Below are 72,089 nucleotides of genomic sequence, written 5' to 3' on the forward strand. Positions count from 1 at the left end.
GGTTAACTATTGTTGAGCCAAAATGGTGTACACGTTTAGGTATGGCTACTTAAACCTAAATGAGGGTACATTTCATTTGTGTGTGACAAGCTAAGTTCGATCTAACGGTTGAAAGATATTAGCTTGGGTTTAATCAGGTTTTCATCTAACGGTGAATATTGAATGCTTTGTTACCGAGGTAACTTAGATTGCAAACACTGATTTGAAAACTATATAAAGGAAAACTCTAGCAACTGGGAAACCTAATCCCCACACTTCTGTTTGTTACTAGTTGCATAGCTAGAATCGATTCTCCTTTAACCTTAGGTTTTTCATGAAATCCTGTAGATTAACGACTTAAAGACTTCATTGGGATTGTGAAGCCAGACCAACTATTTTCTCTGCAGTTGTGTGTTCTGATCTTGCCCGATTCTATCGTTTGAGTACTTTCTTCTCTAAGATTTGCTCGAGATTTATTCTCCGATAGGCAAGATAAAAAGTAATCACAAACACCCTAGTATCATCGTTTGCGATTCCACAATATCTAGTTTCGCTTCCATACGATTTATATTATTGTGAGGTGATTGATAATACTTGACTGTTCTTCGGGAATATAAGTCTGGTTTATCAATTGGTTCCTATTCAAAATTATGGGATGGAAACCAGACGGAGAAGAAACCGGAAAGTGAAGGATTGTTGAGAGGTCGAGGAAGAAGTTGAGTGATAGAAAAGCACGAGAAGAACAGTCTGCTCCTTTAAACTCATCACTTGCCGAGTCAAGTGAAAGTGGCTGAAGTTGGAGAAAAGGTTTAGTAAAGAAAAATAAATAAGAAAAAGAATAAGTTATAGTTTTTCCTAGTGTTTTTTTGTTTTCCTATTTTTTAGACCTAGTGGTTTTTTCATCATCATCCATATGAATAAGTTGGAATGCTTTTTACAATAAAAAAAAATATCATAAATCATACGAGATGATGTATATAAAACAATATCTTTGATTTTTTTCTATTGTATCTAGATTCATTATAATCACACTATCCCATCTTATATGCTTCAAAAAGAAAAACATATCATTTTTTTACTTGTTATGTCTTTTATTTTGCTTGTAGGCATTATCATGTAATTTTATGTCTTTTATTTTTTTTATTTTGCTTGTAGTTATGGTTAAGATGAATAAGGTTGATATGAGAGTGTTCATGTAGCTAACTTCGGTTAACTATTGTTGAGCCAAAATGGTGTACACGTTTAGGTATGGTTACTTAAACCTAAATGAGGGTACATTTCATTTGTGTGTGACAAGCTAAGTTCGATCTAACGGTTGAAAGATATTAGCTTGGGTTTAATCAGGTTTTCATCTAACAGTGAATATTGAATGCTTTGTTACCAAGGTAACTTAGATTGCAAACACTGATTTGAAAACTATATAAAGGAAAACTCTAGCAACTGGGAAACCTAATCCCCACACTTTTGTTTGTTACTAGTTGCATAGCTATAGTCGATTCTCCTTTAACCTTAGGTTTTTCATGAAATGTTGTAGGTTAACGACTTAAAGACTTCATTGGGATTGTGAAGCCAGACCAACTATTTTCTCTGCAGTTGCGTGTTCTGATCTTGCCCGATTCTATCGTTTGAGTACTTTCTTCTCTAAGATTTGCTCGAGATTTATTCTCCGATAGGCAAGATAAAAGTAATCACAAACACCCTAGTATCATCGTTTGTGATTCCACAATATCTAGTTTCGCTTCCATACGATTTATATTATTGTGAGGTGATTGATAATACTTGACTGTTCTTCGGGAATATAAGTCTGGTTTATCAATTGGTTCCTATTCAACACTATGGGATGGAAACCAGACGGAGAAGAAACCGGAAAGTTAAGGATTGTTGAGAGGTCGAGGAAGAAGTTGAGTGATAGAAAAGCACGAGGAGAACAGTCTGCTCCTTTAAACTCATCACTTGCCGAGTCAAGTGAAAGTGGATGAAGTTGGAGAAAAGGTTTAGTAAAGAAAAATAAATAAGAAAAAGAATAAGTTATAGTTTTTCCTAGTGTTTTTTTGTTTTCCTATTTTTTAGACCTAGTGGTTTTTTCTTCATCATCCATATGAATAAGTTGGAATGCTTTTTACAATAAAAAAAATATATCATAAATCATACGAGATGATGTATATAAAACAATATCTTTGATTTTTTTTCTATTGTATCTAGATTCATTATATTCACACTATCCCATCTTATATGCTTCAAAAAGAAAAACATATCATTTTTTACTTGTTATGTCTTTTATTTTGCTTGTAGGCATTATCATGTAATTTTATGTCTTTTATTTTTTCATTTTGCTTGTAGTTATGGTTAAGATGAATAAGGTTGATATGAGAGTGTTCATGTGGCTAACTTCGGTTAACTATTGCTGAGCCAAAATGGTGTACACGTTTAGGTATGGTTACTTAAACCTAAATGAGGGTACATTTCATTTGTGTGTGACAAGCTAAGTTCGATCTAACGGTTGAAAGATATTAGCTTGGGTTTAATCAGGTTTTCATCTAACGGTGAATATTAAATGCTTTGTTACCAAGGTAACTTAGATTGCAAACACTGATTTGAAAACTATATAAAGGAAAACTCTAGCAACTGGGAAACCTAATCCCCACACTTCTGTTTGTTACTAGTTGCATAGCTAGAGTCGATTTTCCTTTAACCTTAGGCTTTTCATGAAATCCTGTAGGTTAACGACTTAAATACTTCATTGGGATTGTGAAGCCAGACCAACTATTTTCTCTGCAGTTGCGTGTTCTGATCTTGCCCGATTCTATCGTTTGAGTACTTTCTTCTCTAAGATTTGCTCGAGATTTATTCTCCGATAGGCAAGATAAAAAGTAATCACAAACACCCTAGTCTCATCGTTTGTGATTCCACAATATCTAGTTTCGCTTCCATACGATTTAGATTATTGTGAGGTGATTGATAATACTTGACTATTCTTCGGGAATATAAGTCTGGTTATCAATTGGTTCCTATTCAACACTATGGGATGGAAACCAGACGGAGAAGAAACCGGAAAGTTAAGGATTGTTGAGAGGTCGAGGAAGAAGTTGAGTGATAGAAAAGCACGAGGAGAACAGTCTGCTCCTTTAAACTCATCACTTTCCGAGTCAAGTGAAAGTGGTTGAAGTTGGAGAAAAGGTTTAGTAAAGAAAAAGAAATAAGAAAAAGAATAAGTTATAGTTTTTCCTAGTGTTTTTTTGTTTTCCTATTTTTTAGACCTAATGGTTTTTTCTTCATCATCCATATGAATAAGTTGGAATGCTTTTTACAATAAAAAAAATCATAAATCATACGAGATGATGTATATAAAACAATATCTTTGATTTTTTTTTTTCTATTGTATCTTGATTCATTATATTCACACTATCCCATCTTATATGCTTCAAAAAGAAAAACATATCATTTTTTTACTTGTTATGTCTTTTATTTTGCTTGTAGGCATTATCATGTAATTATATGTCTTTGATTTTTTTATTTCGCTTGTAGTTATGGTTAAGATGAATAAGGTTTATATGAGAGTGTTCATGTGCCTAACTTCGGTTAACTATTGTTGAGCCAAAATGGTGTACACGTTTAGGTATGGTTACTTAAACCTAAATGAGGGTACATTTCATTTGTGTGTGACAAGCTAAGTTCGATCTAACGGTTGAAAGATATTAGCTTGGTTTTAATCAGGTTTTCATCTAACGGTGAATATTGAATGCTTTGTTACCAAGGTAACTTAGATTGAAAACACTGATTTGAAAACTATATAAAGGAAAACTCTAACAACTGGGAAACCTAATCCCCACACTTTTGTTTGTTACTAGTTGCATAGCTATAGTCGATTCTCCTTTAACCTTAGGTTTTCCACGAAATCCTGTAGGTTAACGACTTAAAGACTTCATTGGGATTGTGAAGCCAGATCAACTATTTTCTCTGCAGTTGCGTGTTCTGATCTTGCCCGATTCTATCGTTTGAGTACTTTGTTCTCTAAGATTTGCTCGAGATTTATTCTCCGGTAGGCAAGATAAAAAGTAATCACAAACACCCTAGTCTCATCATTTGTGATTCCACAATATCTAGTTTCGCTTCCATACGATTTAGATTATTGTGAGGTGATTGATAATACTTGACTGTTCTTCGGGAATATAAGTCTGGTTTATCAATTGGTTCCTAATTTCCTATTCAACACTATGGGATGGAAACCAGACGGAGAAGAAACCGGAAAGTTAAGGATTGTTGACAGGTCGAGGAAGAAGTTGAGTGATAGAAAAGCACGAGGAGAACAGTCTGCTCCTTTAAACTCATCACTTTCCGAGTCAAGTGAAAGTGGCTGAAGTTGGAGAAAAGGTTTAGTAAAGAAAAAGAAATAAGTTATAGTTTTTCCTAGTGTTTTTTTGTTTTCCTATTTTTTAGACCTAATGGTTTTTTTTCATCATCCATATGAATAAGTTGGAATGCTTTTTACAATAAAAAAAATATCATAAATCATACGAGGTGATGTATATAAAACAATATCTTTGATTTTTTTTCTATTGTATTTAGATTCATTATATTCACACTATCCCATCTTATATGCTTCGAAAAGAAAAACATATTATTTTCTTACTTGCTATGTCTTTTATTTTGCTTGTAGGCATTATCATGTAATTTATGTCTTTTGTTTTTTTATTTTGCTTGTAGTTATGGTTAAGATGAATAAGGTTGATATGAGAGTGTTCATGTGGCTAACTTCGGTTAACTATTGTTGAGCCAAAATGGTCTACACGTTTGGGTATGGTTACTTAAACCTAAATGAGGGTACATTTCATTTGTGTGTGACAAGCTAAGTTCGATCTAACGGTTGAAAGATATTAGCTTGGGTTTAATCAGGTTTTCATTTAACGGTGAATATTGAATGCTTTGTTACCAAGGTAACTTAGATTGCAAACACTGATTTGAAAACTATATAAAGGAAAACTCTAGCAACTGGGGAACCTAATCCCCACACTTCTGTTTGTTACTAGTTGCATAGCTAGAGTCGATTCTCCTTTAACCTTAGGTTTTCCACAAAATCCTGTAGGTGAACGACTTAAAGACTTCATTGGGATTGTGAAGCCAGACCAACTATTTTCTCTGCAGTTGCGTGTTCCGATCTTGCCCGATTCTATCGTTTGAGTACTTTCTTCTCTAGGATTTGCTCGAGATTTATTCTCCGATAAGCAAGATAAAAAGTAATCACAAACACCCTAGTATCATCATTTGTGATTCCACAATATCTAGTTTCGCTTCCATACGATTTATATTATTGTGAGGTGATTGATAATACTTGACTGTTCTTCGGGAATATAAGTCTGGTTTATCAATTGGTTCCTATTCAACACTATGGGATGGAAACCAGACGGAGAAGAAACTGGAAAGTTAAGGATTGTTGAGAGGTCGAGGAAGAAGTTGAGTGATAGAAAAGCACGAGGAGAACAGTCTTCTCCTTTAAACTCATCACTTGCCGAGTCAAGTGAAAGTGGCTGAAGTTGGAGAAAAGGTTTAGTAAAGAAAAAGAAATAACAAAAATAATAAGTTATAGTTTTTCCTAGTGTTTTTTTGTTTTCCTATTTTTTAGGCCTAATGGTTTTTTCTTCATCATCCATATGAATAAGTTGGAATGCCTTTTACAATAAAAAAAATATATCATAAATCATACGAGATGATGTATATAAAAAAATATCTTTGATTTTTTTTCTATTGTATCTTGATTCATTATATTCACACTATCCCATCTTATATGCTTCAAAAAAAACATATCATTTTTTTACTTGTTATGTCTTTAATTTGCTTGTAGGCATTATCATGTAATTTGATATGATGGATGCACAATGTCCCATTCATATTTTGGAGGAAGTTGCATACATGACTAGTGTAATCCTACATACTCTTACAATGGGTTGCGATAAATGTGGTAATTCAACTTACAAAATAACAATAACTTACACTCAAAAAAATAAAAAATTTAACTAATAACTACGTATAATGTAGGTAAACACAGTAATCAAGACACTTAAGATGTCAATAAAAGGAAATAATTGATGATATATGTGATGATTGGATGGACGATGGTGGGTAATTGATGTAATAAATGCAACATACCTTCTAGCGATGTAGTAGGTCCGTCCAGTGTAATGAAAAAACTGACTTCAAGAGGACTAGCATCTGTTATATATAGGATACCACCATTTACAAGTTCATATTTCCCCTTTTGATTCTTAGAACGGTCGAAAATGCGATCACATTATTTTACACCGGCATAATAGTTCCATCGTTGCATTTTGCTTTGTTAAATTATCTTCCAAAAAGAAAAACTTCAACCCTTTGACAAACTGTATGTAATTTACTTAACAAAACTTCTTGAACACCGAAGATATTTACGATGATACTCCATTTTACTCGAAGTTCTACTTCCAATTGCTTTTTAATGAGGCCCCTTGATTAGGAAACCCGATTTTCATCTTTAAAATCAGATTGCGCGAATTAACTAGAATTATTTTTTTTTAGTGACCTCTTAAAAGTAGTCTACTGGATGACCAGGGGCCGTAAAGCGCTTTAATTAGATATTCTTTCTGTTTAGTTTCATTTATTTTAATTTGGCCGATTTTTATAGCGCGTTTGGGTACCAGAAGCAGAAGTTTGAAGCAAAACTGTTTTGCTTTACAAAAAGTTGACTTTCATGCTTTTAGAAGTTGTTTTAAAATGAAATTGCCAAACTGACTTCTGACCTTTTTACTTTCAGAACTCGAAAAGTTTTGCTTCACAAAAAGTTGACTTTCATGTTCTTAAAAGTCGTTTTAAAATAAAGTTGCTAAACTGACTTTTGACTTTTCTACTTTCAGAACTCGAAAAGCAATTTCTGAATGCGCCATCCAAACACCGTGTTTCACTTTTTCTCAAGAAAAGGTGGTAATGGATTTCCGATATATCCGAAGGCGAAGGCCCATTTATTTCAGCTATCATAAGATGCATAACCTGTTACTCATTTGCCATTTTTTTTCCTTCTGATCATCGTTCGATAAAGCAATAGTCCTCTCTCCCTCTCTCTCTCTCTCTCTCTCTCGGATACTAGGAGAACCCATTTACCTGTTGAATCTGAATGGCACAATGGCGCAAATTCCAAATTTAGATAATGCGCCCCTGGATCTCACTTCTCTCAGGTAAATCTTAAACCCTAAACCTCTCATTTCCTTTCTTTTCCCGAATTGAAATGAATATTCTGTAAAATTGGTACCATTGAGTTTTGTTCTCTTAATCATGTTCTGTATTGAATTCAGAGAACAATCACATAATGATCTTCTTAAAATTCTCAGAAACGTAAGTTTTCTATAACACTTCGTTTTTTTTTGTTTCTTCTCTCCAAATTGAATGACTTCATTTCCGTGTATTTTCATGGTTTGACAGATTCGGGGGAATAAGTGTTTAATTGTGGACCAGAAACTTAGTGGATCACTCTCATTAATCATTCAAACATCAATTCTCAAGGTACATTTTGATTATCTTGTGAGTCATTTTTATTATTTTTTTGCCCTAGTTGATTGACTACTTGCTATATGATAATTTTTAATGACAGGAACATGGAGTAGAGTTACGGCGTTTGTCGTCGGAACCAGTACAAACAGAATGCACGAAGGTGGTTTACCTTATAAGGTCACAGCTGAATCTAGTGAAGCTGATCTCTGCTCACATTCAAAATGATTTATCTAAAGGAATTCAAAGAGAGTATTCAGTTTATTTCGTTCCTCGACGTACCGTTGCATGTGAAAAGGTGAGATATCTTAGACTTGTGATTACTTACTAGTTTCTTATTGAAAGATCGACTATCATTATGAAGAGGTGTTGGGTTGTTTGCTTGCTTAATTTTGGATGAGGTTGTAGTTGGAGGTGTATATTTAAGCTCAAGTGAAGTATTAGGGACATATTATGTATAGAAAATAGTTACTGGCTTACTGGTCTGGACTCTGAAGATGGTTTCAAAACCTTAGCTTTTCCATGATGTGGCCGAACCTTAGAAGGCTTATCTTCTACCGTTTCTGTGAAGTTGTGAGTGGAGGGTCGTCTGAAAGATATTCAGTATGGGTATATTGTACATTTGAGTCAAATTGTGGCCCCACGAGGTCTGTGACGCAAATGATAGTATCGAATATAATAGCCCTATATAATCTATTTGCCACCTCCTTGTAGATAGGTGGCTCTATTTTCCAGATTTTTTGGTTAATTTGACTGAGAAAAGAACCTTTCTGATCATTTTTTTTCTTCTTGTAACTAGGATAGAAAGATAAGGAGTGGCATGTGATTTACGCCCTGGTTAAAGTTAGACAGTTAGACTTGTTTCATTTGCGTTGTCGCATAAAATACCTTCTAAGGCTTAAACCAGTACAGGTTAATTGTCAACTAAGACTAACACACAGAAGTAAGGACTAAACATTCTTTTCCTGTGCTCTACCACTTTGTAAAGCTCTTAGGTATTGTGAATAACCTCTTGCTTATGTTATTCAATGTTGTTTCTCAACTATCCAAATTTCAGTAGCATGTAACTCAGTAACTGATTAATTACTGGTAATTTTGTAACACACTTTCATTGTTAACGAGGCGGTCTTTCTCACTTTCTTACAATTTTTTATGTGATGGTGTTGCTTACTGTGATGCAGATTTTTGAGGAGGAAAAAGTTCACCACCTACTCACTATTGGGGAGTACCCCTTATACATGATTCCGTTGGATGAGGATGTGCTTTCATTTGAACTTGATCTTGCTTATAGAGTAATTCCAATTTCCGACTAACATTCTACTTAATTCAATATGATCTTTTGCAAGATAGGACTACCTGGTTGATGGTGATACGAGTGCTCTTTGGCATATCGCTAAATCTATACATAAACTGGAGGTTTGTATCCAAAATCTTATAAATGCGATAATGGTACCTCATAGTTTATTATTTATTATATCGTTATCTAGTGGTGCTCAAATTGAGTTTATATCTAGGTTCCCTCTAACAATCTTACTAGAAGTTAGTGATCATATCTTCTGTATTTTCTCCTTATCATGCTTGACGTTTGATGTTTATAGTATTCATTTGGAGTTATACCGAATGTGAGGGCTAAAGGCAAAGCGTCAGCACGGATCTCAGAAATTCTAACCCGTATACAAGTAGAAGAGCCAGTCAGCACATCAGATGTAATCTACGTTTTTCACTTCTTTGTAAAATACTTGGTGGCATGCCTTGTTGATGTTACTGATAAAGTTGCTTTACACTCATCCTTTTGGATAGAGAGGTAGCTATTTATATACTACTGCAAAAGAATATCCCCATAGGGTATAATTTGTGCATCTCGACATTAACTGTTAGCAAGTGCTATGAGCAGTCATTTGTAGCTAGCTCAGGTCATCTTAAAACAGATAACCAGTTGAGATTTTTGCTATGAGATAATGACCTTTGCATATGTATGTATGCGGGTAGACATGGTTACACCTATGTGTGTCCAGTTGACATATGAAGGCCTAATGGATGAGGTATGCTGTACAATTAACACGTGATTTTTATTCTCTGTGAAGCATATGGTTCAATTGCAACTGACACTCAACTAGATTGATCAATCTAATGAATGTGTAATCTTTGTTTTTCTTCTGGTTCAGTTAAAGTTCTTCTACTTATTTGACCCACATGATAAAGCCTTGAATACACATGAAATCAGTTTCATTCTTAGTGTATCATGTATCTTCATAACTGTCATGTGACTCATGTCTTCTTGCAATAAACATGACATATTTTGTGGAACCCACTCTTTGCCAGCCGAATAAGAATGTACTTCACATGATAACATTGATATACTCAAACTCTTGGTGATCTAAACCACTTCACGCATATCGTATATGCTATCTCTCTTGACAATATCTCGTGCATGGGATATGAGTTAAGAACCACTATAGAAAAATATATTATCTGCTTTGAGTTTCTCTAATATAGTCCCAGTACAGATTCTGCGTGTCAGTAATGGTTCTGTTGAGCTCGATGCATCTATTATGGGCAACCAACTGCAAGAAGGAAAAAAGACAAAGGTTCCGCTTAATTCAAGGTATACTGATATCGTTATCTACGTATTCTCTTCGCTATAGTTGAAGTCCACTGACTCTTTTTGACCTGCATCTTAGTGATAAGCTATTCAAGGAGACTCGTGATCTTAACTTTGGAGTTGTCCTTCAGGTTTATCTATTTCCCCTCGCCTAATTATTGACGCGCATTATTCTTTCCATGGTCCAACTTGGTTTCTTACTATTTCATTGTTTTCCTCTGGAACTTGTTTTGCTTAATTCAGCGTCTTATCCCCTTGTAGGTTCTTAATCAAAAAGCGAAAGATATGAGGCAGGATTACATGGAATTACATACCGCTGTAAGTTAGCTAGACAACGCCTATATCTCATATTCAGTTACATGTTGGATTTCAGTTAGATGGTTTGTGTGTTTGGAGAAACGAAATACGTTAAAAGCTAATACGGTTGTTTGTATGAGTTATGCAAAAATCTAGATCCTGTAGTCCTACGAAACTACAATTCATTTGAGAGCTTGCATTTGTAACTTGTAAGCACTAATCAGAGATTTTCTATGTATGAGTCAGAAATATATTATCAAGTAGGATATTTTTTTTGTGAAATTTCAGGTGATGTCTTGTTAAATTCTAAAATGATCTAGAACTTCTGTTGCTAGTTTACCTCAGTATTTTTAGCTGTTTTTTATATTTGGAACAGTTTATTGAGACTTTTTGGTTGTTATTTAACTTTTCAGAAGCGATCTTTTTCAGAAATAAATGATTATGTTGAAAAACTCAGCTCATTTACTGTAAGTATATCCTTTTAAACTTCTAAAATGATCAGTTAGGAGACAAGTGACTTTTTTTATTGTCAGGTCTTTCTGCTGATAGTTACTTCAGGGGCACATTGGTCTGACTCAGCATTTGGCTACGTTTACATCAAAACCATCATTCTCTGGAAAACTCGACATGGATCACGCAATTGTGGATGGAGAGAGTTATGACATGTAAGTTGAGATCCGAGGGTACTACCTTTTCAAAAATGTTCTGCAAGACGGACATTGAAGCTTCTGATGTCAATTTTGAGAACTTGTTATTAATATTCTCTTAAATGGATGGGAAGAGGAGAAGCACAATATTTAAACGGTACGTCTGTATAGGCTTATTGGGTAGTATGTTAGCTGATTAAGAATAAATAATATGGTTTATAGATAACATTTCAGTTTTTAGGTTGGGTGATACCTGCAAACACTTGAGATAACTTTCTGATGGAAATTATATACTTATGTCCATCTAGACACCTCTGCACACTCTGCGTTTGTATGCTATGCATTTGGTATGTTATTTGTGCTGTCTGTGGGACATAAACAACGAGAAATCTTGTGGCAAAGCAGAAGGGAGAAAGAAACCAATTTAACCAAATAGAATCATAAATTTTCTCCAACTTTCGGTTAGAGTCCTCCACATAAGTACCCTCAAATAAATGTTGGTGTTTTGACAATCATCAGTTGGAATTTTCTGGCCATGAATGAAATTTATAGGCTAGTGAAATGGAGGGTGTAATTATTGCATGACACTTGAAAGTGAAAACGGGCATTTGAAGATGTGGATATATTTGTGGCTCCATGAGCGCGTGCATGGATCAGCATAAAAATAGTTCAGAGGATTGGAAGGATCTTTGTATCATTTACCAAATGCCATTTAAGAAGACTTGATACTATTGGAAATATAAGCGTACATTATGGTTGTCAACTTACTGATCCATTTGAAGTTGTTTTAAAAAGTTCTTTATTATTTAGATTGAGCTGTGTTCGGTTAATATCTAGTTACACAAGTTTACAAGGTAACACAGGAGAAATATTTCTGATGCAAAGTATCTTGTTTATTTGTATGTGGCACAATGATTCAGATGCTTCGAGTACATTGAAGAAATGATTCACAAACAGGAGCCCATTGTCAACGTTCTACGTCTTCTTGTCTTATTTTCTATTACAAACTCGGGTTTACCTAAAAAGAAATTTGATTATATAAGGTAAGACTCAAAATTAAAGATCTTCCTCTCTTCTTTGGATTTCATTGAGTTGTAGAAGTCACTAGCAGATGCATGAAACAGCATTCATCAAATTATTTTCTATTTACTCCTCTAGTCGCTATCTCTTGGCATAGGAGAGAGTTTCTGCACAGCTATGGATTTGAGCATATTGCTACTCTCTGTAATTTGGAAAAGGCTGGACTGTTAAAAAAACAGGTATTACATACATTGGACTTGGAATTTGTGCCAATAAGTTATGATCAGTCTTTTATACAAATGTTCTTTAATTTACTGTACTGCATAACGGCTTTATACACGCTGACTGCATTTCTTCATAGTATGTAATGCTGTGCTCTTTTTCCTTGCAGGAGGTTAAAGGCAACTGGCTGACGATCAAACATGGACTGAAACTTAATGTTGAAGATACTGATACCGCTAAGTATGAATCGTTCTTTATATTGAGGAAGTTGTCTTTAGTTAACCATTCAGCGGTTGTATTCCAAAGCATCCTATATGGTCATGCTCTTCATTCTTGTGCAAATTATTATTAACCAATGTTAGGTGTCACCGTATGCATGTATACTACCTGTCTATCTTTACAATGAGCCTATCTAATATTGTTTGTAATAGTTCTGTCATTCTGGGATGTGGGTAAGTACAAGTCTTGTTGAGTATTGTATATAACACAACATTCAACACTCATAATCATATGATGACATGCAAAACCAGTAAAAAAAAAGAAGCAAAGCTAGTATACTTCTCTTCTTCTATGCGATTTTTTATCCATTTCAGACTTGTTGTGTTGGTCTCTGCATGTAAAGGCAGGAAAATGTGATGTGTACCACTGTACCAAAACAAAGTTGATCTTGTGTGATTTTGTTTATCCTAATTTCATTTGAATTTGCTGCTAAACATTTGAATTTGCTTTCTTAACAGCCCCAATGATATTGCCTGTTTCTTCCCGGGATATGCTCCTCTTAGCATACGGCTTGTGCAGCATGCTGTTAGATCTGGATGGTAAGGTTATTCTGTACAGCATGTAAGAATAACCTTTTGGTTTATTCTCTTCCACTTTAAGCAAATTTCCCACAGTTAATCTGTCCCCTTATTATGGTTATTTTGATTTTTCTAATCTAAGGGATGCATTGTGGATGGAATACAAAATTCTAAAAACTTTCTACAGAGAACGCAGTGTATCCCAGTACTCTTGTAGTATATGAAGTATACCTTTGTAGCGAGCTCCACAGTATCTCTTAATTTAGTAGTTGCTTGCAGATATCACTTGCATATTTTCTAAACCTCTTTTTAGTAATCCAGATCTGACCATGTTAGATCCCTTTACTTGTTCATTATGGATTGATTTATCTGGGAATGCACATATTCGGAACATTAACACTGTCCTCTGTGGTTATAGGCTTCAGTTGTTTTGATTAGACCCTGGATGTGATTTTAAGGTTAATTTTCTGGTATAAATTGGCTTTCAGGCGTCCCATTGAAGAGATCTTGAAGCTTCTGCCTGGACCACATTCTGAAATTAAGAGAGTGAGATTCTACTTTCATCAAGTGCTCACCTTTCAGTTCCCATTTTTCTTTGTTCTTCCTATTCATACGGTTTCCTACTTCGCTTACAGGGCGGATATTCAAGCACCCCATCGTTTGACACGCTTCCTGGTGCTCCAGCCAGTATTGACAAGTATGTCCAAGGATCTTTTTTCTTAACTTGAATGTTATGCACAAATCAGTTTCTTTTATGTTAAGTTTTGAATTATTGCCACACCCATTTTGTAAGAGCTGACATCTTTGTACCGCATTACAGAGTTGCGGATGGGAGGCGCTCCTTAGTACTTGTTGTCTTTCTCTGCTCTTCGTCATCTCAATGCTCAGGTACATTTTAAGAACATCTGAAAACAAAAGAGTGCAGTAACTTTTTCCTCAAATGTGGAAATTTGAAATCCTAATGAGATATGGATATGCACTGAAATGTGTTTGTTTTTTTGTGCTTATACGAGATTAAAGAGAAGGTTGATATTCACTATCCTATTTCTCTCTTATAAAGCTATTAACATAAATTCTTGGTGCTTTTATGATTTCTAGGAAGGAATGGCATATGACTTGATCGTTGGGACGACAAAAATGGTGAATGGGAACACTATAATCGAGACATTAATCGAGACATTCATGGAAACCATTGGTTAAACTAAAATTACATAGACTGCAGATATGTAACATTTTGTTTTCCGATCTCTCTTGTAAATATCCATTTCGGCATGTTAGTGTGAATCGTTTGTGTAGAATGAAAAAATCAATCAACTTACAAATGGTATATGTTTTGCCTTTTGGAACATATTTCTTTGTATTTCCATCTCAGAAAATTCTCATTTCTTGTTCTGGCAAGGGTCTGACAGACTTAAATCGAGCACAATTTTATGCAAAGAACCATAGTTCATAGTACTTTATTATGCAAGCCTTTTCCAATTACTGGTTGGATTCATTGGTTGGATCAAGAAATGAGAACACCTCTCCTTTTCGGTTGTTGTTAAAGAAGGTCTATAAGATTCAAAGGCGGTATGTACTCATATACTGCCATAATTGGGCTATTAAACATTGGGCCTGTTCCATTTGTTGCACTCGTTTTGTTGATCGTCCGGGACTGGATTTTTTACAATGCAGATACTGCATGCATTCAACGCTCATGGTAAAGCGCCGACGCCCACAATCCTATGGTCTGGCCGCCAGTCCGATTCCGTACGCGTGCCTCAAAGCCAAAGTAGCTGATAGACGAGATTTATGATCCTAGTCTTTTTTTTTTATAAGAAAAAGGAATGCATTAAAAATTACTGAACTGATACATTGTTTTTAGGGTTATTTTATTTTTGGTATTCAGGTTTGTCCAAGTTTTGAGTTTGATCTAACATTTGTCCATCTTGGCGTTCTTGGAAAAAACGTTGACTGTCATTGATTCAGTTAAGTTATGACTTTTGATTAATAATTATTTTAAAAATAAATAATATCAAATTACTAAAACAAATTTATTATTGTACCCTTTATTTTATCACAATTTACAATAATACACTACCCTAATTCATGAACCATCTTCTCTATATTTTCCAAACCCATCACCACCACCGCACTTCCATCGGAATCACTTTCTCTGCCACCACCTCTGCAACCATCATCGTTAACAACTTCTCACTTTGTATTCCTAACCCATTTGTTTTTTTTTTCACGAACCCCTTATTACATCAAACAGATCCATGTAATCCATTACTCTCTTTCAAAATAAAAATAAAATGTAATCCATTACTTTTTTCAATCTAGGGTTCTAATATTGGAAATCTGATGCGAACGATCCGAAGATCAAAACAATAACAAAATCAACAAAGAAAACATTCCACCAAACCCTATTTTCACGGTTCCTATCAAATGAAATCCAGAAAAAATAGCGAGATCAAATCACAAACCATTAACATCATTAAGGCCTCCAGAAAAAAATAGCGAGATCAAATCACAAACCATTAACATCATTAAGGCCTGCGGTGAAAAATTTGTACCAAAAATTTGTTCATGGGAATCTGTTTCAAGGGAATCAATCCAACCATGTAAACTGTTTAAGAGAGATTTAATTAATTTGTATTCTCAATTTTATATTTACAACTGTTGTTTTTGAGGGTTTGGGAATTTTGGATAGAGATGGTGGTGGTGGAGAAGATTAATGAAGGATTTGAGGAACTTTGGATTGGATTGAAAATGGGTTTATTAAAGAGATGGAGAAGGGTGCTGTGAAGGTCGTGATGGACGTGGTAGAGAAGAATATCGAAGGATTGGAGGAAATATAAGAGCATAGTAAATATCTCTCACCGTAGACTACATATAATCTTATTACAACCATCGGATCTAAGGCCCGCTTCAGGGGTATAGATGTAAACGCAATATTTTTAGTCCACAGAATTAATTTAAAAATTGGTCAAAATAGTCGACGACAGTCAACGTTTTTTCCAAGTACCAAACACCAAGCTAGACAAATGTTAGACCAAACTCAAAAATTGGACAAATCCTGAGTACCAAAAATAAAATAACCCTTGTTTTTATCCTTATCCAGTTTTCTTGCAAGAAATCTAGCCGATTGATATATGAACTACCATTATGAATTCTCGAGTGTTTTGCTAAACAGTCTACTACACTGTTAGCATCTCTCTTTACCAGAATACATGACCAATTTGGATAGTTTTTCAAAATAGAAATGCATTCTTGAACAACACTATTTGTTGTCCATTTTAGTGCTCCTAAACTACCATTGATGGCATTGACCACATTAATACAATCTCCTTCTAACTCCAGAGATTGTATATTTTTTTCTTTAGCCCACTTCATAGCTTCAAGAGCAGCTATAGCCTGTGCCTGCTTTTCCCTTCCCTCCTGCTTTTCCCTTCCCTCCTGCTTTTCCACAGAAAACACCTGCATTATTTCGGAGAATTAGTCCATAGCCAATTGGTTGATTTATGGATATAAAGGAAGCATCAAAGTTTAATTTCAGAAATTGATCAGCTGGAGCCTTCCATGTACTTGATACATTTACTGTAGTAGTCCTTGTCACTGACATTGCTGCATTTTCACAGTCATGAATAAAGTCTCTTACAGAGTGGATAAAGCTAGTAAGGTTTAATTGCTTCTTATCAAACACTATGGCACATCTTTCTCTCCATATACACCGGAAAATACAACATATATATATATATGATTCTAGCCTGCATAGAAGCTTCCCAGAAATTGTTAGCAGTGAACAAATCTGTTAACTAAGAACAAATGTTATAACTCAAAGGCAAAGCTACTAGATTATGGCCAATAGCAAACCAAATTCTTTGAGAGACAGGACAATCCATAAGCAAATGTTGACAAGATTCCTCAGCACTGACAAGTAGGTTCAATATTGCTAATAACCTTGTGAAGTTTGTCCCTTGTAGAGACACAATTCTGAATAATCTTCCAAACAAAGTGAAGACTTTGGGAGGCAACTGAACTTTCCAAAAAGTTTTCCAGGGAAAATTTATAACAGGGGTGTTAAGAATTACCTGAGAATCTTGGAATAAAATATTATAAGCAGATTTGACAGTAAAACTTCCATTCCTAGTACCCAACCATCTAAGTTGATCTTTACCCATAAAAGGTATTCTAATCCTCAGAATTTGTTCAACCACATCATTAGGAAATAAAGCATATAACAGATTTGCATTCCAAGTTTTGGTATCATTATCTATTAATTGAGAAACCTTAGTCATATGGATAGAATATTTATCACTAGGGACATGAGTTTTCAGACTAGGTATCCAAACATCTTTCCAGATGTTAATATCTTTACCATTGGCAATTTCCCAGCAAGAGTTTTGTTTAACTATCTCAAGGCCATGACAAATCCCTCTCCAGATCCAAGACCCATTACTACTTATATTGGACAATGGGTTGAAATTAGGGAAGTATTTATGGGCCATAATTTGCACCCACAAAGCATCCTGTTCATTAACTAATCTCCAAGCAAGCTTAGTAAGAAGGGCTTTGTTAAATTCAGCAGCTTTCCTAATGTTTAAACCGCCTATATGTTTAGGGCTAGCCACTATATTCCAAGATTTAGGGAACCATTTTCTACCATTACTATCCTTGTTCCAGAAGAATTTTTTTTGGATACTATCAATTCTATCAGTGACTTTCTTTGGCATAGGGAAGACAACCATTTGATGGGTTGCTATAGATCCAAGAACAGTTTGAGAAAGCACAAATCTACCGGGTTGATTAAAATGTTCAGATTTCCATAAAGATAATCTACCATCAAATGTGTTACTTTCTTTGGCATAGGGAAGACAACCATTTGATGGGTTGCTATAGATCCAAGAACAGTTTGAGAAAGCACAAATCTACCAGGTTGATTAAAATGTTTAGATTTCCATAAAGATAATCTACCATCAAATGTGTTTTAGTGGACTCTCTCCCTGGTCGTGGGATTGTTTCCTAGCTACTTTATAGGATCTTTTTGTATTAGTGGGATAGTTTATGTTATTCAGAGATTAAAACATCTATTAGCCTGTGTATACTGAGGTTAATAAACCTTACTATTTCCAACGTATCAAAACCCTAGATTGTTTTTTATCAACCAGAAAACATAAACTGAAGAAGGAAGTGTTGATCGCAATAACAACATGTCAAGCCTTCTAGACGAAATGTACCTCGAGATTCTCAAAAGGGTGCCACTTAAATCGACATGTATCTGTAAGTGCGTTCGTAACTCTTGGTTTCGAATTGTTTCAATCCCTGATTTTGATAAGATACATAATGATTTTACCACGAAAGATTATAAATACCATTTAATGGTTGAAAGTGCGGATGGGAGTAGTTTTAATACCGTTAGTCATGATTCATTGTCATCACCATTGGATGCTGCTATTAGTGATATGGAATATCCCTGCAAGTTCTCAAAAAGTAGGATTAAATTGATAGGCTCATGCAATGCCTTAGTTTGCTTCTATAATTTTCAGAAAAAATCATATATTGTGTGGAACCTGGCCACTCATGACTGCAAGAAATTGAGAAAACCAAAATTTGATATAAATAATAATTATAAAATCGACGACTGTGCTTTATATGCCTTAGGTTACGATCACCTGTGCTTTATATGCCTTAGGTTACGATCACCGGACAGATGATTACTACTTAGTAAGTGTTCTTACATATGAACAGTCAGTACACATTTACTCTCTCAAGTCCAACTCATGGAGCAGCTTTGACTCTGACAACCATATGCTGAATAATTATATGGAGGCTGGGGTGTTTTTCAATGGAGCTTTTCATTGGTTATGGAAGGTAAATACTGTGGTCTCCAAGAGGATAGTCTCACTGAAGATGGGAGAAGAAAAATTTGAAGAAGTGAAACTACCAACAGCACTACCCGAAGATCAATATTATATGGATATGGGAGTGTTGGATGGGCGCCTTTGTCGACTTTCCAGATTTAAAGAAACTCTTGGAGTATGGATAATGAAAGATTATGGAGTTCAAGAATCTTGGAGTAACCTTTATACATTAAGATTTGACAGCATTATGTGTGTTCCCCGTTATGATCTGCATCTTATGGGTCCTTCCAGAAATGGTGAAATTCTATTCAGCCAGCTGGGTAGTGTCGTTTTATATATCCGGGAGCATGGAACTGTAAGAAAACAAAACATTCATGGTTTAAAGGATGGAGGAGCAGTGAGTTATTCTGAAAGCTCAGTTTCAATAGACTCTATCATTGCCGCCGAAAGAAGGAAAAAGAGAAAAATCACAAGAAACTTGAAGAAGAGTACGACTAAGAAGAGAAACAGGTGAATATATATGCTATATCTACTCCTTGTTCTTAATATATATTCGTGTAATCGTTCTTTATTGAATTCTATTTCAGTTGTTGTGTTTCGTTTCATATGTTAGGACCTGATATACACACACCATGTGATGAAAGTGAATTTTGTTTTGTCATGTCTACAGGGATACATAAGTTTGGGTATTGTCATAGTTGATGAGTGTTGGAAATGGTTTACCAGACTATCCTAGAAATCGGTAAAGCTTCACCAACTGACATATTCGGTTCTTCAAAGAAGTTGAGAAAAGATTGCAAAATTCTTGTCCAGACTTATCAATCAAGCAAGTATGTAGGGTGTTAATTAGTATGTTTCTATCATTTTTGTTTGTTCACTGAACCATTCCATTAATGGGTTATTCTTGAATTCATCCTCCTAGTAGCTAGTTTGTTTGTTCATCCTTCAACTGTGGGATTTTAGACAATTTATTCCTTATTAATGTTGTCATTTAGTTTCTGCCATGGATTTATACTTGTTGAAATGGTGTTAGCTAGTATGTTATGTCGGTATGTCCTACTTGCAAACTATCTGTTTCGCTTTGGATTTCGGTTTGGTTGTTATTTCCTGAGAAATTCAGGAGAATTGCATTGTTGATTAATTCAGGAGAACAAGAACAGTTGGACATTTGATATTTGAGAGTATACCGAAGAGATTGGAAGTGGCAAGCAAGATACTTTGTTTCTTTAGTAAAGTCACCAATTTTTGTTTTTACAGCAAAAGAGATTTACTAACTTTTAGTTCTTGTTGAGACCTCAACTTATGCTGCATAAGTTTTTGGTGATAGAATCAACCTAGGTTCTTCATTGCCTTTTGAGCATGGATTTAATTCTTTGCAGCCAAGCTTTTCAACTACTTGTAAATAATAAGAGGTCCTTTTACAACAAGATGAATCTTGTATTTTGATCTAAGTCATATACCTGTGCATACGACACTGGTCATGGAAAACTATAACAGATCATGGAAACTAGTCTTTGCAGAAAACTAGGTTTCTATGGTTATGAAATACTTCCCTTTACATAGTTAGGTTATTAACTAGTCAGTGGCATTTTTTTTTTGACGAACTAGATGATGTCCTACTAATTTGGACTAGCGCCATTAGCACTGCCACAGTTACCGTAGACATTGTTTTTCAGAGTTACACGGAAAACGCTTAAAACAAAATGCGAAGTTACCACCAATTCAAAAGGGGAAACGTTTAAAAACAGTACATCTAACTTAAAGAGGAAAACGCTTAGAAGAAAATGCGAATTACGGAACAAGGAATGTACCGGATAGCAAAACCACATGGGAGGAATAAATAAAATTTTCAGAAGAACTGACTGATGGAGGAAATGCCGAAATGCCAACATGGATAAGAAAGCGGACATCGTTGGAACTGGATCGGCCAGCTGGTTTTAGTTTGAGTAGGGAAAGTGTAGTACATGTTGGAAAATCTAATCATGATAGAAAACACAAATTCATGTAAAAGATTATAGGATCTAGGATTATTATGTTTACCACAATTAAATTACAAGATGTAATTATACATACCTTGAGTCGTAGCTATATTCCTTTGGCTTTCTGATACTTCAATGTGTTTGTCTAGCTTCAATCAGTATGCTCGATAAGATTGTACTAAAATTACGACTTCAAGATAAGTTAGAGGACTATATATTTCTTTACCCTGACCATTCTAGTGGCTGTTCATGAGAGATGGAAATTCAACAACTTCATTACTAGGGCAAGAGAATAATTGTTCTCTCTCAGATATAAAAGAGCAATTTTTAGCTTTCCATCAAAGCTAATCACCGACATGTGTCATTCAAATATACTAACACATATCTTGTTAATTGACACATGCAATCCTTAAGTGCCTAGTGTTGGATACGTCATACTTGGACCAAGTCAAGTTTAGTTTTACATGTGTCATCCTAAGTCATGTGCCACATAATCCAACAGTACAATCCTGCCCGCCTCGCCAGAGATGTTCAAATTGAAGCTATTATTTACAGAAGCTATCTTTTGATGGGGCTTTAACAAAAAAAAGAACGACAGACAATGGAAAAGATCATGATAGGGGACAGGTTCATCTTTCTCATAATATGCAGGAAGAGGAAAAAAAACCAAAAAAAAAAACGCAATACATCTTTCTCATACAGTGGAAAAAAAAAATCTGGTACAGAGGAAAAGAAATCAAAAAAAATTTGGACCATTTCTCGATTTGTGCGTGTCATCCTTGCGCAGCGGCCATGCTAATCTTCTCGGTTGGTAAGCTTTCGCTTTAACCACTTTTCATCTTAACCCGCGACGAAAGTCATGATGACGTTTCAATCTTGAAAATAGCTTTGATGACGATAGTTGTGAATAACGACTGTTATAACATTATAGAACAATGTTTCAATGATTGAAATGTAGAGTTGTGATTACGTAACCAACTATGGATATAAGCATATATAGTGTGTTCGCACATTAGTGTATAAATCCATGTGCCGGAAACCAAGTGTGTGCATATGTGTGCATACGGTATTGGTGAAGGAGACAGGTTCGAAAACTTCCGCTGAGTTTGTAAGTTTGCAAATTGTTAAACCAGTCACCTTAGGTATGCGTACCCACGAAAGTTTTCGACCTAAAATTTCTGCTGAGTTTCTAAACTCAAATCCGGTAGCTATGGTACACGTACCCGTACGCGTACCTAAGCTGGTTATATTTCTCAAATCGGAAGTTCATGAACTTAAACAATAAATCAATAAGGAATGCAATCTTTGCAAACCGTGGCTATATTGTTCATGAATTGTTTCAAGTGAATCAAAACGATTTTGTTTCAATTGTGTCTATTCATAAAGACCTAAGCAATTGAACAACTCTTCAACTAGTTCTTTTGAAGTCATTTGAACTAGTTGTGAAGAAGATGAATACGGTTAATATGAAAGTTCTCATATGGCTAACTATTGGTTTACTATTTGTGAACCAACTAAATGTACACGTTTAGGTACGGTTACTCAAACCTAAATGAAATACATTTCATTTGTGTGTGACAAGCTAAGTTTTGATCTAACGGTTGAAAGATATTAGCTTGGCTAAATCAGGTTTTTCATCTAACAGTGAATATTGAATGCTTTGTTACCAAGGTAACTAAGATTGCAAACCCTGATTTGAAAACTATATAAAGGAGACATCTAGCAACTGGAAAACTAATCCACACACATCCTGTGTGATACTAGTTGGTTTTGCTAGAGTCGGTTCTCCTTTAACCTTAGGTTTATTTTGGAGACCATGTAGGTTAACGACTGAAAGACTTCATGGGGATTGTGAAGCCAGACGAAACTACCTCTCTTGTAGTTGAGCGATTTGATCTTGCCATTTTCTATCGTACGAGTTCAATTGAATAATTGACTTGAGATTATATCTCCAATAGGGCAAGATAAAAAGAAATCACAAACATCTTCGTCTCATCGTTTGTGATTCCGCAATATCTAGTTTCACTACCAAAAGATTTAGATTATTGTGAGGTGATTGATAACTCTAGGTTGTTCTTCGGGAATATAAGTCCGGGTTGTCGATTGGTTCATGTTCACCTTGATTTTATCAAAAGACGGAACAAAACTCTTAGGTTTATCTGTGGGAGACAGATTTATCTATTATCATAGACTTTTCTGTGTGATACAGATTTTTTTATTAAAGTCTTCGACTTTGGGTCGTAGCAACTCTTGGTTGTGGGTGAGATCGGCTAATGGAATCAAGTGCGTAGCATCCTGCTGGGATCTGAGACGTATGGAGTGCAACTGTACCTTGAAACAGTGTGAGATTGATTAGGGTTCAACTACAGTCCAGACTGAAGTTAGTTTGTAGTAGGCTAGTGTCTGTAGCGGCTTAATACAGTGTGGTGTTCAATTTGGACTAGGTCCCGGGGTTTTTCTGCATTTGCGGTTTCCTCGTTAACAAAATTTCTGGTGTCTGTGTTATTTCTATTCCGCATTATATTTTTTTATATAATTGAAATATCACAGGTTGTGCGTTAAGATCAATGAATTACAAAATCCAACCTTTGGTTGTTGATTTAAATTGATTGACACTTGGATATTGGTCTTTGGTACCATCCAAGTTTATCTCTCTAGTATTTGATAAAGACTCGCATATTTCCATTTGCTTGAGTTAAGATCAAATCGAGAGATTGAGTTATTAACTCTTTGATATACTTTTATCTAGATTGAGTCTGACTGTCTAGTTCATTCTCTATAAAGTATATTGGAGTTAGTCCATACAGATTGCTAATCGAAATATTGGGTGAGGTTGTTAGACCCCCGCTTTTTCAAAAATATCTGGTGAACCATTAATAAGAACAAATAGGTAGTGGTGGAAATGCACCGCATAATATTTTTACACCACTGATCATTGAAACCTATCTTCTTCATGATGGTGACTTAAAAGTTCCCATCCACTCTGTCAAAGGCTTTTTCCATGTCAATTTTTATTCCCATGCTTCCATTTTCACATTTTGTTCCTCTCTTGGACCTCATAGTGTGAATGATCTCATGAGTTATGGTTATGTTATCAAAGATTTGTCTGCCAGGTATAAAAGCAGATTGGTATGGGATATTATCTTGTTGAAATAAGGTTTCATTCTCTGAGCTAAGAGTTTGGAGATGATTTTATAAGTTGTGTTGCAAAGACTGATAGGTCTAAAGTGACTTGGAGAAGATGGGTTGTCAAATTTATGAATGAGAGAGATGAAGGTGGAGTTCATTTGTTTGAGCATGTAACCAGAAGGGAAGAAATGTTGAATCATTTTGACAATGTCATTTCCCAGCATCTCCCAGTTAGTTTGGAAGAAATTAGGAGGGAAGCCATCAGGTCCTGGAGCTTTATCACTAGCCATGCTGAACAGAATGGATTTAACCTCATTGTAGTCTGGAATTCTATTCAGCATAAAGTTGTCATTTGTGGTTATAGTAGTGGGGATAAGGTTGATAATTTTTGGGTTTATGTTGGTGATTTCAGCAGTAGCCATATTTGAGAAGTGTTTTGTAAAGCAGTTTTTCACTTCTTGGTAGTCTGTTATCCAATCACCTTTATTATCTTGTATTGTATCAATCTTGTGTCTCCTGGTTCTACTTTTTGTGGCTCTGTGAAAGTATCTGGTATTTTGATCTCCCAGTTTAATTAGTTGATCTCTACTTTTGGTCTTCCAAATTTCCTCTTCAATGTCCTGCTAGTCCTTGAGATTTTTCCTAGTAACTGCAAGAGAGTGGCTTATGTCCATTCTGAAGTAGTTGTTGTGTAACCAATGTTGATGTTGCTTGCATTCTTCTATGTTAGTTTTGATGTTGTTGTTAGAGCATAACTCGGTTGAACCCACCAAGCGTTGGTATGTCAAGTTTGGTTGTCATATTTTAGTGAACCAAAACTCATTTAAAGAGTCGCTTGATTATGTACTAGAGCCAACTTCGTATAGGTTAGCTTGAAATTATTAGGATATGAGACATTACAGGTATTACGAAGACTTGAAGAAATGAAGAAGTAAGGAGCTACAACGACGACATCATCCTTCCACTTGAGGTTAGTAATATTTGTCTTGAACTGTTTCATTCCCTAACATATCTTTCAAGTCGTGCATATTGAAAACATAACTGCGAAGCATGAATGATTACATTCTAGTTAGACGTAGTATTAAGGAATACAATTCGAAGTATAACGCTTATCTTTTGGCCTTCGTATATAAGACATCGACATAAACGTTTGAATGCTATGTATGGGTATGAGGTGAAGATTTCATCTTAGGAAACAATGTTTTACATTCGTTTAAAGGAAGTAAATTCATGAACTTGTTTTGTAAATCGAAAGGCAAATCGCCAGGCTTATTGGTATTGTTATTCATTGCATATCTTTTGAACTACCAATATGTGTGATTAGTATAACCGCTCATGACTTGTTTATGTTCTTGGTTAAACTATTCACAAGGCCTCACTTTTGTATTGGTATGACTTTTATTAGTGAAACCGATCTTAAGTAATCACCTGAGATGGTATGATCAATTTAGTGTTTTTGGTATGACCAACTCTAGGCAAAGGGGAACCGATCCTAGTAAGAGGTGAAACCGATCACAAGAGTGAAATCGATCCTTGTAAGAGGTGCAACACGTTTCTAGACACTGGGAACCGATCCTATGAACATGTGCAGCACGTTTTTAGACATTGGGAACCGATCCTATGGACATGTGAAACAAATACAAGTTAGATACCATATACATGTGGGAACCGATCCTAGTACCTAGTCAACCGAATTTTTGGAAAGCTAGTGTGAGTAAATCCAGTACTCACATGGAGGTAGAACCGAAACTTATTTTGCTAGAACCGTGAAACCCATGAGTGGTGATTGAGTGTTCTTGATCAATCACATAGTTCTTGGAAGTCAGATGAACCAATTCTAAACTTGTTTGAAAGTGTGGAAAATCGATTCAATGATAGTAAATATGAAATATGATTTACTAAGTTAAGATGTCGACATACTTTGAACATGTGCAGTAACACTTATCTTTTATTGTTCAAAAATATTCCTTAATAGCTAAAGGAAAAAAATCCCGGATCGAAAAAATAAGTTGAGAATCTTTTAATTAAGGTTTTTAATTTTATTTTTGGAAAATAAAAATTATAATGTGCATTTACTAGTTGGAGATTTTCTAAGAGATTTTCGGTTAATGTTTGGACAAAGCATTTTCAAGAATTATGGAAACCGAATTTGGAATATATTGCATATCTTGAAAATATTTTCGGTTTTGGAAATTCCTTGGTGTCCAAACTTCCTTGGTCTATAAATATCAAAGTTTGCATTTCGAGCAAACTAATCCTCAGAGTCAGCAAAACTACCTAGTTGTGTTGTTACTGGTGGAGCCGCCTATTCAGAGAGGAAAGTAACCTAATTAGGCGAAATCTCTTACGGCCGCTCGGTTTAAGGACTTCTTTTGGATTGAGAAGCTCTATTAGTACCATTGGTGGGAAACTAGATAATTGCGGTTTATTATTAGTTTTCGATTGATTTGATTGACTAACGGTTATTGAACTTTAATTGCACCTAGTTTGTTCATGCTTAAGAATCTTCTCTTCTGATATAAGATTCACTCAAACTAGATCGAAGTTTAGACGGGGATCTTTAGACTGTTTGTAGATCTAAAGACGTCTTGTGATAATCCATTGTTAACAGACTTCATTATGTGCGTGAATGATCACAAGAGATTCAAGTTGATTGTGTGCAGGTGTTTATTGAAGATCTAAGAAGATTTGAGGACAAAGAAGACTTTGAAGATTTATAATTTGGGTTCATAATCTTTGGTGTGCATAATACTTGTTTCAGTTAAAGAGGATCCAACTATAATAGGTTTATCCTTGTGGTAGATTGGATGATTAGTTGAGTAGATCGGCATCAATACAATTCTTTATGATTCAAAGTATTGATTGCAATATCTTGACAATTACTTTGGTAGTTGTTATTAGATAGATCTAAGGACCTGACAAAAGAGTTTATTGGGATAAACGGAAGAGCCTTTTGTCGAACTCACATCACTTGGTTGAAAAGAGTTGTTACCAAAAAATTTGTTGTTCCTTTACTGTTTGGAATACGAACCAAAGGAATTATTCCAAGTACGTGACTTATTACAAGTTGGAGGCGTGGGAATACAAACGGAACTAGGTGAACTATAGGTTTAATTGCTTGGTCTCAACTATACGAAGTTGGTTTGATTTTGTATAGCGGCTTAATCTTGAGAGTATTCAATTCTGGACAAGGTCCCGGGGTTTTTCTGCATTTGCGGTTTCGTCGTTAACAAAATCTTGCTGTGTCATTTACTTTTATTTTCCGCAATTATAATTGTTGCTATTATAATTTAAATTAAATTACACAAACATTAATTCCTATTTACTTGATAGTAATCCTGTTGTGTTTGGCTAAGTCCGAACCTTTTATCAAGTAAACATACTTCGTTGTTGTATTGTCTCGATTTCGTATCCATAGACGATCACACGAAGTGTGAACCGATTAGTTGTATTGTCTCGACTCAGTCCATAGACAATCACTTTCGGAGAAATCACTTATAGGTGGAAAAGTTTTAGACTGAGGTATATTTGGGTACCCTCGTTTTTCAATTGGTATCAGAGCAGGGAAACACGAAAAGATCTAACAATATGTGTTTGGTGCGATCCAACGTATAAGAAATTGAATCTATGTCTGATTCAGTTAACATTATGCAAGAGTATGAATACTCAAAAGTTGAAGATGTTACCACTTCGTTAACTCATGATCCAGGAGTTGCGAAAACATCTATGTCGTTCTCTGATGGAAAAGAGGATGCTGATAAAGAGTTGATAAAACTCCTAAAGCCTATAAAATCTTTGTCTTCTAAGGTGCTGATATTAAAGACAGAGTCAAATCTTCTTAAACAGGAGATCAGGGATAAAGACATTCAACTGAATACTCTGGCCAAAGAGAATATGGATCTCACTGTCAAATTAGAAGCTCTTGGTAAAACTCTTACTCAAGAAAAAGAGGCGCGTCCTATGACTCTGACTAATGATGTTGTTGTGATTTCATCTGATGTTGAGGAAACTAAAAGTCCTTGCTCGACTTTTACAGATTGTGATAAAACCGGTTTAGTTACATCTGAAACAAATCAAGATGATGGTAGTTTGTCTAACTACATCGAGTCAGAAGAGGATAAGAAACCAGCTTCTAGATCTACTGATGATCAAACGAAATCTTGTGCAAAGGAAACTTTGAACCGATTCCGTGTAAGTGATCTTAAGGAATACAACTTTTAGTCACTTGAAAGGAAACTTATACTTCTTCAACATACGGTGGTAAAAATATTGAAAGAAGTTTCTTGTCTTAAAAAACTGAAAGACCATTTCTCAGTAGAAAGACAGATTATACCACTACCCTATAAGATCAACTCAAAAGAATCAGAGGAAAGAGTTGATAATCGCTTCTGGAAAAAGGTTCCTCCTCACCCATATTGAAACAATTCTTGTTTTGATGAAGAAAGACTCCAGAAGAAAGGGAAAGAGAGAATCTCTCTGCCAAAAGAAACAATCAGGAATTTCCGATAATTGTTTCAGATAATCACACTTTTTTTTCTTTCTAAATCATGAAATTTTATTAACCAAAGATATCAAAATTACAACTTACAAATAAAGCCAAGAAAAGATCAAGTCCCAGAATTAACTAAAAATAAAACAAGCCAAAACAGTTAAGCCCAATAAAAGCTGTAACAAACAGCAAGACTTAAGCCAGAACTTGGCTTAATCAGAGAAAAAACAGTGCATAATACATCAATACATAAAATTTTTTTAAGAGCTGAATCTGAAGTATATGCCATCCTCCTCCTCCAGTTGATTCAAGAAATCTGGCTTGTCCTCATAGTATATTATTGTTCCTCTTGCAAGAAGCACTCCCTTTTTGGCCATTTTGTCAGCAGAAAAATTTATCTCTCTATAAGAGTGAACGAAAGATATTTCTGAAATTTGTTTGCTAATGTTTTTCCATCTATTCTAAACAATCCAGGGTATTTTGTTATTACTGAAAGCTAGTAAAACTGCTTTTGAATCAATCCTGAAGCATACCTTTTTATAGTTTTTCTGCACAACCCATTCACCAACAACTATCAATGCCATAACTTCTGCCAGATAATTTGTTGCTATCCCCAATCCTCCAGAAACTGCTCCCAAGCATTTACCATTTTCATTTCTTGCTACAAAACCCAGTCCTGCATTTCCAGGGTTACCCTTTGAAGCACCATCACAGCATATCAGAACTTGTCCATTGCCAGGCAATCTGAAGAAGCATTGTTTTACCTCTGCCATCTTTGTAGCAATACCTGTGATTTTAAAGTGAAGTAAGATCTGTAGATCATATGTATTACCCCATTTTGTCCCTTTCATTCTTAATCCACATTCCTTTGTGTAAGACAGAATGCTCAATTTGAATCTTTCAAAATTAGGCTCTTCATTCTCATAGATCTTCTTGTTTCTGGTATGCCAAAGTTCCACCATCACCTTGAATGCACAATTATACCATATTTCTTGAATTGTTTTACTCTTCTTTTTTGCAAAGCTCAGAACTTCTTCAAATGATGAAAGATTAAGAAAGCAATAAATTCCTCCCAGCGAATGCCATATTTTTGTGCTAAAAGAGCATTCCCATAAAATATTTTTCATTGTATCTTGTGCATTACCACACAAGTATCACTTTGATACTGTTTGAAAACCTTTCTTCCTTACTGATTCCTCAGTGGCACAAGCTCCTCTTAAGATCTTCCATAAATTAGTAGAAGTATATGGGTGCACACTTGGATCCCATACTTGCTTTGTCCAAGGCAAAACAAGGTATTTGTTCCTTATTTGTTAAGATGCACTTGTTACAGGAAATTTTCCATTTAAATCCTTCTCCCATATTAGCTTGTCAGGGCCTCCTCCAATAGCTGGTACTTCATTCCTTTCAAAAAAGTTAAACATTTGAGTTGGGATTTGCCATACACCCTCCACAATCAAATTAGCAACTTTTAAGTTCATGTTCATCTGAACATATTGATCATCTGCATGTCTCTCAATGAGAGCATAGTCTTTAATCCATTTATCATGCCACACTGAAATTGATTTTCCATCTCCCACAATCCATCTTTTGCTTTCATTTATCTCAGTAATTACCCACTTAATTCCTGGACAAATAGATGATTGTCTGTAAGAAGTAATCCATTCATTATTCTTGTTCTTGTATGTTACTCTCATAAATTGAGTCCACTCAACATCTTCTGTTTCAATCTTCCACAATAGCTTCATTAGCAATGCCTTGTTCATAACTTCCAATCTCCTTAATCCTAGGCCACCTTCAATTATTGGAGCATTTACTTCATCCCATTTGACAGTTATTAGTTTTTTAACTACAGGATCACCAGAACAAAGGAAATTCCTTATGATTTTCTCACATTCATTAATAACAGACTTGTGCCACTTGTATATTGCCATATTATAAATGGGAATGCTACAAAGAACATGCTTTACCAATGTTAGTCTTGCAGAGAAAGCAAGTAACTTACCCATCCATCCATCTAGCATCTTCTGCATTAACTCTACCATCCCCCAAACTTGGTAAGTTTTGACTCTACCAGGATTTAAAATGACTCCCAAGTAAGTATCAGGAAGTTTTGATAGTCCCATTTGTAGATTATCAGCAATTGCATTTCTTCTTGCCTCAGGAACTCCACCAACAAAGCACTTACTTTTGCTCCTATTGACAACTTGTCCAGATGAAGACTGATACTTGCTTAATAAGTTCATCAGACTATCTAATGATCTTTTTTGTCCATTACAAAATATGAAGATATCATCTGCAAATATCAAGTGTGAAGGATGACAATTACCTCTTGTTACCATTGCTTGTATCTTGCATTCTTGCACCAGTTTTGAGATATTCCTGCTGAGAACTTCCTCTGCAAGTATGAATAAAATTGGTGATATAGGATCACCTTGTTTGAGGCCTCTACCAACTCCAAAAAACCCATATGGACCTCCATTAACAAGAACAGAGATCATTGCAGACTCAAAGATTTTCCTTATCCAATTAATGCCAACTTCAGAAAAACCAAATCTTCTAAGGACTTCAAACAAGAATTCCCAACTCAAGGAATCAAAATCTTGAGTTATATCCAATTTAAGACCAACATTCCCTCCTCTTCTTTTAATACTCATTTTATTAATCATCTCTGAAGCTAATACAATTTTATCATGTATGGCCTCCCGTTAATAAACGCACTTTGCTGAGGTGAGATCAATCTCTCAATCAAAGTACTTATTCTAGTTGTAATGATTCTTGTGAATATTTTGAAATTAAAGTTAGCTAGACCAATAGGTCTAAATTGACCAGCTCTTCTTGCACCTTGAATTTTTGGAAGGAGGAATAAAAAATTGGAATTTAATCCCTTAGGAATAAATCAGTGAGACCAACAATATTGGATTACTTCAATTAGTTCTGCACCAATTATGTCCCAAGAAAACTTATAAAAACAGCCAGGAAAGCCATCTGGCCCTGGAACACTGTTTGCATTCATACTAAAGACTGCTTCTTTTGAAAAAGCGGTGGTCTAACAACACCACCCAATATTTCGCTTAGCAATATGTATGGACCAACTCGAATATACTTTTAAGAGAATCAACAAGACTCAATCAATTAAAAGTATATCAACGAGTTTATATCTCTCTCTTGATTTGATTTCCTCAAACAGAAACTGCGAGTACTAATCAAATACAAGGAATAACTGGGATCATACCAAAGACCAATATCCAAGTGTCAATCAATATCAATCAACAACCGTTAGGTCGGATTCTCCAATTGATTGATCGAACGCACAACATGTATTATTTCAATTATAAAGATAAAACAATATAATGAGGAAATTGAAATAACACAGACACCAGAAATTTTGTTAACGAGGAAACCACAAATGCAGAAAAACCCCGGGACCTAGTCCAGATTGAACACACACTGTATTAAGCCGCTACAGACACTAGCCTACTCCAAGCTAACTTCGGATTGGACTGTAGTTGAGCCCCAATCAGTCTCCCACTGATCCAAGGTACAGTTGTACTCCCAACGCCTCTGATCCCAGCAGGATACTGCGCACTTGATTCCCTTAGCTGATCTCACCCACAACTAAGAGTTGCTACGACCCAAAATCGCAGGCTTTGACAATAAACAAATCTGCCTCACACAGACAAGTTTATCAAAGGATCAATCTGTCTCCCACAGAAAAACCCTAAAGTTTTTGTTCCGTCTTTTGATAGTAATCTAGGTGAACATGAACCAATTGATAATACGGTCTTATACTCCCTAAGAACATCCTAGATTAATCAATCACCTCACAACAATCTTAATCGTATGGTAGCGAAACAAGATGTTGTGGAATCAAAAACAATGAGACGAAGATGTTTGTGATTACTTTTTATATCTTGCCTATCGGAGATATCAAATCTCAAGCCAATCAATCTGATTGTACTCGTACGATAGAAGATGCAAGATCAGATCACACAACTACGATAAAAGTAGTATCGGTCTGGCTTCACAATACAAATGAATTCTTTCAGTCGTTAACCTGGTTTTAGAAGAAGAAAACCATAGGTTAAAGGAGAACCGACTCTAGTACGCAAACTAGTATCACACGTAAGGTGTGGGGATTAGTTTTACACAATCCTAGATGTCTCCTTTATATAATCTTTCAAATCAGGGTTTTGCCTTGGTAACAAAACAATCAATATTCACCGTTAAATGAAAACCTGATTTAGATTCAAGATAATATTTCTCAACTGTTAGATCGAAAACTTAGCTTGTTATACACAAATGAACTGCACGCTTCTAGGTTTGTTAACCGTACCCAAACATGTACATTGTTGGTTTAACACTAGTTAACCAAAAGGTTTGCCATATGAGCATTTCATATCAACCATGTTCTTCTTCACCATAACTAGTTCAAAGACTCAAAGGAACTAGTTAGAGAGTTGTTCAATTGCAAGTAAATCTTATGTAACTACACAAGACACAATTGAAGCAAAGATGATTTGATTCACTTGAATCGGTTCATGAACTTTTATAGCCACGGTTTACAAACTGCATTCCTTAGTCTTTTTAAATTTTAAGTTCAGAAATCATCTTCAGATATATAACCTTCTCAAGTTCGCAGACTAGGTTCGTGGACTTAAGACACCGGACAGAGTTTACAAACTCCAGCAGAAATTCTCGGGATGAGAACTTCTCCGGTTCGCGGACTTAGCTCAGGAAAGTAGTTTGTCAACTCCAGCAGAAATTCTCGGTTTTGAGAACTTCGGCAGTTCGCGGACTTGGCACTTGCCATTCTTCCGGTTCTCTTGATCAACAAAGTTCGAAAACTTCGGTCCAAGGAATCCATTGGTTATGTAATCTAAACTCTCATTCCAATCATTGAAACATTCTTAGAGGACGTTATACAGTTGTTACACTATTTCTCGTCAAAGCAATTTTCAAAGTGATTGAAACATTCATGACTTTCGTCACTAGGTAAAGATAAACTTGGTCGAAGAGAAAAGCTTACCAGCACATATTTCGAGATATAGATAGGCGAGGTATACTCGGCTCGAAATACCAAATGTGTATGATCTAGTCTATATATATAACATACGACATTTTATCTCAAGAAGTAGGAGATAGAGTAGATAGACTTTTGAGTGGCAGATAAGTTCAAGTCTTCACATACCTTTTTGTCGAGAAGTTCCACCGGTTCCTTGAGTAGTTCTTCTACTTGTATGATGAATCGCCATGAAGTCCTTGAGCTCAACTACACTTTCTATCGTAGTCCGAGACTTAGCTATAGTAGATTAGAAATCATGACTTATAGTTTTGATCACTAACATTGACAAACATGCTTGAGATAGCAACACATGCGAGTTCGACCGAGCAATGCTCTAACAATCTCCCCCTTTGTCAATTTTAGTGACAAAATTATCAATACATATGGAATACAAAAAAGATAAAGAAACATAAGTAGCTTCTATTCCACATGTCTAATCTTCAACATTCCTCGAAATCTTCGTCACTTCCAAGTACTCCAATGATCCCAAAGGTTGTAAGTTTAGCATCACTGCTGTTGAATATTCGTAGCTATAAAAATGAGAAAGCATTGGTCTCAATCATTGTTATACAGTGTCATAGTATTATTACATAGTGTCAAAGTTCAATTGTATCACAACTTCAATAATAATACTATGGTGATATGTATCACTACCCCTTAGTCAATACTCCATCTCACATGGAAACCACTCCCCCTTACATAATGACCCGAAGACCATAAGTATTTGTAGTGTGAACTACATATTAATTTTCCCCCTTTTTGTCAATAAAATTGGCAAAGGTACAAGAACAGGATCATAATGAAATTTCTGTAAGAGACATTTCATGACTAAAAATAAAGAACACACATCATCTTATTTAGATGCAATCATATAGCCGAAGCTAATAGCATTCATCAAGGAGTTTAAAGATACAAGATAACCCCTCTAAAATTCCACAGCCGCACACCCCTCAAGATATGACCATTAAGCACAAGTTCAAAATAACTCTCCCCCATTTGATGTCATTCCCGAAAGAACAACAAGAGCGACCTTAATTTCAAAAGAAAAGAAGGATTTTATTGGACACCAAGACTATAAGAATGATTTTTATATCCAAAACTCAATCAAATTAATCATAAGTAAACCCATGATTAATTTAATTAGAATACACAATCAAATTAAACACAAGTGGTCAACTCAATTGATTGTGCTCAACATAAGAAAACTCATGGAGACACAAAAATACTCAACTAGATTAATTACAAGAGTACCCATAATTAATCTAATTGGAATACACAACCAAACTAATTGCGAAAGTAATCAATTTAATTGTCAATTGTTTTGCTCGACATAAGAAAACTTATGGAGCAATAACTAAATAACTAAACAAGATGATTAATTTAGTTCAAAATGCTCAACATAAAATACCTTACGGAACAACCAACAAAGCTAATAAAAAATAATCAACTTGGTTGTATCATGATCAACATAAGATACATTACGGAGCCTCACAATAATACATACGAATATGGACCAGGGATGATCAATACTGCAGAATACACAAGGATTCATTCTATCTTCGATCATTATTTGCATAACAACAATAATAGACATAATTCTTGAAAACAAAAGATTTTAACCTATCTTCCATCAACATAATTGACAATATAGGCTTAACTTTTGTATTTGTCAAAAGTCCATTCATTCTTTTACCAGTACATGAATACCGAACACGAACGACTTTACTATTGACAAAGTATGAGACCTTCAAGTTCACGGACGCAAACATACATGTCCCATAACAAGTTGAAATATAACAAATCATAAAGATTAATACTGCAAAACCATCATCCTCCAAATATTTTTAGAATTTTATACCAATAAACCTAAAAAATAACACAAGAAGATGAAAAATAATAGCTATGTGTAATCACAATCATTGCTATTCAAGCAATAGTTATTCTTCCAACTAAACCAAAAAGAAGATATACTAGGAAACAATGTCTTTGAGAAATTCTTTATCATTCCCGAACTCCTTGTCGTCAACAGCCATTGGAATATAAGGTTCATGGAGGAAGGAGTCAATACCAACAAACCGTCTTGGCTGATGATGTCGAACCAGGGATTTCTGAATTTCCAAAGATCTTAAAACACAAGCCTTTATTTCACTAATCTCCTTTCTTACTTCCTTCAACTCGTCAAGAACATCGGAAAACTTCTGAGAGTTAGAAGGGACAGCCCTTGGCTTTCTTGTATTTCTCCTTTTTCTTTTCAGGGAAGGAGTTACTGGAGATTTATCTTTTTCCTTGATTGATGGCTTAACAATCATGTTGACATCTTTTCCATCCAAAGACATGATGCTTGGAGAATATTTATAAACAACTGGTTTTTGTGAGTGGAATTCACAATCTCAATAAGCAGTCTTAAGATATAAAGGACATCAGAGAGGAAAAAGGAATGTAGGGTTCGCAACCTTTTACACAGGTTCGTGGACGCCCAATTCTAAACCCTATAAAGAGTAGAATTGTCGATAATAACCATTTTCTTTATTTGATAGACAAGAAACACAAACCTAAGAAAAAAAACTTTTTTCTGAAGCCTGAGAAGTACACAATCTCATCTCTTTTGATCAGGCACATGAGAAAAGATTTACCAAGCAACACAATTAATTTGTGCTGTGGTGAACAAAAATTTGTCCATCATTTTCCTCTTGAGAGGAATACTCTGACTTCTGTCTATCGAAACGATTTGACCATACCTTTTTCTCTAATGGTCTAATTTTGTCTTTGGAAACTAACTTCTTAGTCGAAGATAAAATCCTACATACCTCAGCAGTCTTCTGGGCAAGTTTAAGCTTCCTTGCCAATCGATTTGCTCTTCGTTGAAGTTTGTTGGCGTGCCTCACTTGATGCTTGTACTTGTAACATATTGATAGTTCATGACCCTTATGAGAACAAAACGAGCACGCCAAACTTGGATAACATTCATGCATCTGTGGTGTGAACGCAGCTAGACACATAGTGGATCCTGAAACACTAAAACCAACGTTTCCAAAGGATGGGTCAATTGATTCTTCCAGCTTGATTGGATTATCCTATTCACCAAAACCATCAAGGTTGATATATGTATTTCTACAATTATCAAGATTAATGTTTTCACATAGAAGACCGACACTTGATTTCCTGTCTTCATCAGAATCATAGACCTCAGACATCTCATCAAGTGTTAAAGCAAGACCTTTATTCCCAGTGTATTTTCTACGATTTGGGCACTCGTTTGCAAAATGACCAAAACCTTTATACTTAAAGCATTGTGGCATATCCTCGTCATCAACCTCGTCAGCATCCTAGTTTTTAGGAGGGACGCGATTGTGAGGTTTATCTGGCGACCTAGGTTTGTCTCTTGAAAACCGTTTACTTCTCTTCAATAGAAGATCCCTAAACTGTCTTGTGATCAAGGAGACTGATTTGTCAAGATCTTCATCCGAAAAATCATCCTCAGACTGATCATCCTCAGAGACATAAACACTTTTACTTTTATCAAGTAATTTAGTGTTCATTCGTGCTTTAAGGGCAACATCTTTTCCGATTTTGGATGTATGCTCATGATCAAAGATCTTTAGCTTTCCAACTAATGTATTTCTGGAAAGATTATCAAGGTTATCTCCCTCAACGATGACATGCTTCTTAGACTCGTATCTAGATGGCAGCGATCTGAGAATTTTCATCACAATGTCCTTTTCAGGAATAGTCTTACCCAATGCAAACGATGCATTAACAATCTCAGACACTTTGTGATTAAACTCATCAAACGTCTCTTCATCTGCCATACGAAGGTTCTCCCAATCGAAATTAAGGTTTTGAAGCCTAACTTCCTTTTCACTGGAGTTACCTTCGAATACGGTTTCTAAGATATCCCAAACATATTTAGACCGAGTGCAATTAGACACATGGTGCCGAAGATTTGGGGTAATGGCATGTATGATAGCATTCAATCCGTCGGAATTTTACGTTGCAACATATATCTCAGCAAGGGTGTATTCACCAATAGGTTTGGGAACGTTTACATCTCCAACTGCCACAACGGGAGCATCATAGCCATTAACAACATATACCCATGATTGAAAATCTCGTGCTTGAAGAAAATCTCGCATAGCAATTTTCCACCATAAGTAATTAGAGCCATCGAAGACTGGTGGTACGTTAATAGAGATAACACCTATGTCCATAGAGTCAGATCGCTACAAACACAGACTTGTAAGGTCTTGAACGTGTTTTCCTGCTCTGATACCAATTGAAAAAGCGGGGGTCTAAAAACACAACCCAATATTTCGCTTAGCAATCTGTATGGACAAACTCGAATATACTTTTAAGAGAATCAACAAGACTCAATCAATTAAAAGTATATCAACGAGTTTATATCTCTCTCTTGATTTGATTTCCTCAAACAGAAACTACGAGTACTAATCAAATACAAGGAATAACTTGGATGGTACCAAATACCAATATCCAAGTGTCAATCAATATCAATCAACAACCGTTAGGTCGGATTCTCCAATTGATTGATCTAACGCATAACCTGTATTATTTCAATTATAAAGATAAAACAATATAATGCGGAAATTGAAATAACACAGACACCAGAAATTTTGTTAACGAGGAAAACGCAAATGCAAAAAAACCCCGGGACCTAGTCCAGATTGAATACACACTGTATTAAGCCGCTACAAACACTAGCCTACTCCAAGATAACTTCGGATTGGACTATAGTTGAACCCCAATCAGTCTTCCTCTGATCCAAGGTACAGTTGTACTCCTTACGCCTCTGATCCCAGCAGGATACTGCGCAGTTGATTCCCTTAGCTGATCTCACCCACAACTAAGAGTTGCTACGACCCAAAATCGCAGGCTTTGACAATAAACAAATCTTCCTCACATAGACAAGTCTATCAAAGGATCAATCTGCCTCCCACAAAAAAGCCCTAAAGTTTTTGTTCCGTCTTTTGATAGTAATCTAGGTGAACATAAACCAATTGATAATCCGGTCTTATATTCCTGAAGAACAACCTAGATTAATCAATCACCTCACAACAATCTTAATCGTATGGTAGCGAAACAAGATGTTGTGGAATCACAAACAATGAGACAAAGATGTTTGTGATTACTTTTTATATCTTGCCTATCGGAGATATCAAATCTCAAGCCAATCAATCTGATTGTACTCGTACGATAGAAGATGCAAGATCAGATCACACAACTACGATAAAATTAGTATCGGTCTTGCTTCACAATCCCAGTAAAGTCTTTAAGTCATTAACCTGGTTTTAGAAGAAGAAAATCATAGGTTAAATGAGAACCGACTCTAGTACGCAAACTAGTATCACACGTAAGGTGTGGGGATTAGTTTTTCACAATATTAAATGTCTCCTTTATATAGTATTTCAAATCAGGGTTTTGCCTTGGTAACAAAGCAATCAATATTCACTGTTAGATGAAAACCTGATTTAGATTCAAGCTAATATTTCTCAACCTTTAGATCGAAAACTTAGCTTGTTATACACAAATGAACTGCACGCTTCTAGGTTTGTCAACCGTACCCAAAGGTGTACATTGTTGGTTTAAAAATAGTTAACCAAAAGGTTAGCCATATGAGCATTTCATATCAACCATGTTCTTCTTCACCATAACTAGTTCAAATGACTCAAATGACCTAGTTAGAGAGTTGTTCAATTGCAAGGAAATCTTATGTAACTACACAAGACACAATTGAAGCAAAGATGATTTGATTCACTTGAAGCGGTTCATGAACTTTTATAGCCACGGTTTGCAAACTGCATTCCTTAGTCTTTTTAAAGTTTAAGTTCAGAAATCATTTTCAGATATATAACCTTCTCAAGTTCGCAGACTAGGTTCGTGGACTTAAGACACCGGACAGAGTTTACAAACTCCAGCAGAAATTCTCGGGATGAGAACTTCGCCGGTTCTCGGACTGGGTTCGCGGACTTAGCTCACGCAAGTAGTTTGTCAACTCCAGCAAAGATTCTCGGGTTTGAGAACTTCGGCAGTTCGCGGACTGAGTTTGCGGATTTGGCACTTGTCATTCTTCCGGTTCTCTTGATCAACAAAGTTCGAAAACTTTGGTTCAAGGAATAGGACTTATACATAAATGTGTTTCCACAACAATGCTTATGTCCATCATTGGTTATGTAATCTAAACTCTCATTTCAATCATTGAAACATTCTTAGAGGACGTTATACAGTTGTTACACCATTTCTCGTCAAAGCAATTTTCAAATTGATTGAAACATATCATGACTTTCGTCACTAGGTAAAGAAAAACTTGGTCGAAGCGAAAAGCTTACCAACACATATTTCGAGATATAGATAGGCGAGGTATACTCGGCTCGATATACCAAATGTGTACAATCTAAGTCTATATATATAGCATACGACTTTTTGTTTCAAGAAGTAGGAGATATATTAGATAGACTTTTGAGTGACAGATAAGTTCAAGTCTTTACATACATTTTTGTCGAGAAGTTCCACCGGTTCCTTGAGTAGTTCTTCTACTTGTATTGTAGTATCAGAATCTCGTATCAATAATATCTCAGCGAAATTATTAACAACACAACACGACAGTTTCGCAGAACAACTTCAGAAAACGACATCAGCCAAATCATGAGAAAAGTGTGACGATCCTGCGAAAATAAGGAAGTTTGCGAGATTGATATTTATAAGGTTGCGAGAATGTCGCAAACCATATCCGAAAATAAAGGACATATTAGCTGTCATCCACTATGTATTTCCCTATAAATAGTCATTCAGTTGTGAAGAAAAAGAGAGAGATCTTTTTTGAGTGAGAAGCAAGTAAACAGGAGAGAGAAAGTCTAGCGCAGTGGTTATTCTTGATTCCTTTATCTTTTCTTGTAAGATTGTTCAAAGATTCATCGATAAAATTAAGATTGTTAATCCAAAAATGAGTTGAATGTTAATGAAATCTTGTGAGGGGTGTAGTGTAGGATTTCCTGCTACTACATAATGACGCTAGAAACAGGGATTGAAGATTGAAAATTGAAGATTGTTGTTGAGATTGTTCAAATCAAGAAAGTTATTAAACAAGTCAGTGAACCAGTTAAAAGAAAAATGATTAGAGTCAATGAAGATGACAAAAGATTGGAGTGTAATATGATAAGAAAAACAATGGTTAATGAATTTCATGAAAACATTAAAGGAAGGATACATAAACGAGATTTTGAAGGAAGGAAGGTTATGGAGGTAGAAAAGACATCACACTTGAAAGATTGGGAAAAGAAAAAAATCACATTCATGGCAGCAGAAATACCAAAAGAAAATTTGAGCCACACATCTCCATTGGTTATTACAGTACCTATTACACGAAAAGAGAATGGGACAACAACAAGATCCATGGAAGAATGGATATTGAACAGAACTTTAGTCGATACAGGAAGTTCAGTGGATATAATATTCTATCATACGTTCAAAGGAATGGGATTCAAATATTAAGAAATGTCTTGTTCAACATATCTTGTTCATGGCTTTGAAAAATCCACAACAAAACCTAAAGGAGAAATAGTGGTACGAATTCCACTAGGAGAGATCGAAACACAAGTGACACTATGCGTAGTGGATATGGAATCACCATATAACATGTTGTTGGGGATGCCATGGATACACGCAATTAAAGCTGTAGCATCAACGTTGCATCAATGCATCAGGTTCCCCATGCCAAATGGAGTAGGTGAAATTAGAGGAGATATTGACAATGCGAAATTATGTTATCAAATTGAAGTAAAGCATTATGAAGGACGAGCAAAAAAAACGACAATTTCACAGAAAAATAGCAAAGGAGACAAAGAAAGAAGAAGAATTTAGAGTGTACATGATAAGAGCAAAAGAAGGTAAAGGAATACCCAGCGAAATTTCGGAGGAAGGAGATGGACCTGCGAAGATAATAAAAGAGCCAACACCAATGGGAGAACCCAAGGCCAGTTACACTGCGGCAGAACCAACAAAAGAAGTAAATGTTGGGACTATGGAAGAACCCCTAATACTGAGGATTGGAACCAAGATGGATGCAGAAGAGGAAGAAAAAACTGTCAATCTTTTGCGGGAATATAAAGATATTTTCGCGAGGAGAATGGATGAGACACCTGGAATAGATCCGTCAATTGCATGTCATAAGTTGGAAATTAACAAGAATGTGAGACCATTTAAACAGAGAATAAGAAAAATCGCAACGACCTACCATCCTCAAATAGAAGAAGAATTACAGAAAATGCTTGAGGCGGGAATTATAAGAGAAGCTAAATACCCAGAGTGGATAGCAAACATGGTTGTTGTTCCAAAGAAAAATAAAGGGATAATAATTTGCATAGATTTCACTGGTTTAAACAAGGCTTGCCCTAAAGATAGTTTTCCATTGCGGGATATTCCTCAAATGGTTGAATCAGCAGCGGGAAATGATAGAGTGTCTTCTTTAGATGGGTACAAAGGTTATAACCAAATCCCTCTCGCTGAAGAAGATCAAGAGCATACTGCTTTTTTCGCTCCAAGAGGTTTATACTGTTATACAAAAATGTCGTTTGGTTTGCGAAATGCAGGAGCAACGTATCAAAGAATGGTAGAGAAGGTGTTCGCGAAATGGATACACAAAACATTAGAGGTGTACGTGGATGGCATGTTAGTGAAGAGTAAAGAAGCCAAAGATCATGTGCAAGATTTGAGGGATATTTTTGAACAGATGCGGCATCATAACATTAAACTGAACCCTGAAAAATGTATTTTTGGGGTTGCATCGGGAAATTTTTTTAGGCTACATTGTATCAAAAGAAGGAATACAAGTTGATCCAGAAAAGGTACAAGCAGTTCTTGACATGCCAACACCAGCAACGATAAAGGATGTACAAAAATTGAACGGACTTTTAGCTTCCCCAGGAAGATTTATTTCGCGATCATCAGACAAATGTAAACATTTTTTCAATATACTCAAGAAGGGTGCGAAATTCAAATGGACTGATGAATGTGAAAAAGCTTTTCAAGGGATCAAAGAACACCTTATGAATACATCTATTTTACAAAAGGCAGAACCAGGAGAAGAACTATTGATCTATCTTGCGACAACATCACATGCTTTAAGCGCTGTGTTATTGCGAACGGACGCAGGAGTGGAAAGGCCCATTTATTACATCAGCAAAACATTTAATGCTGCAGAGAGGAATTATTCAAAGATTGAGAAGCTAATTTTAGCATTAGTATACGCAACATTGAAACTTCGCATATATTTACAAGCACACAAAATAAGGGTGCTAACAAAAGTATCAATTGAATCAGTGATGAAGAATTCAAAAAGATCAGGTAGGGTGGAGAGATGGAATGCACAAGTAGGACATTTCGAAATCAAGTATGAAATATTATCTTCACCAAAATCACAAGTTGTCGCAGATTTCTTAGCAAAATTTCCTTTAGAAGATGATGAAGCGGTGGAGGAGATGATGGATATAGAAGAAGAACATGGAGATCCAAAAGACTTATTAACAGAACCAAATAGATGGGAGATATTGGTAGATGTATCATCAAATGGGGAAGGCAATGGAGTTGGAATTGTTTTAATTTCACCAGAAGGAGCGAAGATGGCTTTTTCATTCAGATTGGAATTCACATCCACTAATAACGAAACGGAATATGAAGTTGTGGTACATGGCTTAAAATTCGCAATAGAAATGAAACTAGAAAATGCCAGGATCACTAGTGATTCGCAGCTAGTTATTCGCCAAATAAAGGGAGAGTACACTACAAATGAACCATCTTTGAAGAAATACAAGAAGCTCATTGAAGAATTGTCAGCGAAAATCCCAAAGATAAAATGAAGGCACATTTCAAGGAAGGATAACAGACTCGCAGACGCTTTTTCTTTCATCTCAAGCATGATGACAGATCCAACTGCGAGATGCATAAAAATACAGACAATTATGTTACCATCAATCAATAAAGAAGAAGAAGAAGTGAACGTAATGATGATAGAAGGTGGAGAAGAAGAACAAACGAACAATATCGCAGATTGGAGAACAAAACTTCATGCATATTTGGAGAAAGGAGAAACACCAAGAAACAGATTGGAAGCACACAAGTTGAAAATCCGCGCAACAAATTATGAATTAAGAGATGGGATGCTATACCGAAAATCCTTTAATGGACCATCACTCAGATGTTTGACACGAGAAGAAGGAGAAAAGGTGCTAAAAATGTTACATAGCGGGGATGCTGGCAATCATAGCGGGGGAATCTTTGGCACATAGAACAAAAATGCGAGGCTATTACTGGCCATACATGCACGAAGATGCAAAACAAATATCAAGACGTTGCGAAGATTTTCAGCGACACGGAAAGAAAATACATGCACCTGGAGCACCATTGTCATCCTCAACCAGTGTATGGCCTTTTGAAAAGTGGGGCTTAGATATTGTGGGGCCATTTTTACCAGGATCTGGACAAAGAAGATACTTAATAGTCGCAACAGATTATTTCACAAAATGGACAAAAATAAAGGCAGTACAACATATTCGCGACAAAGATATCTTTACATTCATATTCGAAAATATGATTTGCAAATTCGGAATTCCCGCGCAGTTGGTATCTGATAATGGGAAACAGTTTGAAGGACAGAACATAAAAATGTTACTTAATGCATTTAAGATAAAATGTGGAAAGTCTAATCCTTTGTATCCACAAGCTAATGGACAGGCAGAGGCAACAAACAAAACAATTGCAGATATATTAAAGAAAAAATTAGAAGGACATCATAGAGCATGGTGCGAACAAGTACATAATGTAGTATGGGATTATAACACAACTAGGAGAGAAGCTACTGGAATGTCACCTTTTTGTTTAACATACAGAGTCGAAGCGGTGTTACCAACAGAAGTTGTTATTCCGACAACAAAGAGAGAAACTTGGGAGAAAAATCTTAGTGTGGGTTTGATCTTAAGCAAATTTGATGAGTTAGAAGAAAAAAGATAAAGAGATTTACAGCATATGGAGAATTATCAGCGAAGATTAGCCCGAGAATATAATAAACGTGTCAAAGTACGCGAATTTCAACCAGGAGATTTAGTTCTGCGAGAGACACCAATATATCAGCGAGAAAATGGTGGAAAGTTAGCGAAAAAATGGGATGAACCTTACATCATTAAGGATATAGTTGGGACAGGAGCTTATAAATTAATGGATCCATAAGGTAGAGATGTTGGTCATAGACTTGACAGACCATGGAACAGATTGTACTTAAAGAGATATTATCCATAAGAAGCTTTGAGAAGTTACATATGACGCAACAAAACGATTGCGAATAAATATTCAATGAAAGAATAGTTGCGAGACTATTCATATTAAAACAAGATCATGATATGCGAAACTTTCGCAGAGATAATCAGAGAACAATAACAAAAGAGAAAGGGGCGAACCTTTATGGCGTACACCCTAGTTCGTGAATAAAATTTCGCAAGAGGCAAATGTAAGACCTAAAGTACGTCATATAAGGGGGTACCTGTTGCATGACTCAGGGAAAGGCTACACCGCCCCCGGAACCTGAATCATGGAGATTTGGGGTCAATAAAGCCCATCCGGGAGAGGCACCTTGGATTCTCAACTTAAGCATATGACTTAGGTTGGGCGACTAAGGTAATAAGGACTCTCCCAAGGAGTGCAGAATCTGACCAAGGCGCAGAGGTACACGGTTGAGTCAAGAGTTCCAGGGGCGTCTGAAGCGTACCTTGCCATTCTTGACAAGTCTTGTCTTATACTGAACTCAGCCCGAAGAAAACCCCACTTAGGGTGCAGTCTCGTAACCATAAACCCTATAGGTAAAAGGGATAAGAGGCTGCGAAAACAACTGGTTGTTTTTAAGACCGGATGTGAGGAGCCAACCTTGTATGGTAGAGGTACGCCTCCTTGAAGGGGAAACCAGGGGGGAGATAAGGGCGACACCCTCCATTAGGGAGCTGATAAGTGTCTTAAGACGCAAATGTCATGAGGCTTTTTACTCGCAAGGGTATTAAGGCTTATCATATTTGTGCGACAATCCTGAAGAGGCAATAATACTAAAGAGAAAGATAAGACGAGATCAATGAGTTTTCGCATGAAAGTGCGAAGACGTCCTGCGATTTCGTCGCACGACGACAATGTCATGGAGCTTTATTTTCGCAAGAACATTTAGGCCTGTCATATTGTCGCAAAAATCCTGAAGAGGCACTAATAAAAACGAAAAAGTTAAGGCAAGATCAATGGGTTTTTGCATGAAAATGCAAGGATGTCCTGCAATTTTGTCGCGATGATAAGAGGTGGCATAATAAGACCTTTAATTAGGAAGGCAAAATAAGACCACATGACAAAACAAAATATTTATAAGTATTCATAACAGATCATTTCTCTCAAGAAAGATAATGAGAGACAAGTATGGGAGTCTGTAAACAAGAGGCATTATCTTTCTCGCCAGCAAAATACTAAAAGAGAAAATTAATTCCAAAGTTGGTTGAAGAATATTATTCGCAAGAAATAATAAATATGAAACAGTTCAAGAAGGTAGAACTAGATAAGAAACTCTTCGCCAATGTTCTCATTATCGCCAGCCTTTTCTTCATTTCGATTCTGATCTTCACCAACAATAATTTCTTCGAGAGGGACTTCTTTTTCGCCACCATCTTGATTATCGCCAGCAATTACTTCTTTAGAAGGGATTTCTTTTTCGCTTCCATCTTGATTAGCACCAGCAGTTGCTTCCTTAGAAGGGATCTCTTCTTCATCTTCACCACTTTCATAATCATAATCACTGTCAGCAGGACGAGGAATTTCATCATCATCTACTTCCAAAGGTTCGATTGATGTAGGAGGAAGATATTTGGACAATAAAATATCATTCACAAGAACTTCAGCTCGGAGATGAACTTGACAAAGAAGTGCTCTCTGATGATTCCTATCTTGAATATCCTTAAAGTAAGCAAGATAATCAAGTCTTCTTTCTGCTCGGTCGCGAGAACCAGTAAGGACAGAGACGAGTAGTGCATTCTCTTTGCGAATTTTGGCATATTTATCCCCCAAAACAGAAATGGAGGAATGAAGATTTTTCTCAGACTCTGCGAAAAGTAGAATACAAAATTTCAGTAAGATGAAAAACTCAAAAAGATATGACAAAGAAAAGATAGTTAAGGCAGTCAAACTATTATGACTACCTTCCTTTTGCGAAATAAGGTGTTGAATCAAGGTCAGACAACTATTCTCCCAACGGTCCATCGCATCATCAAATTTATCTCCAACTAAACCTTTAAGTCGAGACTGAAGATTTTTCTCTTTAGAAATAAGAAAGGAATTTTTCTTCGCAAGTGAAGAATAAGATTCTTCTAATTTGGAATATTGTTCTTTAAGTTGGTTCGCTTTTACACTTAAAGCTATTCTACCTTGAATGAGTGTATCTCTTTCAGCGATAGATGACTCTGTTACTTCTTTAAATTCATTTCTCAAAGAGCGAAGAGATTGTTCTTAGTCATCACATACTTTTTGAAGGATGCTAAGTTGTTGTGAAGATATCGCCATCTTGTTTAAACAAGTTCGCTTCTCTTGAGATAGAGTTTTATTCTCATCTGATAAGGTTTCCATCCCTAGATTAGCTTTAGTTAAAGAATAAGAGAGGCGAGATATTTCATTACTTAATAAATTTTGCCTCTGAACTAATTGGGTATTTTCATTGGTAAGATTATTTATATGATCAACAGAATATGAATAGAGGTTATCTAATTGGTTATATTGATCCGTCAAAATCTCTTTATCAACACGGGCTTGTTCAACAGCAGATTTAAATTGATATCTCTCCATTATTCGTTTCTGGTTTAAGGCTTAATACGCGAAAAAGGGATTTTAAGGAAAATTAAATATGGAAAGGATAAAATCATTAGAAAGGAAAATTGAAGACACATATAAGGATGAAAATTTTATTTTTGGCTCCGCTATACAAAGTAATGAAGGACTAAAGTTTTTAACAAAATTTCTCAGTTTATCCTTGGCTTGAAGTCTTTTCAAACCCCGGATATTCCAATATACTACTTTCATTGAGAAAAAGTGGATTGAGAAGTACCAGTACTTCCCATATTACCATTTGATTTAACTGAAGTATGAGCTTGTTTCCTTGTAGTCACATTAGGAACTCCTTTAACTTTTTTCCCTTTGACAAGTTTACTTATTACTTTCGAAAAAAGTTGATCCTGTATTTCAGCAACTTCAACTAGAGCTTGAAATTTACTGGGAGAAGAAAAGGCTTTACCTGAGTCAGTACTGGTGTTTGCATTATTGAATATAGTATTAGAGCCAGCAACTGTTTTCCAACTATCTGAAATTATTGTTTCTGTATTGTTATTTGATATCAAAGAAGCTGATAAAACCTCAGATTTGTTATTATTGACCACTGTTACTGGTTCATCAACTCCACAAGCTATTTGCTCAATCACACTAGAAGGAGATTCTATAACTGAAAGTACATTGTGCACACTTGCACCCACATCAATAATTTTGTTCACAGATAATGCAGGAAAATCAGCAGGGGACTCCAGAATACCAGTAAATTCCTTTTCCTTGTTGAGTGTAGGTGTAGTAATCTGAATTGGAGGAAAAATTGCATCATATTCTTCTTCATCACTAATTTTTTCATTATCCAAGTTTGAAGTAGAAGGAAAGCAAATATCAAAACCACCAGAGTTTTGAGTTGTAACTTTTTTAGGCGTATACCTCCACTGAGGTTTCTGAAATTTAGCATTCTTCACACCTTGATTCTGCTCTTTTCTGGCAAATATGCACTCAGTTATCAAATGACCCACAACCTTTCATTTGCTACAAAATTTAGGAAGTTTAGACAACCTAATTTCTTGCTCAAATTTGCAATACTTTGATTCAACAACAACTTTATTTGGAATATCTTTAGAAAGATCAATTTCAACTAAAATACTGGCATAAAACCCAATTTCCTTCTTCAGAGTTGTAGAATCAAATCGAATAGGTCTACCAATTGCAATGCCCATAGACATTAGAATATCTTCTCGCCAATACTCAATACTAAGACCAGGAAATAACACCCAAACAAAAGCACTTGTAGAATGTTGTTGTTCAGGTTTGAAATCTCGTTCCCAGAAACGAAGCTTTAAATATTGAGATTCTACTTCCCATAACCCTTCATACAAAAAATTCATATCCTCTTTATTTTCTAGTTTGATAATGAAGAAACCCTTACCAATAGGGATAAATTGACAGTTACCAGTTAGAGTCCATTGTTTCTTCAAATTCGGTTCTGCAACAGAAAGCCTCAAATTCACTAAATCCAACCTTCCAATCAAACTAAACCTCCATTCACTTTCATCAATAACCTCATCAGGAATGAACACTGATGGACTAATACTCATTGGTACAAAATTATTTGCAGATATAATTTTTTTTGAAATCTCCGACTCCGGTCGGATATTTGAAGTTTCCTCCATTTATTTTTAGTTTTTAAGACATATTTAATGAAGTAACAGAAGAGAATAGTTAAGAATCTTACACTACCAACTTCTGAATCGAGAATAACACCTGAATTGATGACGAAGAAGTACAGAAAACGAAAAGAAATTTGAAGAAAATCTCTGATTTTATCGCCGAGTTGCAGAGCTCGACTCGTCCCCTAATACTTAGATTGAGTATGACTGTCTCTTTCAGATAATCACACTGATGTGAATCATAAGGAAGTCCTTAGAATGAGAAAATCATATGAAAATCCCATTGAAAGAATTAAGAGAGATTTATCTATCTCTAAAAATTCTCACGTCAGTACAGTTTCTCCACATGATCATATCTCTAGAGTTAGAAAAGATCATCATCTTGGGAGAAAATATTTAGGGAAGAAATTCCCGAAGAGAAACATGACATTTGTTTCTGATACTCGCTATAAGCTAGAAAAAGCTTACTCCGATACAACTTAGTTGTATAGAAATTATGTACTCTCATACCATTTCGTGCTCTTATTTATGGATGAGAAAAGCACAATAAAACGAGAGCACATTTGTTATGTGTAGTTGCTTATCAGGAAAAACCGTGACATTTTATGGATTACTGCGAATCCATGTCTGTCTAAAAAGTGTTCATGTTTATCATGATCTTCCAAAAATAGGTTTTATTTAGAATTTTCGAATTTTAATAAACCTCCCAGCATGAGAAGTTCGGACAAAGGAAACGAAATATATTTATGTAATATTTTCGGAATTTCCTGATATTTTCGGTCCGAGAGTTGTCTCTTCCTAAAGGGAAACTATCTCTTGCCTCTATTATTGAAACCCTGATCAATCCTTATTTATATAACCGAGCATGCCTTCAATAACTCACGGTATCACAAAGGCTAATAAAGAGGAAGCTCAAAGGGTTAAAGATTGTCAAGGAAGCAATACAGAGAGGAAGAAGAAAAATATATCAAAAATCATGTCTGATTATGATTTTGATAGTTCAGTTGGATCACAAGATGAGTCATGTCTGTTGGCTTACAACCTACAAGATCCAACCAAAACCAAGTGGATTCGTTCTGATAGTATGATTGACTATATCCAAGGTTTTGAGAAACTAAGAACCACTCTCATAATAACGGTTCGAAATCAAGATTGGCTCAAAGATAAGATTGAGGAAACAAAAGCAGATATTGCTGATAAGAAGGTTCAAGTTGAAAAACTTGAGAAACAAGAAGTGGTTGCAGACAAGTCTCTTGAGACATGCTTCAAAAGCTTGAACACTGAAGAAACCTCAGTGAACAACAAGAGCACCACTAGAGATTAAGTTATATGATGTAATACTTAATCCAGGAAAATAGACATCAATTTTTGATTTCTTTCAATGATTGTATTAGGTCTATTATGAATAAAACTATCTTATTATGAATAAAATTATTTGATTTATAATTTTTCTTGTGATAGTTTGTGTTTACATAGCTTGTGCTTGAATGCTTTATCTTATTGCTATGTATGTTTATGGGATGTTTGATTTCGGTTTTCATGACCTTAATATTCAATCTCATATGTTGTGAACCCTTATGGTTTGGGTGAATTTTTGGTTTAGCAGGATTAAGTTCTAGCCCATGTTGGTAGGCTTTATCAAAGGATCATGAGGGGTTCTGCTTGAAACAATATGTGAAAAGTCACAGTATGTTGAATCGTTTGGTTTAGCATAAAATCATATGTGTTTCGGGGTTTCAACTTTTGCATTGCATAAGTTAAAACCGGTTTTCAACCTTTCTCTGGTAAAGGTTGGTTGTTGTTATTCTTTTGTCTTGCATAAGGATGACAACATAATGATATTTCGGTATCAATTCTCCCTGGAAAGAATATGCAAACATTATTGTAGAAGAGGATGCGAAATTTGAGGTAACGACTTTGTTAGTTAATCATTTTCCTATTGAAGAAAAGCCTGACTTTATTGCGTATATTTATTGCTTTTGATTAACAAAATTCGGTACAATTGATGTTTTATTCCATTATTTGTGTATGGATGCGTGTGTGATTCAATTGTTTCCTGTTAAGAAAAACTATTGTTACCTTGGTTTATTATTTGGTATCAATCGTTTTAGGCTTACAAAATTTCGGTGCAATTGCGGTGCTTTAATGTCTATGTTGTTTCAATTACTTCCAGTTGAGGTGAATAATTATGCAAGTTGATTTATTTGGTTTGTATGAATTGTTTATGGCTTAATGAAAGAAAAGGTTTTCGGGATGAATTGTTTAGTCCAATTTGATTCCGGATAAGAGAAACTAAGTTAATTCTGATCTTAGTTAGACTTATCAAAGTGGAGGTTTGGGTTGTTCAAGTCTAATCGAATGCCTTAACAAGAAATGCTAGTTAACTAACCTAGTACTTGTCTTGTTTAAAACTGAAAGGTCTAAGTTATATGGATAATTAGAACCTGATGAGAAAAATAGAGTTATCTTTATTTTGGTCTTAACGAACAAGCGATTGTATTTGTACAACTGTCTAGGCTAGTTGTTGATTCCCATGATGAATCCCTTCCTATAAGGGATAACTTTCCTGATGAACAACTGTTCTTTGTTACCCAAGCACCTTGGTATGCGAATATAGTGAATTATCTTGTTACTGGTCGAATGCCCCAACATTGGGGTAAACAAGATCGTTCTAGGTTTTTAGCCGAGGTTAAGCACTTCTTTTGGGATGATCCTTATTTGTTTAAGTATTGTCCAGACCAAAAATTTGATGTGTTTTCAAAGTTGTTGTAGATAGTGATAAAAGGGTTGTTTTAAGACTTGTGAAGGCAATTAATTTTAGACTTAATAAAATTTAAAAAACAAACAAAACTTATTACAAAATTGACTTCAAGATATGAGAAAATAACCAAGACACTGATTCCACTATGACGCATGAATTAATGATGGTAAATAATCCAAAACTCTAATTATCTTTTAAGTCCTTTATATCTTAATTCATTAATAATCAAGCAAATTCTCAAACATCAATTGTATCCCTTAAGCATAGATTATCTAAATAAAGCATAACCTATCTAATTGAATCACAACTGATTAGGAAAATTACACAAACAATTTAAAACTCTGTAAAAGCAGTGATTGAGTGAATTATAATTAAATATTAGAGAAAATGTAATAGTTACCAAATTATTCATGCGTAAATAGCTTCCTCATTGCCTTGGTTGTGAGAGAATTAGCACATCATCATGTTAGAAACACACTCAAAAATCATTATTATTGCTCAAAGGGGGTTTACAAATGATGAAAAGGGAGAAATAATTCAAAACCGGGTCTGTAACAATTATATTTGTTACAAACCAGAGAACTACGACCCTCGGCTGTGGGTCGTTACCACTGTAGCATATAAGACTGTCTTGCGACTGTCGTATTCACTGTAGCATAAACGACTGCTTGTGTGGGTCTATGTTCTTCGTGTCTTCAGCAGCAACAGAAAAATGGCAGCTCTGTAACTTGATTTTTTTCCGACTTTCTGGTCCTCTCTCTCCCAAACTATCCGTCCTCCTTCCATGATACCTTGCGAACATATTTATACGTGATTGCGACATTGAATCTCCTCCATTAACTCCAAATAATCTTCATTTACTCAGGTTATTTTCTTTTCATTTTCATCACTAATATTGATTTTCACGCGTTCTGAAGCTTCCATACTGCCATATTTAACTTCTTCACACTCCAAATAGTGGTTAGGTTCTTCCAAACACGAGCATCACACGTCTAACTCGATGTAATCCCGTGAATATCTTCTTCCGTGTACGTGCTGCCCTGTTTTCTTGTCACGGATTTTTCAGCCAAATTTGATCGGAACAAACACCCATACCAGCTTTGTTATGACATATCACGTCTACCCATTAAGTTTCAGCCCTTTAGTCTACCCAGAACTCCTTCAAGAATCGATCGAAAGTTACACAGTTGAGAATAAAACTTTCCCGCCAAAACGAATTTTTGAAATGTTGAAGAGGTGTCCCCCTAACCAAACTGGGGGTGCGAATAGCAGGTGCCCAACTGAGGTGCCCCTTATCGAAATTGAGGGTACCTTTAGTACTTTTCTCCGGGAGTCCAAATAGCACTTTTTGAGCAACTTTTTCCACACAAGTGTATTTCTCCAAAAACACCTACAAACACACAAAGCATCAAAATTAGTACAAAAATCGAGCACTAACAATAGAGACATTGAGTACAATTTAGACACAAAAATGTGTCTATCAGTTACATGGACTACAAAGGGAATAACAAAGACGTGAGGATTGATAAAATCTACCTATCTTACCTTTAGGGGGAGTATTAGCTTTGTTATTATAATGTCAACAACGACATTTATGGATTGAATGTATATAGGTTAATGTGTTGTTGAATTTGGGAATCAAGCGTATGTGTAATGAATTCTTGTAATTTTTTTATTCATATGATGTAAGAGTTTTGTCACTAAAATTGACAAAGGGGGATATTGTTAGAGCATAGCTCGGTTGAATCCACGAAGAGTTGGTATGTCAAGTTTGGTTGTCATATTTTAGTGAACCAAAACTCATCTAAAGAGTCGTTTGATTATGTACTAGAGTCAACTTCGTATAGGTTAGCTTGAAAGTATTAGGATATGAGACATTACAAGTATTACGAAGACTTGAAGAAGTAAGGAGCTACAACGACGACATCATCCTTCCACTTGAGGTTAGTAATATTTGACTTGAACTGTTTCATTCCCTAACGTATCTGTCAAGGCGTGCATATTGAAAACATAACTGCGAAGCATGAATGATTACACTCTATTTAGACGTAGTATTAAGGAATACAATACAAAGTATAACGCTTATCTTTTGAACTTCGTGTATAAGACATCGACATAATCGTTTGAATGCTATTGTGATTATGTATGGGTATGAGGTGAAGATTTCATCCTAGGAAACAATGTTTTACACTCGTTTAAAGGAAGTAAATTCATGAACTTGTTTTGGGAGTCGAAAGGGAAATCGCCAGGATTATTGGTATTGTTATTCATTGCATATCTTTTGAACTACCAATATGTGTGATTAGTATAACTGCTCATGACTTGTTTATGTTCTTGGTAAAACTATTCACATGGCCTGACTTTTGTATTGGTATGACTTTTATTAGTGAAACCGATCTTAAGTAATCACCTGAGATGGTATGATCGATTTAGTGTTATTGGCATGACCAACTCTAGGCAAAGGGGAACCGATCCTAGTAAGAGGTGCAATTGATCACAAGAGGGGAATCGATCTTTGTAAGAGGTGCAACACGTTTCTAGACATTGGGAACCGATCCTATGGACATGTGCAACAAATAAAAGTTAGATACCATATACATGTGGGAACCGATCCTAGTACCTAGTCAACCGAATTTTTGGAAAGCTAGTTTGAGTAAATCCAGTACTCACATGGAGGTAGAACCGAAACTTGTTTTGGTAGAATCGTGAAACCCATGAGTGGTGATTGAGTTTTCTTGATCAATCACATAGTTCTTGGAAGTCAGATGAACCAATTCTAAACTTGTTTAGAAGTGTGGAAAATCGATTCCAAGATAGTAAATACGAAAGATGATTTACTAAGTTAAGATGTCGATATACTTTGAACATGTGCATTAACGCTTATCTTTTATTGTTCAAAGATATTCCTTAATAGCTAAGGGAAAAAATCTCGGATCCAAAAATAAGTTGAGAATCTTTTAATTAAGGTTTTTAATTTTACTTTTAGAAAATGAAAATTAGTAATGTGCATTTACTAGTTGGAGATTTTCTAAGAGATTTTCGGTCAATGTTTGGACAAAGCATTTCCAGGAATTATGGAAACCGAATTTGGATTATATTGCATATCTTGAGAATATTTTCGGTTTCGGAAATTCCTTGGTGTCCAAACTTCCTTGGTATATAAATATCAAAGTTTGCATTTCGAGCAAACTAATCCTCAGAGCCAGCAAAACTACCTAGTTATGTTGTTACTGGTGGAGCCGCCTATTCGGAGAGGAAAGTAACCTAATTAGGCGAAATCTCTTACTGCCACTCGGTTTAAAGAATTCTTTGGGATTGAGAAGCTCTATTAGTACCGTTGGTGGGAAACTAGATAATTGCAGTTTATTATTAGTTTAGATTTGATTGACTAACGGTTATTGAACTTTGATTGCACCTAGTTTGTTTATGCTTGAGAATCTTCTCTTCTGATATAAGATTCACTCAAACTAGATCGAAGTCTCGACGGGGATCTTTAGACTGTTTGTAGATCTAAATACGTCCTGTGATAATCCATTGTTAACAGACTCCGTTCTGTGCGTGATTGATCACAAGATATTCATGTTGATTGTGTGCAGGTGCTTATTGAAAATCTAAGAAGATTTAAAGACAAAGAAGACTTTGAAGTTTTCTGATTTGGGTTCATAATATTTGGTGTGCACAATACTTGTTTCGGTTAAAGAGGATCCAACTATAATCGTTTTATCCTTGTGGTAGATTGGACTGATTAGTTGAGTAGATCGGCACCAATACAATTCTTTGTGATTCAAAGTATTGATTGCAATATCTTGACAATTACTTTGGTAGTTGTTATTAGATAGATCCAAGGACCTGATAAAGGAGTTTATTGGGATAAACGGAAGAGCCTTTTGTCTAACTCACATCACTTGGTTGAAAAGAGTTGTTACCAAACAGATTTGTTGTTCCTTTACTGTTTGGAATACGAACCAAAGGAATTGTTCCAAGTACGTGACTTATTACAAGTTGGAGGCGTGGGAATACAGATGGAACTGGGTGAACTATAGGTTTAGTTGCTTGGTCTCAACTATACGAAGTTGGTTTGATTTTGTATAGCGACTTAATCTTGAGAGTATTCAATTCTGGACAAGGTCCCTGGGTTATTCTGCATTTGCGGTTTCCTCGTTAACAAAATCTTGCTGTGTCATTTACTTTTATTTTCCGCAATTATAATTGTTGTTATTATAATTTGATGTAAATTACACAAACGTTAATTCCTATTTACTTGATAGTAATCCTATTGTGTTTGGTTAAGTCCGAACCTTTTATCAAGTAAACATACTTCGTTGTTGTATTGTCTCGATCTCGTATCCATAGACGATCACACGAAGTATGAACCGATTAGTTGTATTGTCTCGGATCAGTCCATAGACAATCACTTTCGGAGAAAGGACTTATAGGTGGAAAAGTTTTAGATTGAGGTATATTCGGGTACCCTCATCTTTCCAGTTGCCATAAACCTCTTTGTTCCAAACTGTGATTTGAAGTTGGGTGTCTTTTAGTCTTCTGGAAATGATGGAAGCACCGGATCCAGATAGGTTTTTTCCCCATCACTCAGCTATTATTTTCTTGCAGTCCACATGTTCTAACCAAGGACCAAAGAATTTGAAAAGATTACTGCCAATTTTCCAGTTTGGGTTGGAGTTAAGAAGAATGAGATGGTGGTCCGACCCAATAGCCAGTATATTAGAGATGGCAGTGTTTGGATATATGAGAAGCCAACTTTCAGTTGCTAGTTCTCTATCCAATCTTTGTTCAGTGAAAGTATGTCCACTTCTTTTGTTTGACCAAGTAAATGGACAACTAGTAAAGCCAAAATAAACTAAATCAATATCAAGGATTTTTTTGTTGAATATAGCAGCTTCAGTGGCATCAATGGGTTAAGCACTAAATTTTTCAGTATCCTGTAGGATGAAATTGAAGTCACCAATAATAAACCAAGGAAGTTGGTTGTGGCTGCAGTTTTATCCAACATTTTCCAACATTCAATTTTACTAGCAGTATCATATGGACTACCATGGTAGCCAGTGAATAGCCAAGGGGGGCCAATTGCAGGGTTGACTATAACATTTATATGGTTTAAGGAGAAATCAATTATGTCAATAGAGAAATTACTTTTCCATATTAAGGCTAAGCCTCCAGCAGTGCCAACTGTCCCCCTGGATTAACATACCAGTAGTTGTTGATATTGATTTCAAGCATAATTTTGTTTAGATTTTTATGTTTTTGCTTGGCTTGAGAGAGAAGGATAATATCAGGATTCAGTTTGTTGAGCATGTCGTTGAGGTATTTCTTAGCATCTTTAGTGCCTAATCCTTGACAATTCCATGAGAAATCAGTAAAGAATTGCCAGAAGTATGACACATTGGGATACTTGGAAGTAAGCCTTCTAGTGATACTATCATAAAAAATACTGATAAGAAGTTGAAGAGCTAAGTTGATGTTTAAATAAACTGAGAAATTTGAATGAAGATAAGTAAGGGAGTGTACCATGCTTTCATAAATGTAGCTTCCCAAGATATCATTAGTCAACAAGAGAGTAGAAGTTCCCAGCTTCTCCTTTATGGTTTCATCCATATCCTTGAACCTTTTGAATTTTTCAGTGTCAGTGCAGTTGGAGGTCCTATCATCATCATCATTTGGAGTAGGCTTTTTTCTTTTGGTATCAATCATGGTGAGCATTAAGGGGTTAGTACCTTCATTATCAAAGCTATGACATTTCTTCTTTGCCTTCCAGACCTCTCTTTTTTCAGAGCAATTTCAGCCTCAATTCTTGTCGTAATTTGGGAAAGAGTGTGTAGGGTGTTGAATGGGAAAGCTTTTGGAGGTGGGGAAATGGGAAAAATAGAATCAACAGTAACAATTGAGGTATGAGTGTTGTCAGAGGACCGGATGTTTTTGGTTCTTGCAGTAGCATTATCTAACATTACCCCATTTATACTTTGTGATTTTCAAATCCAAAATCCGCGGATTTCTTTCTTTTACTTTGTTTATTTGTTTGATTTGTGAAAGTTTTCGAGATAGAACATATTTGTGTCTCTACACTCAACATTATTTATGGTTCCGCTAGGAATCGAGTTTATGACCTCAAGCCTCAAGGAGGCAACCAAGTTCTTAACTTTTTATCCGAAGATTTTTAGTCCCACATCGCATACATAGTATTAGACCACGATAAGGCCCACAAATGATGGCGAACTTCCGCTTCAGAATTCTAAAAGCCCGTTCCACATCCTTTCTCGGTTCCATTTGTTTACTATTGAAATATGAGTATGAACGACCCATTTCACCGGCAGGTGGCTGACGGTAACATTGAACTAAAGTTGACCATTTTGGATAAATTCCATCTACAAGATAATAACCATGAGTGTAGTGATTCCCGTCGATAGTGAAATTTACCTGAGGACAAATTCCATACTTTAAACCTTCAAACAAAGACGATTTTTGTAAAACATTTATATCGTTCTGAGATCCCAGGAGACCAAAAAAAGCGTGCCATATCCAACAATCATAAGAAGCAGCAGTCTCAAGGAAAACTGTTGGTTTTGCGTAGTGACCCTTATACTGATCGGCCCAATAGGTAGCGCATGCAGTCCATACCCAATGCATGAAGTCAAGACTACCCAACAACTTGCCTTTTTCACTTGGGGACATTGATTTTTTAGAACCCGCACGCAGTTCAGATGGGATGGTAACTTTTTTTATTTTTTTCGAAGCATGGATAATAACTATCTTTGGAAATAAAATGCAACAGAAAAAAATAAAATAGATGGAGTTCACTGATTATTGAGGGGACACCTCAAGGTAGATGTTTCCAAAATTCTTAAGAAAATTCTAAATCATTTTTTTTTAATAAGTAGAAAAATTTATTAAAAAATATTACAAAGATAACATACAAGAAAAGAGAGACATTGTCATTCCCAAAAACTTGTAGACTATTTAAAACGATAATAAGCTACATCAGACCATTTCACATAATAAATAAAGTATATGGTCTACCTATGGAACTATCAAGCTAGCAAACAACCTCGCTTAGCTACATAATCAACATCAAAATCCACTTCTCTAAAAGTATGCTCATAAACGATTACGTCAAAATTAGAACATGCAACTAGCTAGCCACCTTTGTTTCACCCACCACTCCAAAAGAATCAGCTACCAACACAAGATAGATTTATACTTTTTTTATTTAATCTTCTTGTTTTTCTTTACATTATAAGTGTGTCTATCTCTCGTATGATGTATCTGTTTCTCTGTTTGACCTTTTGACTCTGCTGACCTTTATATTATCAGATGGTTTGTTTGTTGTTTGGTAATAAAGAGAAATAATCAAAATTATCAGAACCAATATAAATCTAAAATCTTCTACTATGGTATCATCATCTCTGATTCTATTCCGCTGTAAATCTCATCAATGAAGATATCTGAAAATTTATAATATATTGAATTCATATATTTTTCTCTTAAAATCAATCAATTTCTCTTTTAAAAATCTTCAGTTTCATCTGTTTATCAGAAATTATGTCTTGAATCACTACGAATCTAGTATTTCTCATGTTCGTTTAAATTAAATCTCTAATATAATTCAAATCAAATTTAAAGGTGACAATTATCTCACCTGGAAGAATCTCATGCTTCCTCTGCTTAAGAAATTCAAGATTTCTATGTTTCTCGATGGATCATTTCCTTGCGCTTCTAAATTTTGTACTTAAAACAATAAAAATTTTGGTATTGTCAATCTTTCATTCAGTGCTATGCACGATGATGATAACATGCTTATCCATTAGGTTCAGTCTACTATTTTGGATCAGGTAATTTCATATATATAGTTGGCTGAAGATTGAATCTAGATTTGCTAGAAGTTCCCCTACAATACAATGGGTTCTAGACTTCAATCAATTCACCTTGGTTCAAATTTTGTTACTACTTTCTTAGGAGAAATCAAGAAAACAGTTGATGACCTTACATCCGTTGGGTCAGTAATTTCTGACGACGAGCTTATAATTACTATTCTTGATGGTTTAGGTTCTGATTTTACCGATTTTAATGCTTCCATAAAAATTCGTACTCCACCGGTTACTCTTACAGAAATTTACAATCTTCTCATTTGTGAAGAGGTCGTTGTCACTGATAGATCTCGATCTCTGCAATTTGAAGCCAATAGTAAAGCATTTACAGATTATCGGACTCGTTCAAAGCCACACTCATCTCTTTTGCATCCTGCGCTAGCTTTCCTTTTATATTTCGGGGTTGTGGTAGATGTACTTTTTCTCACTTCTCTTCATATCCTATAGGAAATTACAATCAGTCTAGTGGATTCTGTACTCCTCCACATTCACGCCCTACATCATCTCATCACCTTCTTTTGTTGCTTTATTTACTTCTGTTGGTTCAATTGATTCACCCTGTCAAATTTCTAAGAAAGTTGGTCATTCTGCACTAGCGTGTCGACATCGCCTCAATTTTTTTTACCAGAATGTATACTCCCACCAATCTTACTATTATATGATGGCTACTTCTAATATTATGGGTGAGAATCGTTGGTTTGTTGATACAAGAGCTATTAATCATGTTATTTATAATCAATCTGAACCTCAATTTTCTACTGATTATGATGGTACAGAAGAAATTTCATGTTGCTAAGTGTAACACCCCGCACTTTTCGCAAAATACATCCTCAAAGATGCGTCATTGAACAAGATGAAACCTTATCTTAAACTTGTGGAAGCATTAATGATGCTGCGGAACGATTATGTTGTGAGGCTTCCTCGTGGAACTGATGTATTTTTTCCTCGAGGAAGTGGTACTTGGTGGGTGGAAATGTGTTCCAAATATTTAAGTTTTCAAAATGTCAATGAGACACATATAGGGAGGGGTAGTTGGTTGAAGGTTCACTAAGGAAGAATGCCCCAATAAGCTTATAGCTTAGCCGGTAGAGCATACATGATGCAAAAGCATCAATATACTGCGTTTTTTACCCGAGGAAGGTACTTGGTTGGTTGGGTTTCCTCAAGGAAACATCAGTTATGCACGACCTTCTGTGTATCTTGCGAATGACCCTTTTTGGCATATACAGATAAGGTTATGCTTGGCTTTGTCCCTGCAACACGAGTTGGCTTTAGTTGCTTGTCTCGACGTCAATGAACTTCAGCGTGCTCGATTGCTTCGAGCCACATATGAAGGTACATAAGAACGCAATGAGTTGCAACATTAGTGGTCCAAAACTTTGTTACTCATTTCATCTAATTGTGAGGTGCTTGCGACATAATAATGACATATATCATCTGGCTCGCAATGCGATGCAAGCGATGATTGTTGATATACTTAATGAGGTAAGTTGCAATCCATTTCTTGGATACTCATACTTCCAATCAAGTTGTTCTACTTAGGCATGCACCAATTGCGAATTGATCATGGACAACCGCCTGGAAAGGAAGTTAAATCGGTGTGCAAGTTAGGGGGATTGCATAATCCACTTGAATCACAAGGATGATACAATACAGGTAAGCCATGAGTCTGACTGGTACACTGATGCAGATGAACAATTTATAGCATGCGCGCTAGATTATTTGGAAGTTGAGGACCCGATTGTTACAATTTATCTCAAGATATATCCATCTTTATGGAAAATAACCAAAATATAAAGACATGTTGATCTTTTGATCCACATGGTCGTCGGAATTTAGCTAAATTTCATCGTTTAGGGATTCAAAAAGCCGTTTTTTGTTATTTTGGAAAGTTTTGGTGAAGTAGAGAAGATGTGAACATGCTTGCAATGGCCTATGTGCATGTCCAGAGCATGGCCTATGCCTGGACAATGCACGAAATCTAGTGATGCATGCAAGAATACATCGGAATTAGCCTTATGGTATTAAAACTTTCGCAAAACAAGGATAAGTTGGAACGGTTTGGAAGCTACATTTAAGGCATCATGCTTGATAAACATGCTTACAAAGGTAAATGAACTTGCATTTGCCAAGTTATAAGAGAAGCTTTAAGTTCCGGTAACTAGCATCAGATTTGCGCATTGCGGAGTTATGGCCTGCGCGCCTTGGCGTTTTAGGCGTAATTATCCGGTTCTTCATACTAATGGTGAAGGTATGTGCATTACACACACTGGTTCATATATTAAAATTGCCAATCATCATTTATTTAGGTTGAAAAATTTCCTTATAGTGCCACAATCTTCTGCTAATTTGTTGTACGCATATAGATTTTGTTCCGATGATAATCGTGCCTTTGGATTTACTTCAATTGTTTTTTCTGTTAAGGATCTCTCATCTGGGAGGATCACTTTGCGAGGCCTCATCTTAATAGACTGTACCCACTATATTTCTTCATTTTTCTTATAAAGCATCATTTACCATCTGAAAAAACGGGGGTCTAACGGAAAAAACGGGGGTCTAACAACCACACAAAATATTTAGCTTAGCAATATGTATGGACAAACTCCAATATACTTTTGAGAGAATCAACTAGACAGTCAGACTCAATCTTAATAAAAGTATATAAAAGAGTTATATCTCACTATCTCGATTCAATACTTACTCAAGCAAATAGAAATATGCGAGTCTAATTGAATACACTTGAACGGTACCAAAGACCAATGTTCAAGGATCAATCAATTTCAATCAACAACCAAAGGTTGGATTTCCCAATTGATTGAGTCAGCGCAAAACCTGTGATATTTCAATTATATAACAAAATATAAAGCGGAAAAGAAATAACACAGACACCAGAAGTTTTGTTAACGAGGAAACCACAAATGCAGAAAAACCCCGGGACCTAGTCCAGATTGAACACACATTGTATTAATCCGCTACAGACACTAGCGTACTACAAAATAACTTCGGTCTGGACTGTAGTTGAACCCTAATCAATCTCACATTGATCCAAGGTACAGTTGCGCTCCTTACGTCTCTGATCCCAGGAGGATACTGCGCACTTGATTCCCTTAGTTGATCTCACCCACAACTAAGAGTTGTTACGACCCAAAGTCGAAGACTTTAATAAACAAATTTGTATCACACAGAAAAGTCTATGGTAATTGATAAATCTCTCTCCCACAAAAATACCTACAAGATTTTGTTCCATCTTTTGATAAATCAAGGTGAACATGAACCAATTGATAACCCGGACTTATATTCCCGAAGAACAGCCTAGAATTATCAATCACCTCACAATAATCTTAATCGACTAGCGAAAGAAGATATTACGGAATCACAAACGATGAGACGAAGATGTTTGTGACTTCTTTTATATCTTGCCTATCGGAGAAATCAATCTCAAGTCAATCTTACGATTGTACTTAATACAATAGAAACAACAAGATCAGATCACGCAACTATAGAGAAAATAGTTGGGTCTGGCTTCATAATCCCAATGAAGTCTTCAAGTCGTTAACCTACAGGGTCTCGATAGAAACCTAAGGTTAAAGGAAAATCGACTCTAGCTAATAAAACTAGTATCACACAGAAGGTGTGGGGATTAGGTTTCCTAATTGCTAGAGTTCTCCTTTATATAGTCTTTCAAATCAGGGTTTACAATCTAAGTTACATTGGTAACAAAGCATTCAATATTCACCGTTAGATGAAAACCTGATTAGATTTAAGCTAATATCTTTTAACTGTTGTATGGGCTTTCATAGGCACAACAAATTAATAAATATGTTTCCCACTAATTAACTAGTAATATAGAGGTAGTAAGATATCGTTCCCACAGAGAGCTGTGTAATTGATAGGTTATTTGATCAGCAAAATAAAGTAAATAACAAAGGGGGTTTTGTTGTGAGATAGATAAAAAAGCAATAAAGAAGAAAGGGATGATTAAGGAATCCTTCGCCGTTACCAAGCATTAACAGGATTAGAATACTTATCTATTGTTCGTAAGAACCATTCATCACCAACCGTAGAATAACAGCTAGATCAGTGTTATCCCCAAAACTCCTTATATCACTGGATACAGAAGTTCTCGACTACCAGGTTCTATCCAATGAACCACCAAGTAGTAGATCACTCAAGGTGTAATCCAATCGAAAGCCTTAAGCTTTGTGAATTTAGGTTGATCCCAGTAGTTAAACTCTTAGATCAAGGTTTACTTGCTGGTGTTGTCTTCACACACGATTGTTCCATAGAATCCCTCTGTAAGGTCTCACGATTTCTACTTGTGTAGAGAGTTACTCGACGATTACTTATCTCATAACTTCTACTAGCAATAGAACAATCGATAGACTAATCTAGTATGCATCCCAAATCAATCTAAGAATCATTCATAAACCTTAAATATGGTAAAGACAAACAATGATGATAAAAACTCTCAATAGATTTGTATTTTTAATAAAGCTTCACGCTTAGAACATTGAATTCATCCTTAATCAATAAAGGATTTAGCTACTCATATTACAAAGAAGATGAATAATGGTGGTTTCCCCATAAAGGGGTAAACCCTAGGTTTCTGATATATAACTTGTGATACGAGATTAACGATGATATGTGAAAGGCCTAATACCTATTTTTATAGGTTTACATTGCTTGGCATTCACGTATTTAGTTCGGTTCAAGAACCCGACCCAAAAATACGAAATAACGACCCCAAACGTGGCCTTAGGCCTTCCGAGGTATTAATACACGTTTTCCTACTTGCTAGGTATGTGTACCCATACACGTACCTCAAATTCCAGCAGAAATTTTCGGAACTAGGGTATCCGTACCCGTACGCGTACCCTAGTGTCTTCGGTATTCAATAAAAACTCGTTTTGGCCACAACTTCTTCGTCCGAACTCGGAATGACCTCATTATTTTTGCATTATTTTTATATTTAAATTATCTTCAAGATGGTGATGATAAATCCTTAATTTCAATGAGTTAATCTCGGTCTTTGGCCTGAGTCTTGATTTTGAGCGCTTTGCTCCTTTTCGTCACACTTCTTCAACTTCTCTTGGACTTGGGAACTTGAATGCTTGGAATACTTCTCTTCCTAGATATTTTTCAGAACTTTGTAGCTCCTTTTTGGATGATTCACCTATTGGAGGAAAATAATAGAAAACAAGAGTAATAATACGAATACATGCAAGAATAATAGCTAAAACAAGTATGGAATGGACACTAAAATCATATGAATTATGCACTTATCAACTGTTAGATCGAACTTAGCTTGTTATACACAAATGAAATGCACGTTTATTTAGGTTTGTGTAACCGTACCTAAACATGTATACTTAGTTGGTTCAACAGTAGTTAACCAAATGGTTAGCCATATGAGCATTTTCATATCAACTATATTCATCTTCACCATAACTAGTTCAAATGACTCAAGAGAACTAGTTAGAGAGTTGTTCAATTGCTTAGATCTCATAGAAGTATATAAGACACAATTGAAGCAAAAACGATTTGATTCATTCGAACCAATTCATGAACTTTATAGCCACGGTTTGCAAGTATGCATTCCTTAGTTTATATAAGTTTTAAGTTCACGAATAATCGTTTTTAGAAACTAACCCACTTAAGTACGCATATTGGTACGCAAACTTAAGTACCCGGAATAAGTTTGTTTTCAGTTCACAAACTCCAGCAGAAATTTACGGGACGTGAACTTCCGATAGTGCGCGTACTGGTACGCGGACTTCAGTTCTGGTTTTCCTGAGAAGCAAAGTACACATACACGTATGAGTTATCCACACAATGTTTATATCCTTTCAAGGTTATATATTCTAAACTCTCATTTCAATCATTGAAACATTCTTAGAGGACGTTATATAGTTGTTGTTCACAAGCTATTTTTCGTCAAAGCGATTTTCAAGTAATTGAAACTAATATGACTTTCGTCACTAGTAAAGATGAACTTGGCCAAAGCGAAAGATTACCAACACATATTTCGATAAATAGATAGGCGAGATAAACTCGGCTCGAAATAGCAAATGTGTATAATCGTAGTCTATATAGCAATACGCTTTTATCTCAAGATAAGAGATATAGTAGATATACTTTTGAATGATAGATAAGTTCAATTCTCCACATACCTTTTAGTCGATGAAGTTCCACCAGTTCCTTGAGTAGTTCTTCGTCTTTGTATGATGATCGCCATGGAGTCTAGAGCTCAACTACACTTTTTATCCTAGTCCGAGACTTAGCTTTAAGTAGACTAGAAATCAAGACTTATAGTTTTGGAAACTAAACTTGACAACAAGATTGAGATAGCAACGCTTGCGAGTTCGACCGAGCAGTGCTCTAAAAATCTCCCTCTTTGTTAATTTTAGTGACAAAACTATCAATACATATGGAATACAAAATAAATAAATAAAATTTTATAGCTTCTCTTCCACATGCATGATCTCCTTGGTTCTTCAACATTGCTCGAAATCTTCGTCACTTCCAAGTACTCCAATGATTCCAAAGGTTGTAAGTTTAGCATCATCGTTGTTGAAAATCCGTAGCTATAACAATGAGAAAACAAGAGTTCTCAATTATTGTTACACAGTGTCATAGTATTATTACACAACATCAAAGTTCAATTGTATCACAACTTCAACAACAATACTATAGTGATATGTATCACTCCTCTTTAGTCAATACTCCATTTCACATGGAAACCACTCCCCCTTACATAATGATCCGAAAACCATATGTATTTGTAGTATGAACTACACATTAATTTTCCCCCTTTTGTCAATAAAATTGGCAAAGGTACGAAAACTAGTGGGATCCTAATGAAATTTCCATAGATACATTTCATGACCAAAAGAAAGCACATATCAACTTTTTAGATGCCATCATATAGCCGAAGCTAAATGCATTCATCAAGGAGTTTATTAAGATACAAGATAACCCCTATAATATTCCACAGCCGCACTCCCCACAAAGATTTGGCAATTAAGCACAAGTTCAATTAAGAACTCTGCCCCATAAAATGTCATTCCCGAAAGAACAACAAGTGCGACCTTACTTTCACAAGAAAAGAAGGATTTCTTTGGATTGTTACACTAAGAAACCTGACAGAAAATCAACCTACTAAAACAAATGCAGAATTGAAGTAAACACTTACTGGAGTTCCAAACTCAATTGCCCAAAAGATCGAGATAAGCACAAGGGCGAGAGTTTTAGGAATAGCTAATGAACCAAAACAACAACAATAGACTTCCGAAAGTGTTGAAATGTAGCAGTGTCTAATGGTTTGGTAAGAATATCAGCCAATTATTGTTCGGAAGCCACAAATTCCATATTTATAATACCATTTTCATAGAGATCTCGAATAAAATGGTACCTTATGTAAATGTGCTTTGTTATTGAGTGCTCAACGGGATTCTCAGTGATTCGAATCGCGCTAGAGTTATCACAAAAGATCTTCATTATTCCAGTATCAATTCCATAATCATACAACATTTGTTTTATCCAGAGAAGTTGAGTACAACATGAGTCGGCAACAATATATTCTGCTTCACATGTGGACAGGGATTGTGAATTTTGTTTCTTGTTATGCCAAGCGACAAGATTCAGTCCTACATAGTAGAAACCCCCTGATGTACTTTTTCAGTCTTCTACACATCCTGCCCACTCAGCATCCGAATAAGCAGAAAGGTCAGTGTTAGTATCAAAAGTGTAAGATAGACCATACCCGACCGTGTGATTCACATATCATATGATCCTTTTTGGAGCTGCAAGATGAGATTCCTTTGGGTTAGCCTGAAATCTAGCACAACAACCAACACTAAAAGCAATATCAGGTCTAGTAGCTGTAAGATATAAAAGGCTACCAATAATAGATCGATACATTTTTTGATCCACATTTACTCCTTTCTCATCTCTGTATAGTTTACCAGTGGTGGTCATAGGTGTCAGTTTTGGAGTTGACTTATCCAGACCGAACCTTGAGACAAGATCCTTAGCATATTTTTCTTGAGATAAGTAAATTCCATCCTTATGTTGCTGAATTTGTAATCCTAAGAAGAACTTTAATTCACCAACATTGCTCATTTAAAATTCTTTTCCAAGAGAGACTTGGAAATCTTTTGCAAGTTTCTCAGAAGTTGAACCATAGATGATATCATCTACATAGACTTGAGCAATGACAACATCTTTCCCACTCCATTTGGTAAACAAGGTTTTATCAGCTCCGCCTCTCGAAAAACCTTTCCTAAGAAGAGAAGTAGTAAGTTTTTCGAACCAGGCTCTAGGGGCTTGTTTTAACCCATATAATGTCTTTTTAAGCTTAAGAACATGATATGGAAAATCAGGGTTTTCAAAACCCTTAGGTTGAGCGATATAGACTTCTTCCTTTAAATTTCCGTTTAGGAACGCGAATTTTATGTCCATTTGAAACAGCTTAACCTTAAGAAAACAAGCATGATCTAATAACAACCGAATGAAATCAATGCGTGCCACAGGAGCAAAGGTTTCGTCAAAGTCGATACCTTCAATCTGTGAATATCCTCGAGCGACAAGTCTGGATTTATTTCTGACAATTGTGCCAAATTCATCAGACTTATTCTTGAATATCCATTTAGTACCAACAATATTGATATTGGAGGGACAAGGTACTAGTTCCCACACGTCTTTCTTTGAAATTGATTTAACTCTTCATGCATTGCATTCACCCAAAAGGGATCGCTAAGAGCTTCATCAATATTTCTCGGTTCTACTTGTGAAAGATAACAACCAAAATTGCAAATATTTTGAAGTTGTCCTCTTGTCTTAGCAGTAGAATCTCTACCTCCAATAATACTGTTGGGATCATGATTTCTTTGAACCCAGAGGTGTTGAGGAGGGACACGCTATTGTTCTACAGGAATAGCCTGATCAGTGCTCTTCTCCTCGTCACTAGAAATATCAGGATCAATAACAGTTGGAATAACTTCAACTGATTCTGGGATTTCTTTGACTTTCTCAATTGTCTCAGTTGGAGGCAATTCAGCAGGAGGATTATCATGATGAAAATTACTAATATCATCGATAATAACATTAGCGGACTCCATCATAACTTGGGTTCTGAGATTAAACACTCGAAAACCACGACTATCAGAGGCATAGCCAAGGAAGATACCTTCATCACTTTTAGTATAAAATTTCCCTCTCTGTTCTCGATATTTTAGAATGTATCACTTTCTTCTGAACACTCTGAGATAGTGCAAGTTGGGTTTTCTACCGTACCACAACTCATAAGGAGTGTTTAGGATTTTAGACCGTTGGTAGACACGGTTGATCAAAAAACATGATGTAAAGACAGCTTCTCCCCAAAACCTTAACGATAAGTTTTTGTTATGGAGCATTACCCTGGCCATTTCCTGAATGTTCCTGTTTTTTATTTCTGCAACTCTATTGGCTTGAGGAGCAATGGGTGGTGAATATTGTTGAATAATTCCCAGTTCATCACAAAATTCAAACACCTTAGTATCCTTGAATTCAGTTCCACGGTCGCTTCTAATTTTCTTTAGTTTGCGACCTTGTTCGTTCTGGATTCTTTTAACAATAATCTTGAATTCATCAAGGGTTTCATTCTTATGAGATAGAAATGCAACCCAAGTGAATCTGGCGTAATCATCTACCATAACTAAAGCATACTTCTTACCAGCAACCGTGGGTTGTTGAATAGGTCCGAAGAGGTCCATATGAATTAAATCAAGTGGAGCTTTAGTGAGAATATCTTGAGATGATTTATGGTGAACTTTCGTTTGTTTACCCTTTTGACATGCACCACGTACACCATCAATCTTTGGATTGATTTTGGGAACACCTCTAACAAGTTCTTTGTTAATGATCTTAGTTAGACGACGATAATTGATGTGACCAAAATGCTCATGCCAAAGATGTGTAGATTCCACCTTAGTCAAATTGCAACATTTACTGAACTGAGTATCCAGAAGATAACAGTTGTTTTTACCACGAGTTCCCTGAAAAATTACTTTCCCAGTTTTGTCTACAATGTCACATCCATTCGCATTGAAGACAACTTTATGGCCTTTGTCACAGATTTGACTAATAGAAAGAATATTTACAGTCATACCTTTTACGTATACTACATCATGGATTTCAGGTACGCCGGGAAGTTTGATCGTCCCCTTCTTGCTTATGTAGCAGCAACTCCCATCTCCAAATTTCACCGGACCTCCTTCATAGTCGTTTGAAGAAACAAACCATGTGAGATCACCTGTCATATGTCGGCTACATCCACTATCAAGAAATCATTGAAAGGGCGATGTTGATTTTAATGCAAAAGCTCCTATACTAACACTACTATCTTGTTTAGGATTTCTTGTTAGTTTTATACATCCTTTTAGAGAAGCAAACCGTTGTTCAGATTTCTTATGAAGATTACTTGCAACTTTTAGGCTTTTTCGGAAGGACATACAAGTATGTTGAAAGTGATTGAAAGAGTCACAGAACATACATGGACCAACATCTTTAATCTCGTAAGAGTAGTTCTAAATACTATCGGGTTTTACAAAGCCTAGACCTTGTTTATCATCCGACTTATGACCATTCTTCAGAGAAGAATAAACAGAGTTATTCAAATCCATTGAAGGAATTTTGACAGACTTCAAATCTTTATACAATGCAATTTCTGCAACAAGATCAGAGTTGATCCGGATTTGTTCATCCAACTTCTTCTGGAGAATAACTAGTTTTTCAGAAATTTCTCTACAATCAGAATTTATCCCTGGTGAAGCGTTTATAGAGACTTTACTGTCCATAGCGTCAGATTGCTACAAACACAGACTTATGAGGTCTTTAAACGTGTTTGCCTGCTCTGATACCAATTGAAAAAGGGGGGTCTAGCAACCACACCAAATATTTCGCTTAGCAATCTATATGGATAAACTCTAATATACTTTTAATAGAATCAACTAGACAGTCAGACTCAATCTTAATAAAAGTATATCAAAGAGTTATATCCCACTTTCTCGATTCAATACTTACTCAAGCAAATATAAATCTGCGAGTCTAATTGAATACAATAGAAATCACTTGAAAGATACCAAAGACCAATGTTCAAGGATCAATCAATTTCAATCAACAACCAAAGGTTGGATTTCCCAATTAATTGATTCAACGCACAACCTGTGCTATTTCAATTATATAACAAAATATAATGCGGAAAATAAATAACACAGACACCAGAAGTTTTGTTAACGAGAAAACCACAAATGCAGAAAAACCCCGGGACCTAGTCCATATTGAACACACACTGTATTAAGCCGCTACAGACACTAGCCTACTACAAACTAACTTCGGTCTAGACTGTAGTTGAACCCCAATCAATCTCACACTAATCCAAGATATAGTTGCGCTCCTTACGTCTCTGATCCCAGTAGGATACTACGCACTTGATTCCCTTAGATGATCTCACCCACAACTAAGAGTTGCTACGACCCAAAGTCGAAGACTTTAATAAACAAATCTGTATCACACAGAAAAGTCTACGTGTTGATGGTGGATTTTTGTTCAAGTCTAAAATTATAAAAGCCAAATTTAATGCGCTGAAATCCTGTAGAGGATAAAGCTGTTTGATAAGTGATGAGTACCTCTTTGCTTTATTAATTCACCTAGAATGGAGCATGTAGCAACAATCCCAAATATTCTGTGAATTAAATACACAAAATTCATCCAGGTCGGAGCATGCAGCAACAATCCCAAATATCCTTTGAATTTTTAGCATTGTTTATAATGCATGATTTTCCTAGTATTTCCTATGTTATTCCCGCAGAACTCTCATTATTGATGCGGCATGACGACTGAGCGTTGCTCTTAACAAAGTAACACGAATCTCCAAGTGTCAATGATGAGGCATGCACGAAATACCCGTACATGTTATATCTCTCGGTGTGTTATATTAGCCCGATTGAGCATATTTAATTTCCTAAGGGAAATCTGCACTGTCCATATCAGTCTCAGAAACGATCACGGCCTCGCAGGTTGACCGCATGATTTAACTAGCCTAGACGAACCCTAGCAAGAGCAAACTATCACCGTGATGACCACCAGCGGTCCTGTTTGCGCCCTAGCCGGTCGAACATCATACTCCTCTTCTCAGCGTGCCAAAACGCCAACCCAAAATAGGGTGGCCACGCTGCTTTGGAAGAAGCTCGAATGAGCAAGACTGCTTAAGGCAGTCTCAAAGTGATCATGATCGTCCAACTTCACTAGCCTTATTGGACGGCTTAGATCGCACCATGAAAGATGGAGGAGGCGCTAGCACGCACATTCGCGGGCCCAC

The 72,089-nt window shown here is 35.8% G+C and overlaps 2 protein-coding genes and 2 pseudogenes across 2 annotated transcripts; 2 read left to right on the forward strand and 2 right to left on the reverse strand.

Annotated features, from left to right (window-relative positions):
- The first annotated feature begins 7,008 nt into the window (after positions 1-7,008).
- LOC113281770 lies at positions 7,009-14,424 on the forward strand (annotated as a pseudogene).
- A 4,428-nt stretch (positions 14,425-18,852) lies between these two features.
- Positions 18,853-19,821, forward strand: LOC113277478 (F-box/kelch-repeat protein At3g06240-like). The gene is made up of 2 exons (XM_026526564.1): positions 18,853-19,429; positions 19,590-19,821. Exons 1-2 carry the CDS (start codon positions 18,867-18,869, stop codon positions 19,597-19,599), a joined length of 573 nt encoding a protein of 190 aa, XP_026382349.1. The 5' UTR covers positions 18,853-18,866; the 3' UTR covers positions 19,600-19,821.
- A 1,818-nt stretch (positions 19,822-21,639) lies between these two features.
- On the reverse strand, positions 21,640-21,753 carry LOC113284744 (annotated as a pseudogene).
- A 25,921-nt stretch (positions 21,754-47,674) lies between these two features.
- LOC113279137 lies at positions 47,675-49,093 on the reverse strand. Its single transcript, XM_026527841.1, has 2 exons — positions 48,507-49,093; positions 47,675-48,404 (listed from the first exon to the last, which is right to left on the reverse strand). Exons 1-2 carry the CDS (start codon positions 49,091-49,093, stop codon positions 47,675-47,677), a joined length of 1,317 nt encoding a protein of 438 aa, XP_026383626.1.
- Between the last annotated feature and the right edge of the window lie 22,996 nt (positions 49,094-72,089).

This window comes from Papaver somniferum, chromosome 5 (assembly GCF_003573695.1).
Source record: "Papaver somniferum cultivar HN1 chromosome 5, ASM357369v1, whole genome shotgun sequence".
Classification (NCBI taxonomy): domain Eukaryota; kingdom Viridiplantae; phylum Streptophyta; class Magnoliopsida; order Ranunculales; family Papaveraceae; genus Papaver; species Papaver somniferum.

Coding starts and splice junctions, on each gene's coding strand:
- LOC113277478 (XM_026526564.1), top strand. CDS start 18,867: ATGCTGAATAATTATATGGAGGCTGGGGTGTTTTTCAATGGAGCTTTT.
- LOC113279137 (XM_026527841.1), bottom strand. CDS start 49,093: ATGGAGGAAACTTCAAATATCCGACCGGAGTCGGAGATTTCAAAAAAA. Junction 48,405..48,506: donor AAAGTTGTTGTTGAATCAAA/GTATTGCAAATT, acceptor CATATTTGCCAG/AAAAGAGCAGAATCAAGGTG.